Raw genomic sequence first — 71,083 nt, forward strand, 5'->3', positions numbered from 1 at the left:
AGGTGCCTGAGTCTTGGGGGGGGGGCTTCCAAAGGGCTGATTTTGCATTTCATTAGACAAAACTTATACACTTCTTTCTGGCTAAATTTTTTTTTTAAAGACACACACTTTTCCTCGTTTCTTAAAAGTGTGTTTATTAAAGAAAAACTACATCAGAGTATAGAAATGAAAAGAAAAAAAGTCATCCTCCCGCCAACCACTGGGACAATCACTCCAATCATGTTCATGTTTTTTTTTTCAGCAAATCTTTCTTCCCAAAGTTGATAAAGACCTCTGCCCCATTCCGAAGGTCGACCACATGCTGAGTCTTTCCATGAACAAACCAGTCAAACTTCTGAAGCCCTTGTGGATGTGCCACGTTGGGAAAGCCAGGCCTACAGGGCTGAAGTCCTGCCATGCACCTGGACGCCTGTGCAATGTCACTCGCTTTAGATGCGAAGATCTGGGGGGGGGGGGGCCGCCGGGCAGGCAGTCCTTTGGGAAGAAGGAGAAAAGGGAAGACGACATGAACGTGTCAGTACATCAAGTGTATTTCACATTCTGCTGGCTGAATCACTGAGGGAGAAAAATGCATGTGCGAACCCTCAAAAGCAAAAAGACGCAACCTGTGTACATGCATCCACATATGGACAGTCCATGGTTGAATGGTTTAACCTAATGACTTTATTTATTTAAACTACTAGATTTCTGGACTTTCTGTTCACAACCAGCCATTGTTGGATTAGCTGGACGACAATCTGTAAGTCATTCTAATAAACTCCCTTTCTATACATATAGAGAGAGATTCATTCTATAAGTGCTGTTACTCTAGAGAACCCTGACTAATACAGAAGTTGGACTAGAAGTACTTCTAGAAAAGAGAACTATAAAGACGGATCTCTTAAGTATCTGGAATAAGCTTTTCAATTTGCCAACACCTACAATTGTTGAAGCCTCCCAGGTTAATGAAGCCTCTCCCCGTAGGCAGCTCAGAGAGGACTGGAAGCCTATGGCGTGAACTACATTACAGACTTAAAGAGACAAATGCATTTGATTATCCTGATTCAACAACTGTGAGTGACAATGGATTTAGTGACCTTGTATAAAAGGCTTCTGACAATTTGAGGAAGAATAAGGAAAATGACGATACTGGTCAGGTATCTCCTGACTTCTCCGGATAAATTGACAAAGGATACAGATGAGCTCCGTGATAAAACTAACCAACTTCTAGCATCTCAGACTCGGGTGAAGGACAGCAATGAACTCAGTGATAAAACTGGCCCGCTCCAGATGAGCATAAAGAGTCTAAAGCAGTGGTCCTCAAGCTGTGGGTCATGAGGACCCTTTCACAGGGGCTGCATATCCGACATCCTGCATATCAGATATTTACATTACAATTCATAAGAGTAGCAAAACTACAGTTATAAAGTATCAGTGAGATAACTTTATGGTTGGGGGTCACCACAACATGAGGAACTGTATTAAAGGGCCACAGCATTAGGAAGGTTGAAAATCACTGGTCTAAAAGTTTCTAAGTGTGCACTGGAATAGACCTTCTTTCCAGCAGCCACAGAGCTCAAGCTGTGGAAAATCAAGCTGGTTGAATTACAGCAAAAATTCAAGTCCCAGCTTTGGAGGCTTTTGGCAGTTAAAGCAAGGGCATTAATTGATAAAGAATGGGATCATGTAACTTGGGGTGGGGCTGTGTGGTAGGACCCTAATGAAGCTGAGAACTTTGAACCCTCAGATTCTCATGGGTTTAATCTCACCTAAGGAAGTCAACACTCTGCCCTCAGCCCCACCCCTTGAAATATCACCTTTTCCACTTCTGACTGAGGAAATGAATCCTTCATTGTCTGCTAAACCAGCAGTGACCTTCTCTGAAGGACATGCCAGGCCAGACAATACTGATGTCCGGCAGGGTCCACCAAGAGTTGTCTCGAGACCTACACCCAGGCTTAAGACAAAGCCAGCTCCTAGAGGGGAGGTAGAAAGTATAGTCCGTGAGGAGGTAAGCTACACTACTAAAGAGCTTAATGAGTTTGCTCATTCATTCAAGCAGAAGTCTAGAGAATGTGTGTGGGAATGGATTTTGAGGGTGTGGGATAATAGTGGAAGGAACGTAAAACTGGATCAGGCTGAGACTGTTGATATGGACCCTCTCAGTCAGGTAGTGACTCTGATGGCCGCTGCGGTGCCAGGCATTGTACCCTCACTTGAGCAAATTAACACATCTGGTACACGGTGTGCAGCCACTGAGCTAGCAATGCTTTATTCTCAGTACCTGTTGGTAAGGACCGAAGGAATTTGTTTTCAGTTGTCAAGGCCAGCAAGTACACCTTTACAATTTTACCTCAAGGATATATTAACTCTCTAGCTCTGTGCCATAACTTAGTTAGACGAGATCTTGATTGTCTGTCTCTTCCAGAAACATCATATTGGCTCACTATATTAATGACATTATGCTGACTGGACCGAGTAAGCAGAAGTAGCAATCACTTTGAACTCACTGGTAACCCATATGCACATCAGAGGATGGGAAATAAATCCAACCAAAATTCAAGGGTCTTCTGCCTCAGTGAAATTCTCAGGAGTCCAGTGGTGTGGGGCATGCAGAGACATTCCTTCTAAGGTGAAGGATAAGCCATTGCACCTGCCCCTCACACCAAGAAAGAAGCATGACGTTTGGTGGGCCCACTTGGATTCTGGAGGCAGCACGTTCCTCCATTGCATGTGTTACTCCAGCCCATATACCAAGTGACTCCGAAAGCTGCTATCTTTGTGTAGGGCCTGGAACAAGAGAAGGTTCTTCAACAGGTCCAGGCTGCTGTGCAGGCTACTCTACCACTTGGACCATGTGCTCCAGGAGGCCAGAGGCAGATAGGCATGCTCTTCAGAGTCTCTGGCAGGCCCCATAGGTGAATCATAGCAGAGACCCTTGGGATTTTGGAGCAATTCTCTACCCTCATCGGCAGGCAACTATTCTCCCTGTGACAGACAGCTCTTGGCCTGTTATTGGGCTGTAGTGGAAACTGAACGTTTGACAATGGGCTACCAAGTTACCATGTGACCTGAGCTGCCCATCATGAGCTGGGTGTTTACCTGACCCAACATTTCATCAAGCAGGACATGCACAGCAGCAATCGGTTATCAAATGGAAGTGGTATATACGTGATTGGGCCCATATATACAGGTCCTGAAGGCACAAGCAAGTTACATGAAGAAGTTGCCCAAATGCCTACAGTTTGTACTCCCATTACAATGCCGTCTGTTGCCAAGCATGCACCTAGAGTCTCGTGGGGTGTTCGCTACGATCGGTTGACTAAGGAAGAGAAGACTAGGGTCTGGTTTACTGATGATTCCACATGATATGCAGGCACCATCCAGAAGTGGGCAGCTGAAGCATTACAGCGCCTTTCAGGGACAACTCTGAAAGAGACTGGTGAAGGGAAATCTTCCTGGTGGGCAGAACTTCAGGCAGCACACATGGTATTACAGTTTGTTGGGAAGGAGAAATGGCCAGATGTGCGATTGTTCACTGATTCATGGGCTGTCGCCAATGGATTGGCTGGATGGCCAGGGATTTGGAAACAGCAGGATTGGAAAATTGGAGAGAAGGACATCTGGGGAAGAAGTATGTGGATGGATATCTCCAAATGGGTGAAGGATGTGAACATACTTGTGTCCCGTGCAAATGCTCATCAACAGGTGACTTCAGCTGAGGAGGAGTTCAGTAATCAAGTAGATAGGATGACCTGTCCTGTGGACAGTCAACCTCTTTCCTCAGGCATTCCTGTCATTGCCCAGTAGGCCCAAGAACAAAGTAGTCATGGTGGCAGAGTTGGGGTTATGCTTGACAACACTGACTTCTATTCACCAAGGCTGACCTTGCTGCTGAGTACCAGATCTGTCAACAGCAGAGCCCAGCACTGAGCCCCCAATATGGCACCATTCCCAGCCAGTGACCTGGAATCCACTGGCCTTCACGTATTTCCCACCATCCTGAGGCATGATGAGATATGATTATGTGTTAAGTTGACAAGGAGTGGACTTGTGATGTGTAGTTGGAAGTTTTCTCTGGTCCCACCAAGCCCCCGCAGTCCCAAGGCCCGTGTATAGAATAATCACTCAGAAGCACATATTAATTATAACTGCTCAGCCATGAACTCAGGCTTATTACTGACTAGCTCTTACACTTAAATTAACCCATACTTCTTATTTTGTTTACCATGTGGCTTGGTACCTGTTCTCAGTTCTTCCTTGTCATCTTGTTTCCTCTGTCTGTCTGGTGACTCCTGACTCTGCTCTTCCTGGCTGCTGGACAATCAGCATTTTATTTATCAAACAATCAGAGCAACACATATTCACAGCATACAGAATGACATCCCACAGCAGTGATGGTTGTCAGTTTGACTACATCTAGAACTAAATATAAAAATGGAGAGGTTTTTTTTTTTTTTTTTTTTTTTTTTTGCTTAATTTGAAGTAGGAAGGTCTAATGTGAATCTTTTGAGGTAGGAAGACACACCTTTAATTCATATCTGTAATTCATATCATAATCCACCTTCTGATGGAAGCCTATGTAAGGACATTGAAGAAGGAAGCTTTTGTTTGCTCTATTGCCTGTTTGCCCTCACCTTGCTAGCAAGTCCATTCCTTCACTAGCATTAGAGCCTATTTCTTTGGGATTCCAGTGTATACTGAAGACCAGCTGAGACATCCAACCTCATGGACGGAGCAACTACCACATTCTAAGACTTTCCAAAGCCCAGAAGTCATTCTAAGAAATCTACTGTGTGTGTGTGTGTGTGTGTGTGTGTGTGTGTGTGTGTGGAGAGAGAGAGAGAGAGAGAGAGAGAGAGAGAGAGAGAGAGAGAGAGAGAGAGAAATTCATGCTGTAAGTTCTATGACTCTGGAGAACCATACTCTCTACAATGGTGTAAAAAGGAACCACTAAATTTCAGATTTTCATCTCCCCTGGAGCTGGTGGCAGGCCATGGGGTCTGCTCTGGGCCTGCTATGCAGTGACAGTTCTCCATGGAGGACTGTGGTGCTAAACTGCATCTACACCTTCAACTTATTAAGATCAGTTTAAGATGGGTTTATTGAAAGCTGAAGGTGGCGCACACCTTTAATCCCAGCACTCGGGAGGCAGAGCCAGGCGGAACTCTGTGAGTTCGAGGCCAGCCTGGTCTACAGAGCGAGATCCAGGAAAGGCGCAAAGCTACACAGAGAAACCCTGTCTCGAAAAACCAAAAAAAAAAAAAAAAAAAAGCTGAGGACTTTAGGCCAGGACTTGGGTGGCTGGCAACTTGAGGGGAGGAAAGCTAGAGAGTAGCCACCAAGAATGTGGATCTGGGCTTTTCGTTACCTTCCTTTCCATGGGAGACTCTGGGAGGGTGGGATTTGGAGAGAGAGAGACAGGGAATGGGGTGAGCTGGAGGTTCCAACCAAACACGTGCAAGTGCATTTACCTGCTGAATTGCCTCACTGGTCACGTGTTTGTTCTGAGTCTCGGGTAGCCCAGGCTAGTCTTTAACTCCTTAGACTGTCACCTCTATTTCCGGAGTGCTGGACGACAGGCATGAGCACTCTTAACAGGCATAATACCTTGTCTTTTTCCTTCCGTCATTTTTTGTACATGTGTATGTGTGTTGGGTACATGTATTCTAATGGGTGTGAGGTCTCACGTGGCAGGGGGGTGGGGGTACCGGAGGCTGATGTCAGCTTCTTCCTCGGTTGCCCTCCACTTTATGTATTTAGGCAGGGTCTCTCTTTTAAACCCAGAACATGCCAATTTGGTTAGTCTCACTACAAGCTTGCTTCAGGGATCCTCTCTCCCCCTTCTGAGCACTGAGACTACACGTAGCCATCACACCTGCCCAGCATGTGTGGATGTTGGGGATTTGAACTCACGTATTCGTGCCAGGTGCCATCTCCCCAAGTCCTTTAATACCGCTTTATATGCTGCCGTGGTATTTATCTTTTCAAAGTCCATCCATGCTTCCTAGTGTTGAGTTGCAGTTTCTCTATGACATAGCCTGAGTTGATCTGTCCTGTCTTGCCTTCCCACTGGAACCTGTATCTTATATTATCCTATATTCTTTACAGCCCAAAATGGGACTCAAGGCTCCTCTCTCCAAATATCACTTCTTCTAGCATCTCCATTATTGTTTTGGGATGTCCTGGCCTGATGTGATTTAGTTATTTGTACACACACACACACACACACACACACACACACACACACACACACACACTTAAAATAGCAAAACAAAACATGGATCTTCCCATGTATCCAAGCAGACTTAGAATATGAGATCCACTTTTGTCTCCCTAATACTGGGATTGCAGGCAGGAACCACCATGGGCCTGCTAAGGTCCCATCTCTTAAAGGTCCTACTTATCACCTCCATACTGCAGATCTAGCTTCTTGGGGGATACACTACATCAAACCTACCTTGCTCAGTGTGTGATGTTATTATTATAATAATAACAATGCTGAGCCTGGTGGTGTAGGCCTTTAATCCCAGCATTGGGGAGGCAGAGGCAGGCAGATCTCTGAGTTGGGGGCCAACTTGGTCTACAGAGCAAGTTCTAGGACAGTTAGGGCTACACAGAGAAACCCTATCTCAAAAAAAAAAAAATAGATAAGTAAAATAACAATGAACAAACTCAGTTCCCAATCATCAATAAAATTGCTATATAAATCTTTGCATGTGTAAGTCACTGACTTCAGAATTATGAACCAGATCCCTCTGAAATAATATGGTAATTCTTTAATATCTCTGACTGGTCCTTCAGAGCTAACTTAAAATCTCAATGCTATAGAAACACTTAAGCTACTGATGTATTTTACAAGAAAAAATAACCAATAGGCAGCCAAACATGAATGATAACGTTTACCTCGAGCTACCCACGACTCAGGTAAGCTGTTTTAAGGACAGCAAAACTGACACCAGCAGTTTCTTGGCAGGTTTTTTCCTATAGACTGAAGATGTGGCAGAAGGAGCCTGGGTCTTCACAGGATCCCGTGGCAGGAGGCTGGGTCTTCACAGGATCCCCTGGCAGGAGGCTGGGTCTTCACAGGATCCCCTGGCAGGAGGCTGGGTCTTCACAGGATCCCGTGGCCACGGTTCTGAGTAACTTCAGGATCCCCATGGAGCCAGGCACAGTGCCCACTAATGTCCTCTCTGTCGACTCTTCAGGAGTGTCTCTGCTCTCTAGCTTCCTCTTCCACCCACATTCCCTGGACCACGCTGTCCCAGGGACCGCTCACCTGTGGATGTTAAACTCACAGGCCTCCCTTTTGACCCCTCACCCCTGAGAGTTCCAGGTCACTCGTGACGTTATTCCCAGCGCTCTCACTTTCTAGATATTTGGAATGTCCAGATGTTCATCCCTTAGCTATCTCCCCATATCCTCTTGTTTGAACTCTCCTACTTAGGTTCCGAGATCCAAGGATTCAACTCTTAGTGCTATTGTTCTTGGTTGAACACTCCCCCACCCCCTAATTTTGTTGTCAATTGTTTGTTTGTTTTGAGATAGGATCTGGAGTAGCCCAGGCAAGTCTTGAACTCAATCTCTAGCCATTGTTAATCTTTTTGTTTGTTTAGTTGGTTGATTTGTTTGGTTTGTCAAGACAGGGTTTGTCTGTGTAGCCCTCACCAGACCAGGCTGGCCCCAAACTCAGAGATCTGCCTGGCTCTGCCTCCAGTTGCTGGGAGCAAAGGGGTGTACCACCGCCGCCGGCGTCGGCGGCTTGCCAGGGCTAATCTTAAACTTCTAATTTTGTTGCCTCAACCCACCCTACCTCTGGGAATACAGCTGTGTCGCACCACACCTGGCTATTTTGGTGCCAGTGTCTTTGAATCGCATGACCAGCCAAAACAGAATCCAGGGCCACTCGGCACCTGCACTAGGAACGCTTGCACTCCCTAGAGAAGCAGGCAGGGAATGATACGCACAGTGTGGACTTCATCAGAACTCTTGGCCGTCAGACCATGTGGAGTACTGCACACCCGTAATCCCAGGACTCAGGAAGTACAGGCAGGAGGATTGAGGATTTGAGGCCAGACTGGACTATGTAGCAAGATTCTACCTAAAACCAAACCACTTCTTAGCCATCTAATTCAACCTCAACACTTCCGATACTCAACGTTTTCTTGGCAATTTTAAACTGGACAGATGGATAGATGAACAGATGGGTAAGGAGGGACTTGTAGAGATGTTTGAAAGACTCTCCACGGCACGGCAGTGTTTTAGAGACGGGCGGCCCTCGGTGTCCTTCCCACTTCACTGCAGAGACAGTGGCCTTGTTCTCTAAGTCATGCAGACCTGTGCCGTCCACAATTTCACAGTCACATGACAGTTTCACAGTCACATGGCACATCTCTGCTCTTGTCACTTCTCCCGTCCCCAGACAAGGAGAAACTTCCCTGAGCAAGAAACCGAAAGCTTCTAAACCCTAACAGAAAAGAGGAAATCTCGGGGCTATTTATTTCTTGCACTAGAACAGCTGCCCGCCATGGAACTACATTCTATGAAAGCACAAAAGAGAAATCGGGGCTCTGCAGACACGGATCTACCAGCCCCGGAGTCGCTTTCAACCTGGCTTATCTCGTGGTCATCCTGTCCAGTCTGGGTTATCTTGTGGTCATCTTGTCACTCATTAATCCATAAATCCCCAGGGAATACTTCTCACTCTGCTGTCTACAACAGAGGAATGGAGGAAAGTGTCCTCACCCTCTTTCTAAGGAACAAAAAATACAATTTTTTTTAAGAGTGGGATAGCGCTGGGGAGATGGCTCAGTGGTTAGAGCACTCGCCCCTCAAACAAGAGGACCAGAGCTCAGGTTCCCAGAGCCCACATAAAAACACTGGGTAGGTATGGCTGCTTGCCTACAATTCTAGCCCTGGAAGGGTAGAGACAGGAGTGTCCAGAGCAAGCTGGCTAGCAAGGCTAGTCATACAGGTGAGCTCTGGGTTTGACTGAGATCCTGTCTCAAAGGAATACGGTGAAAGAGAATTGAAGATTCCCCGTATCAACCCAGATTCCACACACACTCATGTGCACATTCACACCTACACACACACACATGCTGTGGATATCGCTCTATATAAATAAAACACTGATGGCCAGTGACCAGACAGGAAGTATAAGTGGGACAAGGAGAAAGGAGAATTGAGGAAACAGGAAGAAGGGGGGAGAGACACTGCAGCCACCGCCAGGACAAGCAGCATGTAAAGACGCCGGTAAGCCACCAGCCACGTGGCAAGGTATAGATTTATAGAAATGGGTTAATTTAAGATATAAGAACAGTTAGCAAGAAGCCTGCCACAGCCATACAGTTTATAAGTAATATAATCGTCTGAGTGATTATTTTATACGTGGATTGTGGGACTGCGGGACTTGGTGGAACCTGGAGAGAAGCCCTCCAGCAACACACACACACACACACACACACACACACAGGAAGATAAGCTAATTTTGGTCGATGGCATGTTTACATAGGGCTGTGAATGGAGAAGGGAGAGGAATGGAATGAGACAGATAGTCAAGCTGTGATGGTTGTCTTCACTCTAGAGTCACCTAGGAGATACACCGCTGGGGGTGTCTGTGAGGGTGTTTCCAGACAGGTTTACTACCCGGGGGGGGAAGACCCCTCAGAATACGGGCAGCGCCACCCCGAGGGCTGGGACCCCAGGGTGGACAAAAGTGAAAAATGAGAAAGTGAGCTGAACACCACCATTTGCCTCTCTGCTTCCGGACCGCAGATGCGCTGTGACCAGCCGCCACCCACTTCTGCCGCCATGGCCACGGCTGCCCTCCATGCTGTGCCGTCCCTGCCACAAGGGAACTGTCCGCTCCAACTAGGAGCCAAATACACCTTCCCTTCCTGAGCTGCTTCGGTCACAGAAAACAATCCACAAAGCTGGGAGGGAAGTCCTCCCTGAAGAAGGAACAGCTGAACTAAAAACAACTGAACGGGAGGAGAAGAGAAGCATGAATGTGGAAACTTGAAACCCTAGCTTCCTCGTGCAAATAAGATGGCTGCAGCACGCTTAAGTATCACATCCTCACATCACAATGTCCAAAGTAGGTCTGGGGGTTTCCTGTTATGAGGAAGAAAAACATTTCCCACAAGGCCCTGGCGTAACTTGCCTGCCTACCCCAATGGCCAGAACTAGGTCGCACACCTACTCTCCAGCCAGAAAGGTGAGGTTGCAGTTGCAGAATGGCTGGGAGCAATTGTGCTTCTGCAGGAAGTCAAGGAGGGGCGGCCTGTGCTGAGCCCGGGCTCCAGAACTGAAGCAAACCAGCCCGCTGTCAGCAAGGGCTGGCTGGGGAAAGCAGCCACCCCAAAAGCCAGCTGGGGAGACTGCATTTATCTTGGCGTGATTGAGCACCTAAGTAAGCCTGGGTCAGGCACTGTGCTGGCGTTGAGGATACAAAGAAAACCACGTACCACACACGGTCTTTCATGTCTGTAATCTCAGCGCTAGGAAGACTGGGGCTGGAGGATCGTGAAAGGTTCAAGGCTAGCTTGGACCCCCGCGTAAGGCCCTTGTCTCTCAGGTGTGGGGGCCACATGCTTGTAATCCTAGCATTCAGGAGGAGGAGGAGGCAGGAGGATCCAAAGTTCAGGGTCATCTTTGGCTATCTAGTGCGTTCATGGACAACCTGGCTAGGAGACATGAGACTCTGTCTCAAACAAACAAATGGAAAAGAAAGAAAGAAAGAAAGAAAGAAAGAAAGAAAGAAAGAAAGAAAGAAAGAAAGAAAGAAAGAAAGAAAGAAAGAAAGAAAGAAAGAAAGAAAGAAAGAAAGAAAACATCTCATTTCTCTAAATAATAATAATAATAATAATAATAATAATAATAATAATAAAATAAGAAGCTTAGGAAATAAACCTTAAGTGAGGTGTTCATACCTGTAATGCCAGCGCTGAGGAGGTGAACACAAGAGAATCAGGATGTTACAGTTCATCCTTCACAGCTACATTGCAAGTTTGAGGCCAGCTTGGAGAACAAAGACCCTGTAGATGGAAATTTCTCCAGTCCCACCTGGCCCCGTGGTCCGGCAGGCGCTTATAAAATAATCACACAGAGGCTTATATTAATTGCAAACTGTATGGCCTATGGCTCCAGCTTCTTGCTAGCTAGCTCTTTCATCTTAAATTAACCCATTCCTATTAAACTATATGTTACCACGTGGCCATGACGTTACCAGTCTGCTGGCATCTTGTTGCTCCTTTGGCGTTGGCTGGCATCTCTCCCGACTCCACCCTTCTTTGTCTCGGCTTCAGTTTGAAGGTACCACCTAACCTTATCCTGCCCTGCCATAGGCCAATGCAGCTTTATCTATTAGCCAATGAGAGCCACACATATTCACAGCATACAGCAAGACATCCCACAGTAAAACCCTGCCACAAAAAATTAATGAAAAGAAAAGGAAGGAAAAGAAAACCAACCAAACCTTAGATCTGGGGCTAGTAGCAACTCAGTATAGAGCTCTAGAGTGCTCGCCCAGCAGACAACAGCTTTTCTAGATGCCCCAGCATTGCAAAAACAACACAAAGCCAAGCGACAAACCCCACTCAGGTATGACCTTTCCACGCCAGTGCTTGAGAACATTCAGCAAGAGGCACACCCTCCTGCTCCTCCTCCCCACCCTCCTCACTACTGCCAAGTACTTGGGTTTAGTGATCCCTTCCTTTTCCCCTCTCCTGTGCATTCTAGGCCACCACGGTACCACAGAGCTCAGCCTTCAATTCTTCCGTTCAGATCTTCCCTTCCTCCCGATTCATAAAGCACATCTACTCACGAGACATGCTGTCACCGAACAGGCAGACTCTGGACATGGAATATTGCTCAAGAAGCAATCCCTGTCCTCGGAGGTTCCATTCCTGTTCCACTGAGAAATCGTCACGGTGCACAAAGAATGAAAGTGTTACAAGAAGAGAAATGGGTGTGCAAAACTCAGTAGTGGAGTCCTTGCCTAGCACGCAGAGGCTCTGTGTTAAATCCTCAGAACCACAAAACAATAAGCAAACAAACAAACAAACAATCTTCAAAAATCCAGCATGGCTGAAAGTCCTCAAGGAACCCACGGATCAAATAATTATTATCGGCTTAGAGTATAACTTGGCCTGGAGCCCCGGGTCCAATCTCCAACACCAAGCGGGGAGGGAGGGAATGTCCAGGGTAAAGAACCTGCAGCACAGAGTGAGGATCTGGGTTTGGATTCCTAGCACTCGTGCAAGTGTGGCAGCATGTCTGCAATCCCAGGACTGAGAAGCAGAAGAGGAGAATGGGGGAGGGGCTTGTTGACCAGCCAGTCTAGGCAATGAATGGACAGAAGGTTCACTGAGTCATCCCGTCTCAAAAAATCAGGTGGAGAGGGATATAGGACTCGGTGCCAACCTCTGGCCTCTAAACACACACACACACACACACACACACACACACACACACACACACACTCCATACACACATTATTAAACTGTGTGGTATTGTATACCTATAAGGCCAGAAGTTGGGAAGTAGAGGCAGGAGGATCAGAGTTCAAGGTTATCTCCAATCTTCCTCCTCTCAAAAAGAGAAATTGGGAGCTATTAGAGCACCTAGCAGGAGCATCTTAATTTGTCCAAAGGAGGGTGGAGGATGGTGGTTAGGAGGAGATCTAACTCTGAGACACCATCATTTAAGTCTCAACCTAAAGAGTAAACAGTTTAGGGAAATAAATGTGGAGGTAAAATGTTGGGATAAAAGGCAAGGAAGCTTCTCCACCTAGAGCAGTGGTTCTCAGTCTTCCCAATGCTGTGACCCTTTAATAAACACAGTCCCTCATGTTGTGGTGACTCCCAACCATAAAATTATTCCATTGCTACTTCATAACCAATTTTACTACTGTTATGAATCATAATGTAAATATCTGATATGCAGGATATCTGATATTTCACCCCTGTGAATACCTCAAAAGGGGGGTCGTGACCTACAGGTTGAAAACCACTGTCCTAGAGACCCAAGCATGTGAAATGGCCAGGGAAGAAGGGTGAGAAGAGAGAACAGGAGAAAGGAGTCTACATGGAAGGTAGAGAACTGAGTTGGTTTGAACGAGCTGTCCCTCAGATTCTTGGGCCTTTGAATACTTGGTCTGTCCCATGTTGGTAGATGTCTGGTGAGGCGCAGGATGTGTGGCCTTTCTGGAGAAAGCCTTACTAGGGGGCAGACTTTGAGATACCAAGGCCTCACCTCAGTTAGCTCTTTCTGCTTGCTGCCTGCCATTTAAGATGTGAGCTCTCAGCTGTCCCTTGTAGCCATGCCTGCCTGCTACCACGCTTCCCTGTTGTGATGGTGATAGACTCTCATCCCTCTGAAACTGTAACCCAAATAAACTCTTCCTTTTCTAGATTGCATTGGTCAAGATCTTTTATCACAGCAGCAGAAAATGAACTAAGGCTGACGTTTGTACCAGGGAGTGGGGTATTGCTGTGACAGACTGATGTGTGTGTGTGTGTGTGTGTGTGTGTGTGTGTAGGGGGTATTGCTGTGACAGACTGATTTTGTGTGTGTGTAGGGGGTATTGCTGTGACAGACTGATTTTGTGGGGGGGGGGGAGGGTTGGGATAAAGTCGAAGACTGTAAGGCTCTGAACTAGAAAGCAGTTGAATTTTGTAAGCACGGCTTAATGGGATATCCTAGCAGGAGCTTGGAACTTTGGATGCTGTTAGATGACCAGCTCAAGAGACTTCAGAAGAAAACAAGGACTTTAAGAGCAACTAGGCTAGGAACTGCTCTTGTGAGACTTTGGCAAAAGCTATGGCTGCCTTCCGCCCTTGCCCTGAGAATTTGCCTGAGATTAAGTGTAAAACCACTGGTCTGATCTCTTTGGTAGAGGAGAGATTTCAAGACAGCCTAATATCGACTGTTGCATGGTTACGCAGATCTACAATTAAAAAAAAAAAAAGAGCAAGCAGGGCACAAAGAAATACAAAATGTACAGTTTGGAGAGAAAGAGAGCACTGGAAACTTTCATGTTGCAGCTAAGGCTTGTGCTGAAGGAGATAAAGAATTCTCTGCCCCTGGAAAGGAAGAGCAAACAAAAGCTGTGGTCAATGTCATTCAAGGGGAAGAGGGTCCACCCCAAACTGGAGCTGAACTAGACAGTGTTGTCCAGGTGATGCTTGTAGACAAACTTTGTCAGGACCGCCAGCTCACAAATCATGACACAGAGACTTATTATTAATTATGAATGCTTGGCCTTAGCTCAGGCTTGTTCCTAACTAATTCTTCTAACTTAAATCAACCCATTTCTATTCATCTACGCACTGCCACGTGGCTTGTGGCTTTTACCTCTCATCCTGCACATCTTGCTCCTTCTACATCTGACCAGTGACTCGGCCTTTCTTCTTCTCGGAGGCCTCTCTTGTCCCCGGAACTCCCGCCTAATCTCTTCCTGCCTAGCTCTTGGCCATCCAGCTCTTCTTCACTAAACCAATCGCAGTGGCACATCTTAAAGGAATATTCTGCAGCAGGTGCTGGCTTCGGTCATGAAGGATATACACGTAAAGGGATTATAGAATCTTACTCCATGGTTTCAGAGGGCCGCTGAGGCCAGGCGTATGGCAGAAGAGTCCTTTTGTGGGGGCCCTGAAAGGCCACTGTGTGACAATGTGGAGGAAGTGAAGCCACAGCTGCAATTTAGACCCCAAGAATTTGGAGATGCCAGAGCTGTGGGAAGAGTCTGCCAAGGAGAGCGGCCCACAGGGAGCAGAAGAACCCAGGCGAGAAGACTGTATTACAGGCAGCGGAGCTGGAAGGGATGTAGAGTATTATTTTAAGGTGTGTTGCTTTTGTTTGTGCTGCACCTGTTTAACTCTGTGAAACCGTGTTACTGTGCCCGTCTAAAACACCTGATGGTCTAAGGAAGAACTGAACGGCCCATAGCGAGGCAGGAGAAAGGATAGGCGGGGCTGGTAGCCAGAGAGAATAGATAGGAAGAGAAAAGAGATGTGGAAGAAAAGAAATAGCCAGGGAAGGAGGAGGAAGGACTCCAGGGGCCAGCCACCCAGCTACACAGCAAGCCATAGAGTAAGAGTAAGATTTACAGAAGTAAGAGAATGGGAAAAGCCCCAGAGGCAAAAGGTAGGATGGGATAATGTAAGTTAAGGAAAGCTGGCAAAAAAAAAAAAAAAAAAAAAAGCCGCACGTTTATAATTAAGAATAAGCCTCCAGGAGCTGGGTGACGGGCCCCCCAAAGAAGCAAAAGACAAGGGCGGTGACATCTAAGCCTTCTGGCATCAGACAAGGAGGTAGAGAATTTTGGAGTTTGCCCTGCTGGGCTTCATACTTTGTTCCAGTTTCCTCTCCATACCGCCATTCCTCCCTTTTGAAATGGTATATATACTCTGTGCATTAGAAGTAAGTCGTTTGCTTTTGGATTTTACAGGAGGTTACAACCCACAGATTGCCTTGAGTCTCAAGAGACTCGAGACCTCTAAAACAGAGTTGAAACTGAAAGACTATGGGGACTTCTGAAGTTGAACTAAATGCATTCTGCATTATCCCATGGCCGCAGATGGGAGATGCCAGTGAGTGGAATTTAAGCATTTGAATACTTAGCTCTCTGTTGGTGGCGCTGTTTGGGGAGGTTCAGGAGCTGCCTTGCTGGAGGAAATGGGTCACCGGGGAGCCGGCTTGAGGTATCAAAGCCTTCCGCCATTCCCAGTTAGTTCTCTGCTGTTCAAAATGTGAGTTCGCAGCTCTTCTTGATCCCAACTCACCTGCTGCTTTCTCACCATGATGGTGATAAAGATAAAGCCACAAGCCCCAAATGAACCCTTCCTTCACTAAGCTGGGTCATTGTGTTTTATCGCGGAAATAGAAAAGTAACTAATACAGGAACCCATCAGTAGAGAAAGGTTGAGCTTCAGTCGGTCTAAACTGAGTCACCCAAGACACTGACACATTTAGATGTGCGTTCTATGTAGAAAGAGCATTCTTACTCTTGCTTCTACTCTCTCTCCGAGTGGGTAGCCATATTACAAATGGGAGAGACTGTTGACATCAGGGTGGCCCACGGCAGTGACCGAGGAGTAGGTAATGATGGAAGGGGGTTCGGTGACCCTGCTAGGAGGGGCAAGAGTCCATGATGACTTCAGGCAGTTCTGACCTGCCCACCTAGCAGGGCTTCCTTGTCTCTTACTGAGCTGCTCAGCACTGGATGCCTCTGAACACAGGTTTTGAGTTGACCTTCCTCCTAGGAACCACCCGATCCAGAGTGCTCACTAACCTGTTAATCCCCCCACCCCCATATCAAAGAGCCATACCTTCTCATCCTGGGCCACCTTTTCCCCAACATATCTACTTTACCTTTCTTTGGTCCCATGCCCATGTGAACAACGGAAGAGCGCTATGGTTATGGGGTTTCAACATCCCATGTCCCCTTGAGTTGAAATTTTTTTTGAGCACCTACTATGAGCCAGGCAAGCAATTCCATAGTCATTGCTTCGTGTTTCAGCTCGTTCAGATCCAAGCCATCATTCAAGCAGACTGCTAATGGGTTGGTGACCAATGAAAAGCAATTAACAAGTGACACAAAAATCAACTATCTTTTTTTTTGTGTGTAGGTATTTTACTCAAACAAGTCACCCAAGTCCCCCATCATTTATATTTTAAAAGTTAATAGAGGACATTATGATGGTATCTGAACCAGTGGCTGCTGGGTCTTCTCAGGACAGGCAATTTCAATGCTGGAGGTTACCGGGTTCTAGTTTTATTGTACTGTGTAGTTATATTAAGGAACGGGGAATCTATGTATCACTACGTTTTAAGTAGTAACATGCCTGGATGAGGCATCAAAGTGAACTTAAAGGGCCTTTAAAACATCTTGAAGCAATAACAAGCCATAGACCGAAGCCCGGGTTGTTTTAAAACATTACACAAAACTAAAACAATTGAACCAATTTGTCCTTTGTTCTTTTTATTACGTCCCTTATTACATTAATACTGTTTTAAAAAGAAACTCAAAGGCATCAGACTCCAGCACCAAAGCTATGCGAAATCGTCCTTGCACGAGTCCGACAGAAAAGCGCCTGGAGGCTGCTTGCTTTCTAAACACTGTGAAAGGAAAAGGTCGCGGGGCTAAGCCCGGGGCCAGCCTGAGCTCTCGCCCCAGGTGGGAGGATCTGCCCGAAGTTTGCAAAGTTTTCTGGCAGCAGTGTCGAACCACAGCCGCCTTTTCGCTCCAGGGCAGGCGGGGCCTTAGCGAGTTGCACGCCTCCGAGGGTCTCTACCTTTCCAAGAAAAGTCCCTCCGGGCTGGAGGCGCCCCCGGGCTGTCCCTGCAGGGCGGGCGAAAGGACAAGGGCAGCCACAGAGTCCCGGAACACCAAGCCGCGGCGCGCAGGCAGCCGCAGCGCGCGACCCCGCGCACCGGTCCCCGATCGCGCTCGGAGCCACCGCGGCTCCCGGGCGCCGGGACTCGCGTCCTCCGCCGCGACACCCGCTCGACCGCCCTCCTGCGCTCCGCCGGGGAGGGGCCGCCCTTCCCGCGGGAGCCGCTGATTGACGGCCCCGCTCCCCCCCATCCCCACCCCACCCCACCCCCGCCTCCTGGGCTCGCCCGCGAACCGGGGCTGTGTGTGTGTTTTGGAAGCGATGCTACGGGCCGCGAGCCGGGTGACGCCGCGAGCGGCCAGCGCCGCCCTTCCTTCCCCCCGGGGCTCGGGCGGCAGCGAGGCGGCCCGGACGGCCCAGGGCGGGGCGCGCGGGCTCTGGGAGCAGGGCACGGGGCGGAGCGCTGGGCCGGGTGGAGGCCCAGGGTGGAGAGCCGGGCGGGGGCTGCTCACGCCCAGCCCCGAGGCCGCGCCGCGCCTCGCGGGACAGGTCGAGCCGGCGGGGCGGCGCCCGGCTCCGGGGAATAATGAGTGTCTGTCAGGCCGGCCCCGGGTGACTGGGCGGGGCGCGGGCGGGGGCGGCGCGGGAGGCGGGGGCGGGGAAGGGCAGGGCGGGGTGCGTGTTTGCCAGTGACTCGCCGACCCCTCCAGGCGGCTGCCTCCACCCAAGTGGGTGGGGACCCCTCCCAGCCCGGGTGGCTGCGGCGGCTCCCGCTGCCCCTCCCTGACCCTCCCACCCCGGCTCCCAGCCTCTACTTACCCCGCCAGCCCCGGGGAGGCTCGCAGAGCGAGCGGCGCCGGCGTCATGTGACTGCCCGGAGTTGGTGCCAAGGAGCCAGAGGGGAGCCGGGAGCCGAGCCGCGCGGAGCCCGCGGCCCGAGCGCAGTGCGAGCGCCTGCTGAGCCGAGCGACCCCACCCGCGCGCGCCCGGGCGCTCGCCGTCCCTGTCCCCGACGCCGTTCGGTCCGGAGCACTTGACCTGCCCGCCCGCGGGGTTCCGGGCGCCGGGGAGCCGGGCCTGGGTTTCCCGGCCGCTGCGCTTGGCACCGCGCTTGGCAGAGTAAGTCCCCGCGCCCTCACCTTGCCCTCCTGCGACCCGCTTTGGGTCGCATCTGCTTGCTTTTCTCTCTCTCTCTCTCTCTCTCTCTTTTTCTCTTGGAGAAAGCGGGGCGCGGAGAACGGGTTCAGGGTGCAGCTGGGCTTGGGAAAGTGTCTCGGAGCTGGGGGGGAGGGGATGGCGGGCTGGATCGTGGGATACGGGGACCCAGTGGAGCGGGAGCCCGCGGGCGGGGCTCACCTGTGTGGTCCCCGGGCCTCCCGCGCTGGGCTCCCTTCGGTGCCCCCCCGGCGCACCCCGCGTGCGGCCGCGTTGGAGAGAGCCAGGTAGCTGCGAGGCCGCGCGCCTGCTCCTCCCCCTCCCACCCCGACTCCGGGGCTCCCGCCCCCCGCCCGCGCCCCCAGCTGCCGCCCGCCCCAGCAAACTTGGAGCCCAGCCTCCGGCGCCCCTGGCAAGAAACTTGGGGGCGATTGGGACTTAAGGAGCATCCCCTGATTGGTACCCGGAGCGGGCGAGCTGCCGGGTCATTTGGCTTGGGGCGGGGAGGGCGGGCGCGGGGAGGGGGGGGGAGAATTACTGAGGTTTGGAGAGTTTGCCTTTGGGGACGTGGAGAGAACCTGCCGCAGTGCCTGAACGCAAAGGATTGCAGCTTGGCTGTCTATGGAGAGCGCCCTCGGGGTTAGGGAACCGGAGCCGCCTAGGGACCACAGGACTGTTGTGTGGACCAGGACCCTTGGGACCTGTCTAACATTTCAGAGTGGCTGGCTTGGAGGTGGCAGATAAGAGTTGGAATTGTCACATCCATGTCTTCGGCAGATAACAGAAACACTTGTGTAAATTTTCCTGCAGGACACAGTAGTAGTGGTTGAATGTGAATGAGACTTTGAATAATTCAGGTGAAATGGACACTGGAAGTTGTCCACCTTGTATTTCTTCAAAATAAACACTTTACATGGAATCGTTGAGATTTTATTCGAAGAATTTTTTTTTTCCTCTAATAGTCTCAAGAGAGTCTGGTGCATGGGGAAAAGTATGAATTGGCATTCCGAACTCATTTAGATTAGTATCTTGTTACTAAGCAAAATTAGGGGGGCATGGGCCGGTAGTTGATATATTTTATGCATAAATTTGAGGTGCATTTTTTAATAAGAGAATTCTGCTTGCATGATAATGTCCCTCACCCCAGGGAAGTCTTCAGCGGGGGGGGGGGACTATGTAATATAAACATTCTAATTTTGCAAGTTAGCTATGTTTTTTGAAGAACCGATCCCTCCGAGTCATTCCTTGGCTTAAACGTGTGTGCTAACCTTAGGCTGTTAATAGAAACCTGAAAGAAGATGTTTGATAAAATTAAGTTCCCTGAAGGAAAGCGGCTTTCTCGGCCGTGGGCTTGGCTGCAGACCGGCACTGTTGGTTAAGCCCTGTGAAGGTGCTCGGTAAGAGATCGGTTGACTGACATGGAGAGCACAGTTGTTAAGAATGGAGATGTGAGAATAACAAAGAAAAGTAGCTGCTTGGGTCGCGAAGCCTTGTGCGATAGAAAACTACTTGGCTGTGGAGAAAGCTATTGTCTCTCTGCTGCAAAGTTTCTATATTAAAATCCAATCTTGTTGCTATGGGTACAGCGATGCCTCCCCCCATCCCCCTCCCCCCGATTTTTCTTTTTAACCTGTAGTTATGTCTACATACCAATCCTTAAATCTCTGATAATGGAAACCTGAGTTGAGTTAAACCATCTTGGCTGAGAAAGTATAAAGAAAAATACTGTGGATGGGACTTTAAATGGACTTTGCTGCCTTAAGAATACCTAAGGGAAAAAGAGAGAGAATATCTGGGTAAAAACTGGTGCTGCGGTTTAGGGATTGCATGTCAGTTTTGGAGTAAGGGAGCTGCCGGGAGAGGGGGAAAAAATCACATTCCCAAAAAGTGAATTTCAGTAGATTTATGTGGAGAACCAGCGAGTAGCGGTGCCCTCTACATTTGGGAAAGAATGAGATTTTTGAAGTGGCTGCATAGTCAAAGTCTGTGCTTCCAATTTAGCTGTGACTAAGGGAGGCTTTAGCGTGGTCCAGCTTCGGTTCTGTGGGGTTAACCTAGTTGTAACCTGAATTCTTAAAGCCGTGCTTGCTCTCCGTTTTTCCCCAACATGCATGGTGTTTGGCTCAAATTATTGTCCCAACGTAGAATTTGGTCAGGGCTGGGGGCTGCTAGCCCTTGGGACCTGACTGAAAGGGACAAAGAAAATCAGGAGGGAGGCTGGCACTAGGTAATTTGGAAGGTCTCTGCAGCTTGAAGATGATAAAATGACTTGTGCATTCGGGATGTTTACTGTGTGGCAGCTCCTATTTGTAAATAGGGCAGGTCCCCTGTATAAAGCTGGTGTTATTATTCACACCCATAGAACAAACACCTCCACCCCCCGTTGTTGTCTCAAAAAACTCCAGCTGCTCATGAATATAGGGTCAGGGAGGGCCGGCTAAATGTTTCTCTGTGCTCTCTCTCCAGCACTGCCGGCCGGGCTGTTTCCTGTTCTTTGTTTCAAGGCTGGGGTTTGCGTCATACATTCCAAGTGGCATATGTGTGCTCTTTCCTGTTTCGGGCTGTTTTCTGGTCGATCAGTAGCCTAAACCAGGCCATGGTCCCTGCCCCTAAACTCTGTATCCCCACCCAGGAGTTATCATGTCTCTGCACTTCGATTGCTTAAGATGCCTGTGTTATGTCATAATGAGAAGTCGGTTAACCTTTTCACACACGCCCCTCTGCTGCACTGTTTATAGGGGCAAATCAATACTTTTACCTTTTAAAACATATTCCATCATTGGATTATGATGTGAGGGCATTCATGGGCATATGGACACATCCAAAGGAAGTTGTTTTTGCAGTTTTTCCTGTGAAGATGGGTAGAGCCTCAGTTTTAAGATAGGCACATTGCCCCGAAGCTGTCAAATTAGGTCAGGATTGACTCCTCAAGAGTTGAAGATCTAGCATTATGAGAAAGCTGTGGCCCAACCTTGTTCATGTTCACTTGGGCTGCCCACGGTAGGCCCTGGGGATGGAGCATTTAAATATCTTGGCCACCTGGACTGAGTTGGAAAAAGTCTTGCTTGTTTTGAAGGAGAAAACTCTAGAAAAATTATTCAAGCAAAGCATGGCATGTATTGAAGGGGGAAAAAATCCCAGGGTTATTTCTTTTAAGGATAAAGATTAAACCAGCTGAGTCTTTCTTTCTTTCCTTCCTTCCTTCCTTCTTTCTTTTTTAAGGACAAAAGAGTTTCCTCTATCCCAGAGTTGATTTCTAGTCCAATTTAAGAATAATAAAAATCTTAAGGAAAAGCTAGGTACTGACTGGTTGATTTTCTTTAATGATAGTTTGGAAACTTGTAATCTTCTATTTTGAAAACAGAAGGATGATTATCTTTCATATCAGTTTTTTGTTCTTTTTGCTTGTGGCTTCATTAGTCTGGATAAACTGTTTAAAAACAAGTTTTTGTCATCCTGTTCTCCCCCGCCCCCCAGCTCTTGAGAAACTTTTTTTTTTTTTTAAGGATTGGGGGCGGGGACTTTTATGTGGGTTTTTTGTTTTCTGGTTTTTTTGTGTGTTTTTTTTTTTTTTTTCAAAACTTGGGGATTTTCTTTAAAACTTAAAGGGATGATCTACAGTGGTGCCTAGTGGAATTAATTCAAGAGATGCTACCATACAAATCAGACCTGACCTGCCAGTCCTGAGAATAGGTAGTTGCGTTTAATTTGCCCATCCTGCTAGTGTTAGTTACAACAGGAGAATATAGATGATACAAAGTGCAATGTTCCAGCTACCTCGGGTACAAAAGTGACCAGAGCCCAACAGTTGGCTAGTGATACCTTCCTTGAAAAATCTTAGGCGATGTAGAAATTCCCAGTGTCGCTTTGGTTCCTTTTTTTTTTTCTTTCTCTCTTGGAACAAGGCAACTTGAAATATTAAGTTGATCAGTAGCACAAGAGACCTTTAAGCTGAAGTTCATAAGTCTTCCAAATTGAAGCAGTTTTTTTGGTTTTGTTTTTTAGTTCCAAAGTTGCAAACAGCACAACTAGATTGGGTAGACAGTCTTGATGAGGTGTTCTCCAGATCATCCTTTCTGCTTGGGGGTGGGGAGGGGCCAGGGAGGTGGCTCATAGGATTGATTAGGGTCTAATCTACCGTCAGAAGTGCTGAAAACTTTTAAATGCGGTATTAAATTGTTGGGGAAATCGTATTTCTTACTTTTGGTAGTTGCTATAATTATAAGACATGGGAACAATAGTTTTCATCTCCTCACCAGATAACTCATCATGCCTAATTTAACTTCATTGTCTCCAGGGTCTTGCCTTTTCTTCTATTTCCAAATCTACACTTTTGCTATTAAATGGTGACCTTCCTCCTCAGTGTTTCTTGCTACTTTTACACCCATTTGCATTAAAAAAAAAATACAGGCAACTTTGTCCTTTAAGTAGTAGGAATTACATTATTCTGGAAAGTGGACTTCTTTCTTGAAGTTACTAGTTATCATTGAGCCTAGCTTTTATGGGGAGAGAAATCCCTTGAATCTTAGAGCAATTAACACCCGGTTTGCCAAGTGATTATTTCCTCGGCTGTGCCTTTGAGGGGGAGAGGAGGGGATGGTCTGCAGGCTTCCCATTTCAGGCCCCGTCTGTCTGTCCAGGCCTCCCTGCTTCTCATCTTAGGCAGTCATGCCAGAGCTCGGAGACAGGAAACCAGACAGAGTCTGCCCTGATAAGGGAGAGTATTGTCTAAAGGAGGTAGCTGCTCCCCCACCCCACCCACCCCAAAGACTCCTTCCTTGAAAGTTAGTACGAAAAAGAAGCCGTGCTCTGTAGACACTTTTGCAGATCTGGACGAGAGACGTTTTTTCTCGCAAAGCCAAAGAGAAAAAGTATATACACCCCAACTGTCTCCACGCGCCCCCCCCCCAATTGTGGACCGTGACTCTGCAGTGCCCCATGAAAGAAACTGCCCTCTAGGCCTCGGCCTGCGTGTTTCTAGTAAAGTTCTTTGGCAGAATGCTTGCTGGAGGTCTTTGAGACTCCTTCCCACTGTGTTGGCAGGCTGAATACATTATCATTTCCCCAGCACTATCAAGGGGGGTTGGGGTGCCGATGGAGCAGGTGACAAGCAACAAGCTCCTTGGTCTAGTCTCGATTTCCCCCTGGTTTCCCGAAAGGGGGTATCCCAGAGGGAAACCCTCCCAGGAGTGGCATCTTGAGTCCAGCCTAGCCGGGGACATACTCCAGTTACCAGTCTTGGGAAGGGTTGGGGATGAGGCAAGGGTTGGTTCGGAGCTGGAATCAGCCCCCATCCATGGAGCGCAGCCCAATCTGGACAGGAAAAGAGGGGAATGGAGATTGTTGAAGTCGGGCACACTACCCTGGAGAGCGGCCTGGGTTTGTCTCCTGTGGCCTCTGCCATTCTCTCCAAGAACTGCGCACTGTTGGCTCTAATCACTGCCGTCCACTCATTTTATCTGTGCTTGTACTTCATACCCTGGTACCTTCAAAGCTTTGCACTCCCAAATGCTTTGATTAGGGAGATCGATTTCCTGTTCCGCATTACCTCTTCAAACACGGTGCTTCTGTCTCCCCTGACTCCTTAAAGGGGTCACATTTTGTGTTTTGGGAGATGTTTCTCTGGCCTCCATCCCAGGTTCATCCCGGGCTCTTGTCCTTCATATAGATCCTCCATGAGCGGCGTAGTTTGACATCCATACATTGGTTCATCTCCCAGGTATTTATTGAACACCTAGTCATTAGTGCTAATCTCCCACCGCGTGCAATCATCATTCTGAGTTATGCCACGGGATGGAGGGGAGCTGCCTGGAGTGATCTAACCTGAAAAGGCATTTTGAAATCTTAATTGCTGTTGGAACCGCCCCATGGCACTGCTTGCCATGGACCAGTGTGCACACCACACCCTCTGTCTTGGGGAGTGATCCCAGGGTGAGACGATCCCACCCAAAAGTGGCTCCCTCCGCCCAGGTCTGAAAACAGTCACTTGCTTTGGTTCCTCCTGGCTGCAGCTCCAGGAGCGTGGACGAGTCCCTTCGCCTCTTCCTCTAGTTCCTCATTTCTAAAATGGGGATGGAGACCTGACCCCCCTCCACCTCGGTACAGTTACTGGGAGGATTTCCGTATTTACTTGGGTAAAGCTGCCAACTTTTTCTCAGCAGTTTTATGGACCAATCGCAGGTGCATAGGCTGGCAAGAATAATACCCTACTTCGGGACCTTCAGAATATGTCTTTTGATCTTGTGTCCAGATATGCTTGGAAAGAGGAAGGGGGGGCAGGCAGCCAGCGCCAGTTGGAAGGGGTTAAAATCATTCCTGTTGGCCCCTGCAAGATTGTCACTGAGTCCCATTTTCCCCAGGGACCAGCCTCTTAGAAGTCACTGTCCCACTGTTAGCATGCAGCCCTCTCTGTGCTGGCTGTCGAGAGGTGCGCCCAACAGCCAGCCTTGATGTCCGCGAACGTGAGTTCGAATCCTGGCCCCAGCTGTGGGAACTGGGCAGGTTTTTAGACCTCGCCCTTGAAGTCTTCTCACCTGTGAAGTGAGGAGGCCGTTCCCACTCAAGTCACGAAATGACACGGATGAGTAAAGAGCGGGACCTTCGTCATGAAGGTGGTGGTGACCAGCAGGGGCGGACACATCCCGTGGCAGCCTTTGTTTTCATTGGTCAACAAAAATAGCCCTCTCTGTTTTGGGGACGGGGACTCTCTGTGTAGCCCAGGCTGGGCTCAAGTTTGTAACAGTCCCGCGATTTCTCCTGAGAACTGGGAATATGAGCAGAAGTATGGTTTACAGAAAATAAAGACTGGCCCACACAAAACCTTTCCCCTCCAGCTGCCTCCTCCTTCCTTTTTCTCCCTTACGGTTCTGTTTTAGATTTTTCAGAGCCCTTGACACTGGGCTTATTCAAAAGGCCTCCATGGGTGGATAAGAAAGACTGTTGGAAGATGGTAGTGGTGGTAAGGTCTCCCGGAGACTGGAGAAGCAAGGCCAAGGTGAGGGGCAGTGACTTCTTCAGGAAGTTTTGATCGTTTATTTCCTGTAGGGCCGGGCCCTCCCTCCCTCACCCTTGGAACATTTCAAGTGTGCTCCCAAGGAGATGACTGCGGAAGTCCTACTCGGGGCTTGGTCCCTTGTAATTAATTATTATTATTCAGGGGGAGGGGTTGCTTGTTTTGTTGTTAGCTCCTTGGGCCTAGCATAGGAAGAGACATCTTGTTTTTTTTTTTTTTTCCACTCTCTCTGGGGAGGGAGCCTCCTAAGGTGTCGAGGAGGCACCTGCCTGGACCCTTTGGGCTGTGCTGGAGGACACACCCAAGCCTGTCTAGGTAAGAGGTGGCCAACCTGGATGTACTAGGGAGCAGTCAGCTGGCCACATAGGGAGGGCCTTGAGCAGGTCTTTGAAGAATTAGGAGGATTTAGATAAGCCGGAAGAGGAGGGGGCATTCCACACTGTTGCCCAGCATCAGGGCCAAAAATGAACAAAAGCCTGGGGTTTGAGAGGGGGAGGCAGGGCCACTTGGAGAGCCCGGGCTGGTTAGGGAGCTGGTGACAAGCAGTAGGGCCCCGCCCGCCCGGGCAGCCCCGGGCTCCCCTGGAGGAGGGAGCAGAAGAGGTAGGGAACGGTGGTAAGGGAGCTTACTGGGTCATGGACTCCACAGGAGGCCGGAGGACCTGGCCTCCATGGCAGTGATGGAAGTGGAGGGGGAAAGGGGTGGAGCGGGCTTCACAGATGACCTTAGGTTTCCATGGCGAAAGACCAGAAAATAAGGCAAATGGGAGGGAGGGAGGGAGGGGCAACCTCTTAGAGAGGAGACTGGGAGGAGGAAGGGGGGGGGGGTTGGGCTGGAGCCCAACAGTGTTGCCCAGCAGTGGTTACAAGTGATTCCTGGTTTGTGTTTACTGTGGATGGGGAGGGCAGCTTACCCCCACCCCCCACCCCCACCCCCACCCCCACACACAGTTTTGTGTCTGAAGGTGCAGTCACCCCATGGTGGACACCCACTCCTGGACCAGGAACTACATACACCACCCCAGCGGCTCTTTCTGGTTATTTTTAAGATCCTAGCCATCCTTGCTCAGGGTGGAATTTCCAGGAACCGGCTGCAGCCTGGAGCCAGTCAGGTCCCTTCCAGCCTTCCCACTCCCTGCAGGGTGGGGCTCCACGGGTGGAGGCCCAGCAGGGGTGGAGTGAGGTGGGTCTCCAGCGATAGGGAGGGCACCTCCTAGTGAGCCAGGCAGATGAGAGGCTCTGGTGGCCTCACGCAGCCCTTCTGGGTTTGATTATATAACGCCTCACAGAGGAGAGCTGGGAGGGCTTAGGCGAGGTCTTTGGAGCTGTGTACACAGCAGGATTAGACGTTGTGGGTATTTTTCAATTTATCTTAGGTTGCCTGCCCTTAAAACGACAACACAGAATCGCCAGGGAGCATAAAGGAAGGAGGAAAAAAAACACACACACACACAAAACAAGTGGAGCCAAGCGAGCAGGTGCCCATGAACTTGAGAGTTGACCTGCAGGGTAGGGTAGGCTTGGGTCTCCCCGCCCCTCCCCCGGTCGGAAGGGGCTGGTGTGGAAATGTGGAGGGGGACCCTCCTGCCTGTCACCTTTGCACCTGTCCCCGCTTACATGGAAAGTCAATTGCTTCACTCGGTCTTTCCGAAGTACAGGGTGTGGGCAGAATCTTATCTGAAGCCATGTCCTGTTTGGACAAGTTGGACGCGCCCTGGCAACTCTCCATGGGGTGGAGCAGATGGGTGGAGGCAGAAAAGAAAAAATTGGGTGGCCTGTTCGCAGAGGAGGAGGAGGAGGGCGGATTGTTTGCTCTCTGGAGCATTATATTCCATCTGCAGCGAAATAATTCATCTCTCTCCCCTTTTACAAAACACGGTATAACCCGCAAACATAATTTATGAGAGGCAAAGCTTTGGAACTATTCCGTGGGACTCTTTTCAAATCGACAGGAGAAGACGGAGGTGGGTGCAGAGACTTGGGTGGTGTGAAAACTGGACGCCCTTCCAGGTAGGTGCCAGCATTCAGGGCCAGCCTCTGACTTAGGTAGGTGGCGGTGGCGGCTCCCGGGGCCTCTGGCCAGGCCATAGCAGAGGACTGGCCAGAGTTCTCCTCCCTGGGAGCGATCAAAGAGTTTGCTAAGGGAATGTAGAGAAAGGTTTCCAAAGGGAGGTCAGCTCCACACACTTGCCCTCCTGGCCAAGATACACAGAGAGCTGAGATTTTACCCCCTCGGGTCCTTTGGAGAGGGAGGGTGGGGACCACGGACAGACTTCCTCGTTTGAAAATTCACTCTTGGGAGAGCGAAAGGGGCGCTTGCTGGTTAGGGCCTGGTGGTTGGCTGTCTGGTGGTTCTGGTCTCTGCACACCTGTCTGCGGTTTGGAAGCGGGTAATTGGGACAAGCCTTAGGATCAGGCTGGGCTGGGGAGCGACTCACACAGGGACCCTTTGAGGACCCGAGGAAAGAGACACGGACAGGAAAAGAGAGTGTCAGGCCAGTTTGTCCTCAACAAACTGAGAAGTCGTGGACTTCATTTCCCCGCCTCCATCCACTCCTTCTCTTCTGAAGCAGTTGTACTGTGAGCCTCAGACTGGCTGTGTCCTTTCTAGAAGTCGCCTCAGGGATTCGCCAGGCTTCTCATGTAATTCTGCAGTTTTGTATGTTGACAGAAATCTGACCCTTGATCCGATCTGACCCTTGCCGTCAAAAATAGAATTGGAGTCGGGGGATGTTCAGAAAGGGACGTCACTTCTAAATGAAAATTCAGTTTTTCGGGCCCTTCCCTGACGAATCGCCCAGTTGCTCCAATTATGGGAAGTTATTTGGGCAAAAGTGATTTTCCTGTGTGGTTGGTTTTTAAGCGCCTCAGTAACTTAGTTTTAAAAAACAAAAGTGGGTTTTGCTGTTTTATCTTGCCATTGCTTAATTCAGATTGCGTGTTGAGCGGAAACAGAGCTAAGATGTAAATGTGTGTTTGGTTGGAAAACAGAAAAACAACAACAACCACATTTGAGGCTCCTCATCTCTGGGATACCCACATAAAGTGGCTAATAGGATTCCTCAGCTTGGTTAAAACCCACAAGATTTTTAAAGACCCTGAGGCGGGCACACGCCAGTCTTCTGCCAGCGTCTTAGGGCTCCAAGGCCTGTTTTAGTGCGCCACCTACTGGTTCTGTGTAGGATTGCGGCCAGTGCGGCGAAAGGCTTTATAAATAAGCTGCGGTGGTTTCAGAATCCCTTTTTGAAAACGAGGGAGGTGTGGTGGTACGCACCTGTCATTCCTGTACTTGGGGGAGAGAGAGAGGCAGGTGTGGAGCTGCTCTGAATTCGAAGCCAGCCTGGTTTACTAGTAATCTCTAGGTCATCCAAGGCTACACAGCGAGACCCTGTCTGAAAAGTAGAAAAAGTAGCGCAACACTGTTAAAGACCCCGATTCTTACAGCTCTTAGCTTATTTTTACTTGGGGGGAAGGCGCTTTGGTGGCACTGTGGTCATTCTCTCATGATTTAAATACTATAGTTCGGGTCTGAAGGATTGAACCCAGGGCCTTCCGGCAGAAGGCAAGCATTCTGCCAGAGTCGCACTGCCTCTTTCCTGATCCTTCTTCACCAGAACCCGTGGAGTCTAAAGCGGTGGCCGCGGCGATTGGTACAGAGAAGTCACTGCAGTTGTTGTGAACAGGCAGCCTGCTGTGTTCACTCAGTCCGTTTTCCTCCCATCCTCTCTGTCCTCCGTCCCCTTTAAACTTTTAACTACAGAAACAGTAAACTTGAACATCATTACACGGGTATGTGTAGCCAGCCCTTGCTCCCAACTCTCTTAGGAGCCCAGACTGGCCTTGAACTTGTGGCACTCTCTTGCCTCACCTTCCTCCGAAGTGCTGAGATCTAGGCGTGTACCACCACATGTGGCTCCCCCTAGAAGCTCTTGCTAACAGTTGAGGGTTCCAGGCGTTTATCTTTACATATTGCTCCAGGGTTTGAAGCCAAGGAGTTAAGTCTCGTGTGTGTGTGTGTGTGTGTGTGTGTGTGTGTGTGTGTGTGTGTGTGTGTGTTTAGTAGGTACCACATATCCAAAATGCTGTGCACATCTGTGGAAGTGAGTAATTTAGAGGAAAAGGCTCCTAAAACTTGAAGAAGGAGTGTAGTCTGTTTCCTGCTTGTGAGACGGATTGCCTCGGGGCTAGAAGTCTGAGGCCTCAAAAGCCAGGTCTCTCTCCTTCCTCACCTGGGGATGTGAGCGCCAAGATAACCATCTTGTGGGATTGATGATGGTGCTGGTGAATTCCATTTAAAGGGCTGAGGTGTTGGTGGGAAGCTGCTAAACTGTGACCTTATCAGTGTAAGGAGAGGTGTCAACTAGCTTTTTGGTCTCCAGCAACATCAAGAGATATGCTGCACCTTCTCTAAGGTTTGGGGTGTGTGTGTGGGAGTGTGTGTAGCTGCAGAGCTGCTGGATTAGGGCTGGTTATTAGATCCTAAGGCACAAAGAGGCGTTCTTCCTAATGAGATCACCCATTTTTTGCTGCCCATTTGTTTTTTGCTGGGATACCTGAGAGGGTGGTGACAGACACCATGGGTTTGAGCAACCTGGTGTCACATTGTGTTGGCAGATTATGAGGCATCCTAGGGTATGGGGCAATTCACTGTGACGTCAGGGCTGTGTGTGGTGGATGATATTTACATGAAAATCAGAAGAGGTTCCATTGAAGGGCTGAAGGCCAAGAGCCACCTGGTGCCACATTCATGCTTCTGGAAGTGTGACGGTGTGTACCTGCTGGTGCTCCTGTGCAGGAGATTCTGGGCACTGTGGTCATGGGACAGTGGGGGCAGGACATCCTCCACACGGAGGGACAGGATGCAGAGACTCTAGAACACATGTGCAGGAGGCTGTGAGTGCGGCAGTCGTGGGACCGTGGGGACGGGAGGGACATCCTCCACACTGAGGGAGAGGATGCACAGACTCGAGAACACATGCTCCCAAGCCTCTGGGTACGGCAGTCATGAGGCCATGGCATTCTCCACACTGAGGGAGAGGATGCAGAGACTCTAGAACACATGCTCACAAGACTCTGGGCGCTGCAGTCATGGGACCATGGGGATGGGAGGGACATCCTCCACACTGAGGGAGAGGATGCACAGACGACTCTAGAACCTGGAACTTCTTTTAAAGGTTTTCTTTTCCAGTTGTGTGCCTCTGTGTGGGTATGTGCTGGTGAGTGCAGAGGCCCGTGGAGGCGCGGAGAGGGAGGGCATTGGGTCCCCAAAGGCTGAAGTTAGAGATGGGTGTGAGCCACCCAGGATGAGTGCTAGGAACCCAACTCAAGGCTGATGCAAAAGCGGTGTGTATTCTTAACCATTGAGACAGAGTCTTGCTGTGTAGCCCAGGCTGGCCTCAAACTTGGGGCAGTCCTCCTGCCTCAGTCTCCCCTAGTGCTTGAGATCACAGGCATGCCACGTTTCTCAGGAGAAACTTAACTCGCTTTGCCACCTGAACCAGGGTGACGTGTGACCTTGAATGACCTTGCCTCAAATCAAAGCGCTACGCATGTAACTCAGGTTGGGACGGGTGAGGACCCGATGCAGCTGGGTGAAGTCCGTAGCGGGTGGGCAGTGGCTCTGTGCAGCAGATTGTGCTTACAGAGCAGGACAGGATAGGCCCAAGGTAGGCCTTGCCTTGACAGTAGAGTAAGAGCACGCTAATACAGAAAACCGTGAGTGGGTGTGGGTGTAGGGGCGGTATGTCTCAAGATCCGAGGAGACTTCTCTCAAAGAAATGTAAATGGCAAATTAAAATGAAAAAGGTTCAGCCTCCGGTAATGGTTCGCTCAAAATAAGATGATTTATCATTTGGGGGCCATCAACATGGAATCAAAGAGTTCTCCTTTAGAAAATTTGTCGTAAGAATTAGACCGCGTGGGATACAAGTGCAGAGAATGTCAATGCTGTCTGTAGTGGTGAACATTTGGAAACCCAGGGTCCAACAGTGTTTTTTTTTATTTTATAATTTAATTTTACATATCAGCCACGGATTCCCTTGTTCTCCCCCCCCCCAATCAATGTTTTTATTATTATGTCCTCCTTTCTTTGTGCGTGTGCCTGTTCAGAGGGCTGCTTGCTCCTGCTTCATGCAGGTTCTGGGGACTGAACTGTGGTCATCCGGCTTAGCAGCAGACATGTTTGGCCACCAGGCTACCTCATTGGCCGTGGGCCCTCGTGTCGAATGAAAGGTGACAATTTAAACGGATCCGCTCACGTGCATGGTGAGTTGGATGGTTTGAGTCCGTACTCATTACTACAAAGAAGCATTTTCAATAAAGTCTTCAAGGGACCGTAAAGGTACTTCACAGTGCGTGTACGACATTCTTCCCACTTCAGAGGGTCTGGAGGGTTACCCCAGGTGTCCGTGCTGGTTGCTTCTCGGTTTCGTTCTCCCTGGTTTTTTTTTTTCTGCGATGAGCATGGGGGTGGGGTGGATCTTCTGCTGAGCTGCCCAGCAATGCCAAGCAAGGTTCCTGCCAGAAGAGGCTGTACATATTGTTCCAGAAACGTCAGAAACGTCAGGGTTTGTATAGTTGAGTAAGAAATGCTGCTTCATTGAGTCCTGCCCGTGAGGCCTGGTTTCATTTATACGAAAGGGCATCTTTCGTGGTAGGTAAGGCAAATAATTCTAGCCATTCCGGGGGGTGAGAGAGAAGATAGAGTGGAGAAAACAGGGTAGGGGGCTGATTTTTATTTTCCTTAGATCATGTGACCTTGGTATTAAGACTAGGCTTGTCATTTTGTTTTCCAGGCCACACATCAGAACACCCTAGAAGGCTTAACGAAAAGAATGCTCATGTTTGACCCGGTCCCTGTCAAGCAGGAGGCCATGGACCCTGTCTCTGTGGTGAGTGTCCCAAGACGGAGCAGCTCTCTCTCCTCACTGATAACATCGTGTGTTGTGTTGTTTCCTAGCATGTGCCCCTTGTTGGGCAGGAGGCATTTCTCAAAGCCCCCAGTAATAAACGAGGTGCCGCTCTCCATCCTTAGGACCCATCCCCCACACCCCCTAGACAGGGTCAGCCACAGGCCGAACGGTCCACAGTGAAAGTGAGTTCACAAATGCGTGGGTAAAATACGTTGAGAATAAAGTCATTTAAGAAAAAAGCACTGACAGGAGCCATATGGAGCTGTGGCTCTGTCAGGGATGACTGAGGAGAAGCCGGCCAGAGAAGGGACTTGGCAGCGAGGCCAGAATCTTACTGCCTTTGGAATAGTTTGTGGCTGGGTGGGAATTACATCCATGGCCCTTTGGTAAGCCTCAGGGCTAAACTGTCCCCCTGTTGGGAGCCAGGCCATGGTGCGGCTAGGCCCCCAGGGGACGAAGAGTCCGTCCAGGTCTTTGTGTAGGTCCAGTCCTAGTGCCCTGGAGATGAGACGTGGGTGACAGAGAGGTGCCGACTTTTCGAAGCAGGGCTAGTTTAGACTTGAGGATGTGGTTTAGCGGCTACTGACTAACAGGCAACACTCCCAGTCTGTCTTGCTCTTTTCTTCCATGGGATTGGAAAAAATCTTCACAAGGGGGGGAAAATCTTGGCCTCTGGATGTGTATCTGAAGCCTGGGGAAGACACACTTGCAGAATTAGATCATCCTTCTGCACTGGCTGTTGGAGGTTCCTGCCAGAAATACTTAGACAGGACATGGGGTCACTCTAAGGAGCCTGGAACTCGGGTTGCCATGGATACTACTAAGCCAGTGAAGGATTTCTCTACACGTGTCCATAATGAAAAGTGAAGTGAGAGCATCTTTGAGGAGACAGCATTTACATTCCAGCACAGTGGCTGGATAACGCCAGGAAAGTGAACGTTAAAAGCTTCTCTGGTCTGTAACTGGAGAATATAATGTTTATCAATGGTGCGTGGCCATCGTTGGTACATTTGACTGGTGTACATCCAGCGTTCTTAATCAAGCATGAAAAGACGGCTCACGAGAGCCCAATTGCAACTAACGGGAAGACCCACGTTACCAAATTGAGATAACCAAGTGCAAGGAAAATGCAGCTTAGCTGGCGGGAGGGGATAGAGTGACTCTTTATCTTTTTATGTGTTAGAATGCTTTCTATTGCTGTGATGAACACCGTGATCAAAAGCAAAGTGGGGGGTGTGGTCGGAAGGTTTCTCAGGTCCCGCCCGGCCACACCCCATCACTGAGGGAAAATCAGGGCAGGATCCTGAAGCAGAGACCTTGGAGGGCTACCCTTCTGATACAACCGAGGACCGCTTGCCCGAGGATAACTCCGCCCACAGCTCCCGCAGTGGGCTGGGTCCTCTCCCACCAATCATTTAATCAAGAAAAGGCCCCACGGACATGCCTAGCCTGCGGGTCAGTCTCCAGGAGACGGTTTTTCTCCGTCGAGGTCTCTCTTCCCAGGTACCCCCGTCTTGTGTCAAGTTCACAGACCAACAAAGCACACATATAAAGGTGAAGTCTAAAAGTGTTTTTCTAACTAGTAACTTTTTCCTCCTTCGTGTGCTAGTGGTCAGCTTCGCCTGACACAGAGTGCGTTGCATTCTGTCTCCAGAAGCTAATTCAGTCCTTACCATGAAGTACAGAGGGCTCCAGTTTGTGCTCAGGTCGGTTCCGTCTCCCCCACCTTCGTAGGAAGATGTGGAGGAATCAAAAAGGCATGTGTTAGAGCAGCGTTGAACATTTGTAAGGTTGGTTTTGTTGCCTTTGAGACGGAATCTTGCTGTGTTATCCCATACTGGCCTTGACTCATGGCAATCCTCCTGCCTCAGCCTTCTGAGTGCTCAGATCGCAGGCCTGCCCCACTGTGCCTACAGAGAAACTTTTATCCTGTATATTGGTATTTTGCCTACATGTATGTGTGGGTGCATGCAGTGCCTGAGGAGGCCAGAGAGGACATTGGTCCCCTGGAACTCAAGTCAAGACAGTTGTGAGCTGCCACGTGGGTGCCGGGAACCAAACCCAGGTCCTCTGCAGGTGCTGTTAACCACTGAGCCACCTCCCCAGCCTTCAGAATTTTCCTTTTTTTAAATCCTAAGAAAAAGCACAACGATGCTGTTGTGTCTGTCCATGTGTCTGCCATCACTTCCCACCACCTTTCTCCTTTTTAAAGAAAACCCTGGCCAGAGCACGCCTATTCTTCGTTATTTTTGTCATAGTTTAGAGAAAGTGAGGAAATAGCAGCTTTTGTCTTCTACTGAAATCTAAACCCTGTAAAGTCTGTGCACACGACAGAAAGGACTCATGGGAAAGGTGAAAACCAGAGGCTCTGATTCAGGCCATCGGAAAGGAAACAAGCTGAGGAAGAGAAACGTTTAAAAAATACTTTTGAATCTTCCTCTGACTTCCTTCTGAAGTCCTCTTTTTCTTTCCTGGTGACTCTTGTCACCCAGCAGCAGACTCCTTGTTCTGTGAGAGGTCCTTAAAAACCAGTCGTTTCCCGAGCTCTGTCCCGATCGCCGCCCTTGGTGGGTTTCCTGGACGGGGTGGACAGAAAGCCGCCTTTCTGTTCGCCTCAGAACATTTGCTGGGCCCAGAGCAAGTGTTTATGAACGCGCCCCGCCTTCCGCCTTCCTGTGCCCAGAGCCCCACCTGTGGTCTGAGGACACCGGCCTGGCCCTGTCACAGGTACGCCTTGTTTTCATGGTCACCAGCAGTAGAGACTTCCTGTTCCTGTCACTTGTCCCGCCCACTGACTGTCCTGTAAAGAGACCTCTCCAAAGCCGTTCCTAAGAAAATATGAAACTGGACATTCTCGCTGTATAAAGTAATAGTAAGGCCCCTGGCGGAGTGGCCAAGCCTCTGCCCACCACCCCCCCACCGCTCCCACCTCCCCTCCACCTACCGCCCCCCCCCACCCCCCTGTCTTCAAGAATCAGAAGGCTCGGCACTATTCTGAGTTTCGACGGGAGTGAAGAGCTTCCGAGAGCTGATGAACCCATCCCAGACATCTGGCCTCGGAGTGTTTATGAAGCCCCTGGCTCGCATTCCAGAGACAAGCAGCAGTCAGCAAATACATGCATGCAGGAGAGGCGTGGACACCCCGATGGACAGTTCCACAGAAGAAAAGAACCTAGGGCTGGGGGTGGAGCTGGTAGACCCTCCCTCGTCTGTGTCTCGTCTTTGGGTAGCTCTGTTGCTGAAGACGGGGTAGGATGGAGGACATTGGGGTTCCATTCATGCCTGCCAATGGCCAGAGAAGACCTTTCTGTTCCAACACTTGAGGCCGGAACATCTGTGTACTACCTTAGAAGGTAGCACCATCCAGACCAGAGGGCAAGTGGCTTTAATGGGGTTCGCACCCCAAGTCACACCTAAGGTGCATCCGTTTTTACACTGTGCGTGCCAAATGGGTGTCCACCACTGCCGTTAGGCTGTGTGCCTGAGGAGGGAAGATTCTAGAACTTGCCAGTGAGCCAATGGAAAGGACCACAGTTCTTCAACCTTTTGTGAGGCAGTTGAACTGGAAATAGTTAAATTATGTACGCAGAGTTGAGTGTCCAAAAGGACCTCCCTGTGCTTATCAGGGACATTGATTTGTGTTAAGTGTGAATAAAAATGCAAAGTGTGTATCAAACTCAGCCTGACGGGTGGCTTTTTCCTCCATGCCGACTTGGGGAACCCTGAGGATATTATTAAATTTGCAAATCCCCCCGGTTCTGTCTGCATTCCCACTTGTCTTAAATTCATGCCACGGATAGAAAATCCAGTTGTGACAGTGATGGAAAGCGTGGCCTCGTTCTGCGCCCTGCTCAGCCGCCAGCCACTGTGGGCCTGCAAATCTGGGTCACTGGGAGGTCTGGGAAGCACAAGGCTGAAGATCAGGAAGATGCTGCACTGTGTGAAGAGGTCCGTGGCTGCCCTCCGCTTCATGAAGCTTTGCCTCCCACCAGAACTGTGTCCTTTGGAAAATTAAATAAAGTGTATGAAACTTCCTTAATTACTGAGATCCTCTTTGTGCATAGTGTCTTAATTTCTTAAGTGAGCCCTGGCCTTCTTTTAATACCACCTATTTTAATTAAATTTAAATATGCTTATTAATGTTTACGTCGCTGTATAATTTGGACCTCTTGTCTTATACCTGGGTGGGGCTAGTTCTAAAGAAAGAGCTGTGTGTGCTGGTGCAGACCAACACTTGAGAGGTAGAGTCAGGAGGATTGCTACAAGTACAAAGCCAGCCTGGGCTATGGAGTTAGAGCCTAAAAAACAAACAAACAAAAGACAAATTTTAAATAAATAAGAAGAGGGAGGAGTGGACGGATTGTCGTTACTCAACCCTCCGGCCCTCGCGGAGAGCTGATGCCAAAACCTTGTGCCCGGTACTTCTGGTTTGACTCCTCTGCACTCTGCAGAGTACTGGTAGTTTTTTCCCCGGCGTCCAGCAGATCTTTTACTGCCTATCGCTGTAATTTGGGGCTTTGCCAAAGAAGGTGAGTTCCCACAGGGGCAAGTGGAAGTCACTGGGTCACACAGGTGACACCGAGCGAGGTAAAGAGGAGCAGAAGGGGGCAGCTAGTGGTCATAAAGTTCAGAAAGTGACATCCTGGGGATGGCGAGGCGGCTCAGTGGTGAAGAGCACTTGCTGCTCGTCGGGCAGGTCTCAGTGCGGCATGCCTGTCAGGTGGCTCACAGCCGTCTCCGATTGCAGCTCTCAGATACTCCATGTCTCAAGCCTCCCTGGGGCATTTGGACTCACGTGCACACTCCTACATGTAGATATACATACCTGCACATAATTCAGAGTAGTGGTAATAACAAGCATCTCTTTAAAGGTTAGGAGGAAAAAAAGGTGACACCAGAACCCGATAAAGACAGGTGATTAAAGTCTCCTTGCCTGGCTCCCCTCTTCCTGGGTGCTTTGACTGGCCCTGGGTCCAGAATGGTACTTTGATAAAGGCAAACAATTGCAGTTCATAGCCAGGCAGCGATTCAGTCTGTCCGGGCCCAGTGAAGAGAGAGTATGATCCCAAGGATAATCCCAGTCAAGGCCCCAGCCAGAGAAGCTCAGGATGAGTGATGTGGTGGTGTGCACCTTTAATCCCAGCACCGATAAGGCAGAGGCAAGCAGATCTCTTGACTTTGAGGCCAACCTAGTCTACATAGTGAGTTCCAGGCTAGCCAGGGATACACAGTAAGACTGTCTCAAAAAAAAAACAAAAAAGAAAAAAGAGAAAGAAAGAAAAGCAAAGAAGAAAACGCCAGAAAAGCAGCGGGTTGTATAGTTTGGCCTGTTCTTGGTATCGGTGTGGACTCCTAATGAAGGCCACAGGCCTTTGGTGACGCAGACCACTTTCGAATGCAGCCAGGGTAGGTGGATCAGCCTTCCCATGATGTGAAAACCATGACATTCTTTTCCCCCTGGGGCCCAATAACCTTAATATTAGCCTTTGCCGAACCGTCCCCCATGGCTTTTCAGGGGTCATTCGTCTCTCCATCTAAAGTACGTCTCTTTACACTTTGTCTCTTTTATTTGTCTCTCTCACCTCTGACAGTCCTACCCAGCGAATTACATAGAGTCGATGAAGCCCAACAAGTATGGGGTCATCTACTCCACCCCGTTACCCGACAAGTTCTTCCAGACCCCGGAAGGCCTTACTCACGGCATACAGATGGAGCCGGTGGACCTCACTGTGAACAAGCGGGGCTCGCCGCCCTCCGCCGGCAGCTCCCCCTCCTCCCTCAAGTTCCCCTCCCACCGGAGAGCTTCACCCGTGCTGAGCATGCCGCCCTCCAGCCCGCCCATTAAGAAATACTCGCCCCCTTCTCCCGGAGTGCAGCCCTTCAGCGTACCGTTGTCCATGCCGCCGGTGATGGCCGCCGCGCTGTCCAGACACGGCATCCGGAGCCCCGGCATCCTCCCGGTCATCCAGCCCGTGGTGGTCCAGCCCGTCCCGTTCATGTACACCAGCCACCTCCAGCAGCCGCTCATGGTCTCCCTGTCAGAAGAGATGGACAGCGCCAACAGCAGCATGCAAGGTAAAGCCTGCTGTGCCCCTACACCCAGGCGCCTGCCTGGTGGACCGCGTCCCCCACCTCCCCCGTGTCCTCCCCCCGAGAAGTCTGGTGAGGGAGGACTCCAGGCAGAGCTTTACATCCTCAAGAGGACGGCCTGGGCTGCCCACCCCCCCACCCCCCCAGCAGTTCTTTCTGTTTTCGTTCTGCAGTGTTGATACCGGGAGGATGTCCAGTAATTAGTTAACTTTCACGGTATAGTTTATGCTTTGATTTACTGAGTGCCAGCGTGGTCCTGGGCACGACAGGGACTTAAGTACTTTCTGATCATGCTGCTCCTGGCTCTTAAAAGGCCCCTGTGTACCAGCCATAGACTGGGGTCCGTGAGGCTCCCTCGCAAACTGAGTCCTGCTCTAACCCCCGCTGGAGAAGAAGGACGCATACATGAGATTAGTAGCTAGAAGCGGGCAGTGAACTTTATAAGGTGAAATTGATACATTATATAGAGAATGATTTCTCTCTCTCTTTTTTTTTTTTATTCTTTTAGTACCTGTAATTGAATCCTATGAGAAGCCCATATTACAGAAAAAAATTAAAATAGAGCCTGGGATTGAAACACAGAGGACGGACTATTACCCTGAAGAAATGTCACCCCCTTTAATGAACTCTGTGTCCCCCCAACAAGCACTGTTGCAAGAGTAAGTATACCTAGGTGCGCCCGGTGTTTGAATAGTGCCATGCACCTGGGGACCTGGAGTGGAGGCGCGTGGCATTGCAAACCTGTGATGTCCTGTGTTGGGTGGTGTCCCTGGGTGGTGCCTCGGTGACGGTGGTCAAGACAGTCTCCAAGAGCAACACCAGCCAACGCCTACAGCAGTTGAACTTCAGCGAACGGGTCCCCCAAGGTGGCCGCGGGAACCTTTTTTCTCTTTCCATCCATCGGTCTGGGATGCACGTATACAGTGTTCTCACGAAGACTGGATTTGATGTTCCCCTCAGCTTGAATCCCAGAAAGCTTTCATGTGTCAAACAGAATCCGCCCCCCGCCCCCCGCGCCCCCAACAGCCGTCACTTCAAATACGGTTTAGTGTGTCTGTCATTGAAAACGCCTTTTAGTAAAATCCCCAGGCCAACCGCAGGGTTGGCCACAGAAGGTTTCTGTGCGACTCGGAGCAGCTCAGTGCCGAAAGAAAGCTTCGGCGCTGTGTTTTGAGTCAGGGCTGCCCACCGAGCCTCTCCTGCCTTGCAGAGCTACCTACCAGTCCAGGAAGATGTCTGCCTTGGCCAGCATCCGAACATGTGCTTGCATAGGATGATACCCCCCCCCACGTGGTTAAGTGACAGCATTCATGGTGTGACCACTGGGGTGGGCAGTCTCTGAGAAGGTGGCCTTTGACCCCTGGTGCTCCAGCGTGTGTGGGACGGTAGGCGGAGCTAGTGCTCACTACCCACACCCTCTGTTTTTTGGTTTTTTTTATTGTGATTGCTCCTGTACCCTCTCGGTGCTCTAGCGCCTCTGCGTGGGGTCCGGGGGTCAGTCTCAACAGCCGCCGCCCCTTCAGGGGCGTGTCCCGTCGTCGTCCCCCCCCATCATCCTTCTCCCACGTCTTTTCTCTGGCTTCAGTAAATGTTTTGCCCGCCTTTCCTGTCTGTCTTCTGCTCTCCTCTTGTCACATGATTCTATAGTCTTGTCACATGACTCCGCAGTCGAGGATGAGCTCTGGCTGGACAGCAGCAGTTTCTGGTGGTGTCCGGTCTCCTGCAGTCATGCCCACCTTTAGCTCCCGGGTGAGCTTACCACCACGCTGATACAGGGATATTGAGGTAGTGGTATAGGGATGCTGGCGTCGATAGTCCCTAATGGGTGACGAAGGGCGACTCCTCTCCCCAGCTGGGGCACCGGGCAAAGGAAGTGTCCCAGAAGCCTGTGCTCTCTGTTTTTCACAGTCGCATAGTGCTTCCCCTCAAAAATTCAGTTGTAGGTTGTTTTTGTCTGTTTTTAAAGATGAGGTCTGGGTGTGTAGCCCAGGCTGATCTCATTCAATGCCTCAGCCTCCTGAGTGCCAGGGTGACAGGCACACGCCATTGTGCCCACCTCGTAAGTCTTTCAAGGGAACTCTTACTAAGAGCAAATGGAGAACTGGTGAGCCAGGCTGCTACTTAGGGCACACCCACAGTCCCGCCCTTGACCCCGGGGCCCTGCTTTGAGCACTGTGCCTCTCTGGGTGTGCCCCCCTGCCGTCTTATCCGAAGCTGGCCAGTGTCAGAGGGTTGGCTGAAGTTCTTAAGTTACAAATTAAAACGTGAGACCTTGCGGAAAGAGTATTTGAAAGCCATATCCCATTCTCTATAAATACTGCTTAAAAGAAAACGCTGTTTCCAGCGTGTGTGTGGTAGCACATCCTTGTGATTCCAGCATTAGGGAGGAAGAGGCAGGAGGAGCAAGCATTTAAGCCAGCCTGGGTTACAGGAGACCTGGTCTCAAAAAATACATGGGGCCGGGCGGTGGTGGCTCACGTCATCAGTCCCAGCACTCGGGGAGGCAGAGGCAGGCAGATCTCTGGAGTTCGAGGCCAGCCTGGTCTATAGAGTGAGTTCCAGGATAGGCTCCAAAGCTACACAGAGAAACCTTGTCTCAAAACACAAACAAAATACATGTGTATTTTTTTCTTTCCTGTTTAAGTAATATTCCTTTAGTGATCTCACTGCTAGATGCTTTTAAATGCTTCACGAGTAATTGCTTATTTAATGCTGTCCTAATCCTCAAAAAAAAAAAGTGTGTAGATTAGCCGCAACGGAACAAGCGCTTTGGGTAATTCTTTCGCAGATGGGGTTAAGTCATGTCTTGGAGTGGGCCCGGTAGCAGCCTACACAGGACACATTAGCCAGGAAAGAATCCTTTGAAGCCAGGTGCCTAGAACAGTGGACTGGCACCCAGCAACACTGGCCTAGAAAACCCCGCTGCCGAGGCACGGGCTTCACAGCTTGGAAACCCATTAGAGCTGTAGGGTCCTTTCTAAATGCACTCAAAGGCATGTCGAGAAATCCAGTCCGTCTGTATTTACCTTTGTGACGCTGCATTTAGAGCAGAAAACAGGGAGGGGTGGGCATGGGAACGTAAACCAAGGAAGGGCCAGTTTAACTCAAAGCAGAGATCTGGTACGTGGTAGCTGCTATTCTATGGTTGTATGATCCCAGACGATCTCTTTAAAAAATGAGGAGTGGAAAAGCCGAAGAGTATGAGATTCCCAAGACCCTTAATCTCCCAGCCAGTACATTCATGCTGCCGCCTTTTCCAATAGACACTGGCTTGATATTCCTCGGTGGCTTTGCAACGTCCAGAGAACTCCACGTGAAGGCCGGCAGCCGTGAGGTGCCGAGGGGCGGGGGACTTCTGAACACGGCTCCAGCTGTTGGCTCCTGTTAGTCACACGCTGTCCTGTGCCCCCCATTCCCCCCCCCCGCCCCCCGGCAGTCACTGACAGCGGCTTTCCCACACTGTGCTCACCAGCAGTAGCCTTTTTAGTTGGCAGCGTTCACACCCCCCATTCCACAGAGGAAATTGGGGTACAGTGACAATTAGTGACATTGGGGAAAAGCGGTCGTAGTTACCATGTTGAATGACTTGGGTTCTCAACCCACAGACCCCGGCTGTTGGGCAAGATTTCTAAAGCTCCTTGGCGTGGGCTCCCCCAAATCAGCCTTATTCTCCGTTTGATGCTCCCAGGCATTGATGGATGTCAGGAAGGCCACGGAAAATGGACCCCAAGGGCTCAAATTTTTTGAGCCTCAAAAAATATTATTGCAGGCACTCCTTAATGCCCTTAATAGCCAACATTTCGTTTATGTTAATTTCAGAAACTCGAGAAATGTCCATATCAAGTTCTTTTACCCTTTACTCTTGTTTTTTTTTTTTTTTTTTAATCCACTCCCACACAGAAATCGTTCATGCATCATTTAGAACATTTTAGGACCCAGAAATTCCAATTGAAGAGTCGTGCCTTTCCTCACAGAGGCCAACTGCATAGGCTTAACTTCAGTCACGTGACTGCCCAGGAGAAAGTGAATGGCCATGTGTCAGTCTGCAGGAAAGGCTTGGGGAAAACCCGCCGCACACTTTTTTCCCATCTGCCCCTGCTCTCTTTCTGGCATGGTGAGCAGGTATGGCACAAGATCTCTTGGACAAGTAGGAGAGAGGTTGAGATACGGAGGGCATGAGGTGTCCCCAACCCCGCCTCACTAATGACGGCTAGGGTCTCCATCAGGCAGGAACCACACCCCACCATGGCACTGAAGACCTCCGTGGAAAGGGCCAGCTTTTGAACATTAAACGTGAGTCGGCCATCACGGAAAGCCAGTAAGAGAAAGGCGAGGACATAGATCTGTCCGGCAGCGTGTTGGCGTAAGAAGCAGGGATTTGATTTGACGGTTGACATTTCTCCTTGGAGAAAAATGCCAGTCAGGGTAGCCTGTGGGAAAGCCGGCGTCGTGCTGAGCAGGAACGCCGTCTACAGACAGCCCCCGAGAGCCTCTCCCGCACCGGGCACCTCCCTCGAGCAGCGCCTAACTTTCTTGCTGTCGTTACTTATCTCCATGTCTGTCTCCCCCTAGAGTGTGAGCTCCTCGAGGGCAGGAACCCTGTTTTTATTCATCTTTGTGCCCCGGTGCCAAGCACAGTGCCTGGCTCATGGTAGGTGCTCGCTACATGTTTGTTGAATGAATATAGCGGTGCTTCTTGGGTTGAACAGCTAATTCTTTTTTTTATTATTATTATTCTTTTTTTTTTTATTTTGTTGGGGGTTTTCGTTTGTTTTTTGCCCGATGTTGTACATGCTTTTTATTTTTTTAGTAGACTGAAGAAAAGAAAGCCCCTTCGCTCAATGTTTTGCATTTAACCTTGACCTTGATAGGAACCATCCGTCGGTGATAGTGCAGCCTGGGAAGAGACCTCTACCTGTGGAGTCCCCGGACACCCAAAGGAAGCGGAGGATACACAGATGCGACTACGACGGATGCAACAAAGTCTACACTAAGAGCTCGCACTTGAAAGCACACAGAAGAACTCATACAGGTAGGGGATGCATCAGCATCTCACGGTGTGCATGGTTAAAGTCAGCTCCTCTGGCCTTCAGGGCGTGGCAGAGCTTGACTCCCCAATATGAAAATCTGACATTCCAATCGCTCTGAGACTATAAGATTTTTACATTATTATTATTATTATTCGTCTAGTCAGCCTGCTCTTGGCTCGGGCCTTCAGTGGACAGTACAACCCCACAGTGATTGCTCTGTGACCTTTGTGTCGAGCTCAGAATGTAATTTTTTTCTGAGTCTAGTGAGTCATTCTTATCAGGGAATATTCACAGAGAGGAATCTGGGTTCCAGGACAGAAAGACAGCGGTGGTTTTTGGTGAGTCCTGACGAGGAGGAGGAGGCAGAGGAAGCCGTATGGGGGGGGGGGGGGGCTCCTGAACAGCAGTGACCGCTTAGCACATAAGTCATCTGCGAGGCGTGGATGGGACCCGAAGGGCGGAGCTTCACGTCTCCCCCCCTAAAATTAAAATGGTACGGAGTCTTTGGATTCAGACGTAGGTGTGGGGGCTGAGTAGCAAAATACAGCACAGAAATCCCAACACCTACGCCAGGGATTCTAGGGACGAGGCTCACTAAACAGGGACTGATTTGTTCCCTGCTGGAGGCTGGGTGTCCCCTACCCCACACACAGCCTGAAGGTAACAGCGGTTTCCGGTTCGAGAGCAGTGGTTCCCAACCTCACTGAGGCGGCGACCCTGTAATACAGCGCCTGGTGTTGTGGTCACCCCGACCATAACATCATCTCCGTTGCTACTTCGTAACTGTAGCGTTGCCACTGCTACGAATCGTGGTGTAAAAATCTGTGTTTGCTAAGGGTCTTAGGTGACCCCAGAGGGGGCCATGACCCACAGGTTGAGAACCGCTGTTTTAGAGTGTTCTGAAATTTCGTGTTAGGGGTGGCCAACTTGGGTTACTGACTTTAATACAGTAAGATCGCCATCAAGCCCTGCTCATCTGTTAGGGTCTTCATACTGGCTCTTACTAGCCTTTTCCCCCAAGGGCCTTCCTGTGAGTGCTGGGTAGCCTATGGGAAGGGGTGGAGAAGGCAGAGGACACTTCCAGTTTCAGCACATGGGGGCTTGAAGCACTGTCCGGGACTAAATAAGAAAACGGGTTGTTGCATTCTTTAGCAGGTATTTTGGTTGATAGGGACTTGATAGTTTCTGAAAACCATGGAAAAGCCTAAGAAAAACTCACAAGCTTTCAGTGGAATTACGAAATACACGGGGCCATGGACCAGTTAAGTTTAAGGCTTGGAGACCTAAAGATGTAGAATTCTGCTCCATGCTGGCCCCTCGGAGTCACGGGACCAAGGACCATTTTTAAGGCTTGGAGACCTAAAGATGTAGAATTCTGCTCCATGCTGGCCCCTCGGAGTGGCTCTTCCTGCCCTAAGAACTCTTTAAAATCCTACCCTGATTCTTTGTCTTTTATTTTTCTAATGGAGAGTCACGTGTATGGCTTTATCTCGGAAGTTGCATTTTTCCAAGGGTGTTAGTTCAGACATCTTAGCTTCTCTTTTTAACACCAGCAGAAGACAGTTGAGTTCAACTCCCTCTCCCTTCCTCGCAGGAGAAAAGCCCTACAAATGCACCTGGGAAGGCTGCACATGGAAGTTCGCTCGGTCTGATGAACTCACAAGACATTTCCGCAAACACACTGGAATCAAACCTTTCCAGTGTCCGGACTGTGACCGAAGCTTCTCGCGCTCCGACCACCTTGCCCTCCACAGGAAACGCCACATGCTGGTCTGAGAGCCTGCCCACCTCAGTGTGACCCCCCCACTCATCTGGCGCTCTGTCTCTCTCACTGTCTGTGTGTCTCTCTCTCCTCTCTGGTCCTCTCTTCCTGCCCATTATCTAACTCATTTTTTATATGTACATTTTAATTTCGATTCAGCTGGTCTGAATCTCTGAATTTCTATCATTCAAGACTTCCGTATGGTCAGTAGTCGATTCTCTAACCCTCCCTTTCCTTACCACGGGTCAGACCTAAAGAATGTGAACATTTTTTTTTTCCGGGGATGCTAAGCAAACCCTCCTTACAGATAGATACGTTTAATGTTGTCACAAGAACAAGGGAACATGTAAACTAACGACCAACTTGTCAGTTTCTCCATGTATTCCTCAAAAGAATGTCAAAGGAAATGTACCAGAAATACAGTATCCAGCCCGCTAGTCCTTGCCAGAGACCTTGGTACCTCCGCCACATTTTGTGTTTGACAACCAAGAGGATGCGGCTCCTTTCACCCGTTAGCAAGATGCACAGAGAAGCCAAGCTGGTCCTGTCGCCTCTGCCGTGGCCCTTCCCGCTTGCTTGTTGGCCTGGACTACCAACTCCGTTACTGCATCAAGTCCTTTGTCCTCCATGGTGCCTTGAAGCTCGTGTGGAGGCCTTGGATACCCCAGGAGCTGAGCCCCGAGTTCTGCCCGAGTGGGGGGAAGAAGCAGAAGCTACTGGGAGTGGAAGAGGAAGTCAGCATTCCCGGATAGGACTGTCTGGGCCATTAACATTAGCGGCGCGGTGCTTTTGTTGAATGTCGTCCCCGGGCGTAGCTCACCTAAGCAGACCCTTGCTGGATGCCCGTAGGGTTATTGGTGCCACTGCCTCCGTTCCTGCAGGATCCTTCGCTGTGGGTCATGAAGCATTGAGAGGAAGGAATCCACAGAACTATTTGCCCGGTCATGTGCAAGCAAACAAAAACTTTGGAGGCAGAGTATAGAATGGTCTCTCCTACCCGCCCAACCTGCTAAGAGTGTTTTTTTTTTTTTTTTGCAAACAGGAAAAAAATGTTGAGTGGTACTTATATTCCCATATCCAATCAGTCACATGGCTGTCATAGGGAGCTTTCTTGTGTGAGCTGTATGGTGTCAAACCAGCCGTCGTTTGTGTCCATGACACATAGCATACATACATGAGCATCCACTAAGCTTGAGGGAAGTCATTGAATTAAGACCTGAGTGACAGACACTATTTGTAAATATAACTAGTGTGAAGCACATAGATCTTTATTTTGGTGACAGATTTTTGAAAAATAGAGGAAAAAAAAAAACCACAATTCAGGGATTTATATATGTAGCTTGAAGATTCCCACAAGTTTCTGCCGGAGCTAGCAATTTCCTGTCGCTACTATGTGTCCTGTTAGGACAAACTAAAAACAATGACCCGTGTTGATGTTGAAGATAAGTAGCATCATGGGGGGGTAGGGGGGGTGTTTTTTCAAAAGCAGGCTTTTGAACTACTGTAGTCCAAATGCCAACGATCCACACGTAGAAATGCCATTGGTTATAAATTTGAAGAAAATGGGCACAGTGGTCAGATATGGTTGCATACGACCAACAGCCCCTCCATCCCTGCAGAGGATGGAGGAGAAGAGAGGAGAGAGTCCTAACAATTCGTCCCAACCACAGCTCAGGAGCCCACACAACTGGGAGGATCACGCTACTTGATTATTCTTGACCGTCAAGTGATACTGGCGGCCTGCACACGAGCAGGGGGCTCTCTTGGATGGCACTAGCTTCAAAGCTGCAGGGACTACATGCAGGAGATCCTGCTCAGCCCTGTGAACCCCACTAAGGGGAAATGGAGGTGAAAACTAAAGAAATGTTATCTTGGCACTTGGGTTCCTTTTTGTTCTTTTTTTTTTTTTTTCAGCACTGCAAAAAAAAAATTTTTTTTTTTCAGGCTACTAAAGCATGCTAATTAGGGCCCTCACTTTTCGCTTTTGTTTGCAACTACGGCGTGAATTGGGGAGTGGAAAGTCTCTTGGAAAAGCAGGGTCTCCATTGTCAGCACTGAGTCACGTTCATGCCAGCACCATCGTGTCCTGAAGTGGTCCTCGTTTGTGTTCCAGCCCCAGTGAGAGAGGGAAGGGTGCAGGGAAGGACAGAATTAGCTTTGCTGCGGCTTTGCGCCGAAGCCCAGCTAATGGCTCTGTGACGTATTTAAATTGCGTTCAGAAGTCTGTATCACGTTACTCTTTAGCTTGCTTAGATCATGTTAACAGTTCAGTCAGAAAGATCCATTTTAAATCTGAAAGGAAAGTAACCCAGAGAATCTGTTCTCTATTCCCATGCTGGTCTGATATACTCTTCATTCATTGGCCCTTACCAAATTTTCTTATATGTATATGTATTTGTATTTTACTATGATAGTTGGGAAATGTAGTCTCTTAGTTTTGGGGGGTTTTTGTTTGTGGAAGATACAAGATAAGGTGCCCTGGGTTTTTGATGACGTGCTATGTTACAGTCAATGGTGGTTCCATTGCAGTGTTTTAAATTGATGAGAACAGGCTGTAAACATGAAGTCAGCGCCATGTAAATTGTTAAAGAGTTCATTCGATTACCGCTCAAGTATCATCTTGGGGAAGTTAAAATTAAATCAGAATCTTGTGTTTTCCAGTTTTCCAGTGGGAGGGTACATCATTAAATGGGCATTTAGCAATCTAAAGTCACTTGGTTTGGAGACTGTGCGGCATAGCTTTGTTCAGCTAAGAAGATGCTAAATATGCAGATGTTTTGAGAGCCTTGGAACAGAATTACAGGGGAGTGATCTATGTATGTGTATGTTGTATTAAACACCCAATGCACTATATCAGTATTGCACTAATGTGGAATTTGAGAGACTTGCTGATACTGTAATCTGCACGCCATCCTTTAGATTGTTTGTAAAGACAATCTCAGAGATCAGAGGTTTTAAAGTCATTTGGTTTGAAAATAGAATCGTCTTGAAGGAATTGCTAACGTACATGAAGTCACTTGAGTTTTCTTTATTCTCTTCTTGGTCAAGGTTAACAGTTTCTAAATGATTGCAAATTCACTTAATCCATTTACAAAGCCATTTTACATGCATTAAACGGGGGCTACAACGTGTTTTACAAATACTAGCACTTTTTTTTTTCTCCTGTTATGTACGTAGTGTTAGAGGGTCAGAATAGCCTCTCTGCTCAGCATCTCTTAAACCCTCCCTGCAAGCATAGCAGGGTTATTGCATTTACAGTACTTTAATACTTGTATAAACTATGCAGAAATTTTTAATAAAGTGTAATATATTTTATAAGCTAATAAGACTGAATGGGTAAAGGTTTTTAGCATGCATTAGTATACTTGCAAATACTGAAACATTTTGGTAATCTTTCTTACTAAAGATGTGAATGTTTAAATGTACCTTCTCTGTTTCTACCCTGTAGTCCAATGGGAATTCAGTAATGACATTTTGTCATGTCAAACTGTGAACATAAATTTGTACTGTACAGTCCTCATATACTATATACAGTATGCAATATATGTATTATATACTTGTTAATAAAACCATCCGAATATTACACATATGATCATGTGATTCCTGTAGGCCGTGGTCCCTAGGAAGAAGGAAGAGAGCATTGTAAAGTTTCAAAGGAAGTCACGGATGAGCAGTAATCTCTAATGGTTGGAAAAGGAAGTAGATCTAGCCAGTAGGTACACCACAGGGGTGCAGAGCCTTAAAGCAATGACCTAGTAACTTCCAGGAGGAAGGTAGAGCTTAAGCCATAAAGCTGCAGACAAGGCAGCATTCGTCTGTAAACCTGGTGCTGTAGAAGTGATTTGTCTCCAGCCCTATTCACAGCACCTCCTTGTGCGTGATGGCCCTGAGGGAACGCTTCTAGAAGATTCTGCCTCTGATCCTGCTCCCTTCGTCACAGCCGACTCTTCAGCTCCAGCAGAGCAGCATCCGTTGTCCTAGCAGAGCGGGTTTTTACTCCAGCCGTGCTGGTCTTATTAATCACGGCCAATTCCTAAGCTCCGGTTACCCAGAGACCACTGCTTCTTAAAACATCACACAAAGGGCCCTGGTGGAATCTTTAAGAGACTCTCACCCTTCCCTCTGACACTCCACCAGCCAGACCTCCATCCTCTGCTTGGTTCTTAACATCCCCTTCCGAGCTCCCACACAGCTGCCCACTGGTACCTGAGCACTCTGGCTTTCCCAGCCAGGAGCACAAGTGTAGTGTCACGTCGTCATAGCAACGCCCCGCTCCCGGTACCAATCTCTGACGTAGTGTTTCTAATGCTGTGATAAGACACCGTAGCCATACACAATTTGAGGGGAGGGTTTGTTTTGTTAAGATTTCCATATCATAGTCCAGCATTGAAGGGAGTCAGGGCAGGAACTTACGCAGAGGACACAAGAGTGCTCTATGGATTTGGCCCCTGTGGCTTGCTCAGCCTGCTTTCTTACACCATCTAGGATCACCTGCCTGGGGTTGGCACCACCTACAGTGAGCAGGGACACTCCCCCTCCCACGCCCAACACACACATAGCAACCATCAATCAAAAAAAAAAAATGCCCTTAGCCGGGCGGTGGTGGCGCACGCCTTTAATCCCAGCACTCGGGAGGCAGAGCCAGGCGAATCTCTGTGAGTTTGAGGCCAGCCTGGGCTACAGAGCGAGTTCCAGGAGAAAGGCGCAAAGCTACACAGAGAAACCCTGCCTCGAAAAAAGAAAAGGGAAAATGCCCTTCAGGTTTGCCTACAGGCCAGTCTGGTGGGGGCACATTTTCTCAGTTCAGGTTCTCTTTCCAAATGTCTCTAGCTTGCATCAAGCTGACACAAGACTGGCCAGCACACTCTCGCCTCAGTGAGTTCCCCAGAAGTTCTTGTGCTAGTGAGCAGTTCTTCAATGCAGCCATGTTGGAGGTGTACCCTAGTGGGAAGCAATTGGGTCATAGGGTCAGGTCCCCACAAAAACGGATGCTTTTCTCGTGTGCCTGGGTTAATTCCTGAAGGGATGGCTTGGTTATCTTGAGAAGGGTTCCAACCTGAAGCAATCTCATGTTTTTTCTGTTCCACACATGCTCATGTCCGTTCCTCTTCCAACCTGGTGCCTTGTTTAGAGGATGCACGAAGGCTCTCACTCGATCTTGGACTTCCCAGCCTCCAGAACTGAGATTAAACTATTTTTATAAACTATAAACCAAGTCTCAGGGATTGCATCATAACAAGACTAGGACTTCCAAGAAATAAAATACTTTAAATATTTTCCTCTTTAAAAAAAAAAAAAAAAAAAAAAAAATGTTGTGGGGATTGGAGAGATGGCTCAGGGGTTAAGAGCCCTGGCTGCTCTTCCAGAGGACCTGAGTTAGTTCAATTCTCAGGACCCACATGGCAGTTCACAACTGTCTGTAACTCCAGTTCCAGGGGATCTGGCACCCTCACACAGACATACATGTAGGCAAAACACCAATGCACATAAAAATAAATCTGTAGAAAAAAATGTGGAAGGAGGAAAGGGAAGGGAGAAATAATGTGATTGAATTATAATCTCCAAGATGAAAAAGTTTACCAACACACAAAAAAACTTTTGTTAACATACTTCTCTGGGTGTGTGTGTGTGTGTGTGTGTGTGTGTGTGTGTGTGTGTGTGTGTGTGTGTGTGTACAAGCCAATGCTCATATGTAGAGGTGTGAGGACTACTTGCAGGACTTGGTTTTTCACCTTCCACCATGTGGGTCCTCGAGCTCAAACTCAGGTTGACCAGGCTTAATGGTAAAGACCTTTATCCTCAGAGCCAGTCTCCTGTCCTGAATTTTGGTGTTTGGTTTGGTTTTGTTTGGTTTTGATTTTTCAAGACAAAGTTTTGCCTTCGCTGGCTGTCCTGGAACTCTCTCCATAGACCAGATCTGTCTGCCTCTGCCTCCCGAGTGCTGGAACTAAAGACATGTGCCATTGTTCCTGGCTATGCCCTAAGTTTTTATCTGGAATTAAACAGGATTGATACCTTAGCAAGCCAGGAACAGACCGTAAGCGCTTCAAAAAAGTAAGTCTGGATAAACATGACTTCTCAAGCCTTTGTCAAGTGGGCATGCCATTAAAACAGCAGGTGGTTTCTGATTAGGAGTTAAAGCTCTTTTTTTAAAAAAATATTGCATTTCTTGTGTGTGTATGCACACTTGGGCCCCGGGGTGCACGTGGAGGTCAGAGGACCATGTTTGGGAGTCAGGTCTCCTTCAAGCATGTGAGTCTTCAGGCTTGTCTTCATGGGGCCATCTTGAGCTATCTTGTCAGCCCTAGAGTGTTTTTATTTAAGACAAAGCATAATAACCTCCCGTTTTCTCCCATTATCTTCACCACAAACTTACTGGTTACTTTCGTGTCACTGTAGGGATCAAAGTCCTTGACAGAAGGGAGAAAGGGTCTCGGTTCTTCAAGCAGGTGAAAGCCAATGGCAGGAGCTCCCCACGTGGCGGTTGGGGGGAGGGAGGCAGAGGAGCCTGGGGTAGAGACCCAACCTCTGAAGGCCCACCCCTGGTAACCGAATCCTGACAGCTAGGCTATCCTTCTCAAAGACTCCACTGCCTCCCCCAAATAATGCTACCAAATGGGGACCATGTGTTGAAAACGTGAACCTGTAGGGACACTTCAGATTCAAACCGTTACATTCATCCTCAACGGCTATGGCCATCCCATGATACACGAGGCATTTCGTCCAACTTCTAAGAGGTCCTGAAATCCTAACAGTTCCAAAAGTCAGAAAAGTCCAAATTCTTTTCTGAAACTCAAGGGAAATTTTTCATTGTGAACTGCTCCAAAATGAAGAAATGATGTACTTCCACTATACAATGCCAGAGTAAGTATTCCCATTCCACAAGGGGAAAAAAAAACGGGAGAATTGGAAGCACGTATTGGACCAAAGCCTAGCAGGGTAAACATTAAATCCAGCAGGTCTGTGTCTAGAGCCCCGGGTGGGTGGTGGCATCACTCATACTCCCAACAGACTCGGGTAGCCTTGGCCCTTTGACCCTGCCCATGGTGCAGCACTCACGGCCTCTGCTGGGCCAGTTCCGCTCAGTGCTTTGTTGTTTTCTTCAGTCATCCCGTGTTCTCTGACTACCTAGGCTCTCCACTGCCTCAGCTTCTCCCTCAGTGTCTCCTCACACATCATGTCTTAGTTAGGGGTTCTATTGCTGTGAAGAGACACCATGACCACAGCAACTCTGATAAAGGAAAGCATTTAGTTGGGTGGCTTACACTTCAAAGATTCAGTCCATTATCATCATGGTGGGACATGGCAACATGCAGGCAGGCAGACATGGTGCTGGAGAAGGAGCCGAGAATTCTACATCTTGATCCACAGGCAACAGGATATAAACTGAGACAATGGCTGCAGCTTGAGCATGGGAGACCTCAAAGCCCACCCCCACAGTGACACACTTCATCCAACAAAGTCACACCTCCTAATAGTGCCACTTCCAATGAGCTTATGGGGGTGCAATTACACTCAAACAATCACACATAACTTATTCTAGCCGGGCGGTGGTGGCGCACGCCTTTAATCCCAGCACTCGGGAGGCAGAGGCAGGTGGATCTTTGTGAGTTCGAGGCCAGTCTGGGCTATCAAGTGAGATCCAGGAAAGGCGCAAAGCTACACAGAGAAACCCTGTCTCGAAAAACCAAAAAAAAAAAAAAAAAACTTATTCTAGACCTCGGAACAGGGAATCCAACCCCACTACACATTGCCTAGCCTCCCAGGCTTTTCTCAAAAAATCTTGGGGCAAGCCCCCATAAATAACCCTCTAAGTCTGGTGTTCTACATTCCTAAAAACCAGAACTACACGGAACAACAAAAAAAAGAAACAGGATTAGGGTTTCTTTCTAGGGAGAAGTTACCAAGCCCAATGTGACTTGTAAGAGAAGAGTATTTCTATCCAGGGAAGATTAGTTTGTTAAAAGATATTATTATTAAAACATAAACCTGGGTGCCTTAAAATCTTCATTTATTTGAACAGTCTGTGATTTGAAGATCCAGCAGCACAGGGCTGCAGGTGGTTGTTGGGTTACATTAAAGGGGCATGAAGAGGAAACTTAGACCACGTTCTCGGAAGCAAGACAAAGAAAACGGTTGACTAGTTAAAACGGAAAGTCCATAGTTAGAGTTAGTTTGGTGAATTCTGATTAGTGGGTGTCTGGTTAGAGAATAATTGGTTAAGAACAAGTTTCATTCTCCTAGACTGTACCTGTCACCTGAGTTGAGTTTCATTTTGTCCCCCTCAATGTGCTGGAATTTTCTCAGCCTAATGGCTTTTGTCAGTTATTTTTATGAATGGACTAAATAGACATTTATTTATGTACATGTTTAATAATTAGAGAGCAGAATGACCAATGTGTCTGCACAAATCTAAGCAATAAATTGCTCTTCAAAGTGCATCCATTAAAATGTGTGTGTGTGTGCGTGTGTGTGTGTGTGTGTGTGTGTGTGTGTGTGTGTGTGTGTGTAATGTACATGGGTGTAGGCCCCGGCCCCCGTTTTGGGTAGCTGTTGCCTTGCTTGCTGACCTTGACCAGATGTCCTTCCTATGCTGATTCCCAGCTGGTTTCCTTCTTCCTGAACGCTCACCAGAGGTTCTTTGTATCCTGCATTTGGTGTAAACAGCTTAGATGCAAGAATGTTGAACATGGGTAGCGAATTTCTGCCCTCTGGGGTTCTCCCATTGTGCTGTAAGCCCGTATTTAAGGTTTCCCCCCTCCTTCAATAAACACATTCAGCATTCTGCTGAGGCGAATGACCCACTGTTCTTGTCTCTGTTATTTGACCCACAGCCCCTCACTCGGACATGGTGAATGGGTGGCGGCGGCGCTGGAGTTACCGCTATACATGGGTGTTTTGTGTAGGCATCAGATCCCCTGGGACTGGACTCACAGACCTTTATGAACCTCCAGCTCCACGGGTACATCCATTTTAAGATGGGTAAAACAACCCAGTTACAGAACACAGTCACAGCTGATAGTTACACGCTGGAACTGAAAGGGGTTTTGTTTGTTTTTGTTTTTTATGTGTAACCTTTGGTGGATGGAGTCTCGTTGAGACTGGACACAGTGACTGTGAGGAATTCTGGTTTTCCCACCCTTTATGGCACCCCGAAGCATCATGATTAAGAACAGAAGACAGAGGCTTAGGGCTGGAGAGATGGCTCAGGGGTTAAGAGCACTGGCTGTTCTTCCAGAGGTCCTGAGTTCAATTCCCAGCAACCACATGGTGGCTGGCAACCATCTGTAATGAAATCCAATGCCCTCTTCTGGCATGCAGGCAGAATGCTGTATATATAATAAAATAAAATCCTAAAAAAGAGAGAGACAGGGGCTGGAGACAGCAACTAAAACCGAGGAAAAGTCCCAGAATCCACAGAAAGCAGGGCACGGTGGGGTGTGTCTATAACCCTAGTGTTCATTGGGCAAGACGGGAGGAGGAAACAACAGTTCCCAGAAGCTCACCGGCCAGCTAGCCCAGCATACGCAGCCGCAAACAGCAGAAGAGCAACACTCTGGCTCTAAGCAGAAGCTGGGAACCTGTTCAGTGGTGTGTATGTGTGCATGCATGTATTCCCGGAGTCCCTGGCTCTGTACATACTCACCGTATTCAATGTTCCTTTCTTCTCTGAAAACTCGGAACCTCCATCCACTCAGGGTCTTGCAGGCGAAGAACTCTGATACGGAGCTCCTGAGTGCTTGCAAGCCTGGCTAGTCTGCTCCCTCCCTGCCCCCCGCCCCCGCCCCATCCACCCGGCTCCGAGAAGACCCACCTCCTGCAAAGTCCCACTTCCTGCTTCAAAGGCCAACAGCTGTCCTGAAATAGCGAGCTTAGGGAGAAGGCACTGTGCTCATGTGGGCCATCAGTTTGACCCGCTCTTCCAACCGTCACTCACACCAGCTTCTCCCACACCACCATGGGCACCTACTTTAAATTATTTATAATTTTTGTGTTATGCGTGTGAGTATTTTGCCTGTGTGCTTGCGCGCCATGTGCATGCCGGCTACCACTTGAGGCAACCCTAAGAGTGAGCACCTTGCTGCTCCTGGCCTGCTCGGCCTGCTTTCTTCTAGAACTGAGGACCAACAGTCCGGGGGTGGTACCACCCACAGTGGACCGAACAAGTCGCTTATATTCCAGAACAAAGTGGGACGAGGTGACGGCACCGATCAGAGCAGTCTTTCTTGGAAATGGAGGCAATCACGGCACAGGTTCTCATGCAGGAGGAGGGGGGCGGGGGGCTTCTGTATCAGTTACAGGATTTCGGTTGGGTTCCTTTAGGCAGTGTCGTGTCCTGTGTTGTGTGTCGTCCCCCTCACCCCCCCCTGCCCCCGAGTGTCGTCATCTTCCCCCACCACCACCACCACTTTGGCCTGGATAAAAATGGCTGAGGGTCATCCAAAGTTCACCAAGGCCCCCAACCCCACCAGTGCAGGCTGTCTGGCGTTTATCTTCAGCTGTGACTGTCGTGGTCCACTGCAGCTGCTGGAGTGTCCTCAGAGTGACTGTAAAGTGTCCAGGAGAGCTGGCTCGCAGTGAGGGCAGTTTGGCTGGCTGCTTGCCCTGACCGTCATTTACTCAAAGCAGCTGGGGCAGCAGGGAAGGGGGGTCTAACAGCTGTTAGGGAGTCAGTCACCTCTCTCCAGTCCCCCACGCGTTAGCCTATTTAAAGGGGGGGGAAAAGAAAATAAACCTCAAGCGGAGTGGTCGTACTGAAAGCGTATCGCTTGATGTTAATGGCGACTTGACAGCATTTGGTGGCTTTCCCAATTCATTTTGCCCTGCCGGCATTACGCCGTCACCAAACTGAAGTAAGACGAGCACAACACAAGAAAGCTATGGACCAACGTGCTTGCTGGCCACAGGAGCAAAACTTCTCGGCAGAATATCACCAAGTTAACCTCAATAGCTTATTAAGAAGGTAATTTACCGCGATCACGTTGGCAGTCTCAAGGATGCAGGATTATTTCAGCCTATGCCTCTTAGTTTTGTTGCTGTGACAAAGACCCCTGGCAAAGCCAACCTGGAAAGCTTCTGAGTGACTTTTCTACTGCTGTGATAAAACATTGCGACCAAGGCAGCTGACGGAAGGACGTGTTTATTTAGGCTTACAGCTCCAGAGGAGTAAGAATCCATTACCATTATCGCTGGGAGGCGTGGCAGCCGGCAGACATGGAGGCTGGAGCGGCAAGCTGGGAGCTGACATCTTAAACCACAAGCAGGAAGCAAGGGGTAAACTGGGGGTGGTGAGAGGCTTTTGAGTCTCAAAGCCCCCACCCCCCAGAGACACACTTCCTCTAACAAGGCCACGCCTCCTCAGTCTCCCTAAACAATGTCACCCACTGGGGACCAAGTATTCAAATGGCCAAGAAGATGACAGACGTCTCATTCTACTTCCTGGGCCCTATGATCTTTAGACACTAGCATAGTGAGAAATATATTTAGTCCAGTTTTTAAAAAGACTCCCAAACTCACAGTCACAACACTGTTTAAAAGTCCAGTCCAGTCTCTTCTGAGACTCAAGATAATCCCCCCGCTGCTCTCTCTCTCTCTCTCTCTCTCTCTCTCTCTCTCTCTCTCTCTCTCTCTCTCTCTCTCTCTCTCTCTCGGTTTTTTGAGACAGGATTTCTCTGTGTAGTTTTGGAGCCTGTCCTGGAACTCACTCTGTAGCCCAGGCTGGCCTCGAACTCACAGAGGTCCGCCTGCCTCTGCCTCCCGAGTGCTGGGATTAAAGGTGTGCGCCACCGCCGCCCAGCTTCAAGATAATCTCTTAATTTATAACTCCCTGTAAAACCCAAAAGAAAATTACATACTTTCAACATATAGTGGCACAGAATATGCATTCCAAAGAGGAGAAGTGGGGAGATATAGTGAAGTGTGCCCTCAGGGCAAGATCCCTGGACGGAAACAAGGCAGAAACCCAGCAGAGCAAACATTAAACCCCATAGCTTTATATCTGATGTTAAGGGCCTCAGATGGACTCACTCTTCCCTTGTTTCCTGCAGCATACTTTTTGGAACATTTCCACTTCCTGTATGTCACTCTCCTTGGTTGATGCCCAACAGCCTGGCATCTCTAGCATCTTAGAGCCTACAACACAACCCAGGCTTCACTTCCATAGTTTCCTATAATGGCCTCTTGGAGTCTCTTGCCCTCTCAGGGCACTCCCATATGGACCCCCCTGTCACCTGTTGCCTGGCCTCAGTGGTTCTCTGAAACCTTGGGAGGAGATTCCACAACCCCTTAACTCTTGTGTCCTTCATGACCCTAAAACTGACACCATGATCCAGTTCTACTGCTTGGGATAGACCCTAGCCCTCTAGACTCACATTTTCAGACGCTGTCGTTTGCTGTGGGGTGTCTTCCTGTATGCTGTGAATGTATGTTGTTCCCATTGGTTAATGAATAAGCTGCTTTGGCCTATGGCAAGGCAGCTTAGAGGCAGGTGGAAAATCCAAGGAGAGAGAAAGGAAGGAGAAAGGCGGAGTCTAGGAAGATGTCAGCACCGCCAGGAGAAGCAAGATGTGAAAATACTGGTAAGCCACGGCCACATGGCAACTTAGAGATGAATAGAAATGGGTCAAGTTATAAGAACTAGGTAGCAAGAAACTTGAGCCATAGGTCATACAGTTTGTAAATAATATTAAGCCTCTGAATTTTATAAGCGGCTGAGGGACCTCAGGGCCAGACAGGACCTGAGTAAACATACGACTAGACTACAGTTGTTTGCTCTTCTTCTCTAGGAGCAGAAAAGTCCTTATGGCTTTGCCTTTCACAAGTTGGAAGTTTATCTGGGTGGGATCTTGCCCTGAGGGCACACTTCACTTTATTCCACTGCAGATCAGGCTACCCCTTAATTACTTTGTCTCTTTCAGGGCTAGCCTTGTCTACAACACTGAATTTCCCCTTGCTTCTGTTCTCTTCGAATTGTACATTTTGTGTTTCTTTTTGCCCCACTTTCTTTACGTCATTGAAGATCTGCATAAGCATGATTACTAATAACCATGCAACAGAATCAATTTTAGACTGTCTTGAAATCTCCTCCTCCAAAGAAATTAGTCACTTACTTTTAAATGGAGCCTCAAGCAAATTTTTAGGACCAGGGCAGAAAACAACTACATTCTTTGCCAAAATTATCACAGAATACCCTCTAGCACGGTCATTAATATTATCCCTCCTGAAAGCTCCTGAGCTGGACCTCCACCCTCCATAGCCCATATAGCTCACAGCACTACTGTCCTCCAAGCTCCTGCTAGCAAGTACCTTTAAGTTCTTCTCACAGCCGTCAATCACTTTTCTAGTCAAGTCTCAAAGTCTTCTACCTTCCTCCCTGAAACCACAGGATCCGGTTCTTCAACAAAGTATCCCCACTCCAGTACCAACTTCTGTCTTAGATTTCCATTGCTGAGATGAAACATCATGACCAAGGCAACACGCATTAGGCTTATTTAGGCTTACTGTTCCAGAGGGGGAAGAGTCCACCAACACCTCATCTGGGAAGTGTGGCAGCCATGGAAACTGGAGCACCCCGCTGAGAGTTCACATCTTAAACCACAGGTAGAAATCAAAGATAGTATACTAGGGATGATAGGATGCTGTTAGACCTCAAAACCCACCCCCAATGACACATTTTTTTCTAGCAAGGGTGCATCTCCTAAGCCACTCCAAATTGTCACCAACTAGGGATCAAGTATGCAAATACCTGAGAATTTATGGCCCAAGAATCATATCATTTAAACCACCAGGGAAGGGGGTTTATTTGTGGATTTTCTTTGTTTGTTGTTTTGTTTTTCAAGACAGGGTTTCTCTGTGTAGCTTTTAGACCCTATCATGGAACTTGCTCTGTAGACCAGGCTGGCCTCGAACTCACAGAGATCCTCCTGCCTCTGCCTCCCAAGTGCTGGGATTAAAGGTGTGTGCCACCACCACCTGGCAGGTTTATTTGTTTTATACATCCTGATCACAGTCCATCATGAAGAGAAATCAGGACAGGAACTCAAGCAGGAACCTGGAGGCAGGAGTTGAAGCAGAGGCCATGGAGGGGTGCTTCTTACTGTCTTGCTTGCTGTGGTTTGCTCAGTCTGCTTTCTTATACAACCCAGGACCGCCTGTCCATCAGTAACACTGACAACAGCAGGCTGGGCCCTCCACAACAATCATTAATCAAGAAAATGCTCCACAGACTTGCCTACAGGTCAATCTGGTGGAGACATTTTCTCCATTGAAGGTTCCTTTTTCCAGATAACCCTGGCCTTTGCCAAGTTGACAAAAAAAAAAAAACCAAACCACTAATCAGCCTAATATGTAAATCAACCAGTGTGACACCTTACACCAATAGAATGATGCACAAAAAACATGTGAATATCTCAATAGAGCAGAAAAGATACTTGATAAAATTCAACTTATTTCTGTGATTAAAGCCCTGAAAAAATATTATAGATAGGAAGATTGTATCACAACAGAGAGAAGACCATTGAAAGCATAGCTAACATCAACAGAATGGGGAGAATCTGAATGCATTTTCTCTAAGACTGGAAGTAAAACAAGGGTGTATATACCCAGTCCTCTTATTTATGAATAATAGAACCCCCAGAAGAACAACTAGGTCATGAGAAAGAAATGAAAGACATTATTTTCTTCCTTCCTTCCTTCCTTTGCTTCTTTCTTTTCTCTTCCTTCTTTCTTTCTTTCTTTCTTTCTTTCTTTCTTTCTTTCTTTCTTTCTTTCTTTCTTTCTTTCTTTCTTTTGTTCTTTGAGACAGAGTTTCAAAGAACTCAATCCATAGACCAGGCTAGCTTTAAACTCATAGATTAAAGGATTAAAGGAATGTGCCACCACCGCCACTGGTTAAAGACTTTCAATTTGGAAAATGTGGTGGTTTGAAAGAAAACGGCCCAGATTCCTAGTTAGCTCTCTCTCTGCCTTGTGGTTGTTGTCTTGGTACAGCTACAGTGCTGTGTCTGTCTGTCTGTCACCATGCTTCCAACCCTGATGGTCATGGACTCACCCCCTGAAACAGCCCAATAACTCTTTCTTCTATAAGTTGCCTTGATCATCTTAGAACAGCAATAGGAAAGTAACTAAGATACCCTCATAAATAAATCATTTCTTATTGTGTGTGTGTGTGTGTGTGTGTGTGTGTGTGTGTGTGTGTGTGTGTGTATGTGTGGTTTTCCAAGACAGGGTTTCTCCATGTATCCCTGGCTGTCCTGGAACTCACTCTGTAGACCAGGCTGACCTCGAACTGGAGATTCTCCTGCCTCTGCCTCCCAAATGCCGGGAATTGAAGGTGTGTGCCACAACCACCTAGCAAACAAATGTTTTTAAAAATTGAAAACAAATGTAAAGGAAGGGCATAGTGTGCATGAGTTCATTATCAGCTTTGGGGAGTCGCAGAAGGAGGATCTCTACGAGATCCAGACCAGCTGGGTCTACATACTGAGTCGCAAGCCAGCCAGGGTTTGTAGTGAATCCAGAAGGAAGAGAAAAAGGTAGAAGAAGAAGAGAAGGAAGAGGAAGAAACGCTCAAAGCTACATATTCTTTTTTTTTTTTTTTAACACATGCATAATCAAAGTCACGGCGTAAGCTTCCAACTTCGAATTAGGCATCAGTGCAAAAAGGAGAAACAAAGAGAAGGAAAAAAAAATGAGAGCCCTATAACTCAGCTTGGGGCTCCATTACTCTATCTCCGCACAACTCAGTTCTATGCAGAAAAAAAATTAGTCCAGAGAGCATTCACAAAAAATCCAGCTGGTCCTGCCCTGTGCCAGCTATTCGATTGGGTCAGCCGCTTTCCTCCACCCCCCTGAAAGTCTGTGACATCCTCAAGCTAGCCTACGTTTGCTGATTTCTCCTTCAATAAGCAAAAGCTTTCAACCTTACTCATCGGAACTCGCTTTTTCTAAACATCAAACGCTTGAGCAAAGGGCTGAGCTGGGTATTTGGAATGAGAAAGGAGTCCTCTGGCCAGCTTCGTTTTGATGCCTCTTTTCCCTTGTAAGGAATGGAGGGAAGGAGTGACTGTATGCGAACTTTAATGAGACCTCGTTAAATATGCCGCCCCAGTCTTCTGCTTGCCAGGCATCGAAAAAAAATCGTCACTGGTTTAACAAGAATCCAGTACCTGCTCAGGAGGACACAAACTCCAGAAGAAAGACAACTTTACTGGGGGGGTGGGAGGAAGGAGAGCTGGGCTGGCAGTCTCAGAAATACAATGTAATGAGCCAGGAGCATCCCAGGCTCGGGGCTGTCTAGCACCCCTGATGTCACGGACTATGGTGTCCAGGAGGGCTAACAAAGACTACAACAAGATGAACACAAAATCATTTACAGCCATCAGCAGTCATTTCAATGGTGAAAAAGAAACCCCAAAGAAACTGTATTTCAAGGAAACAGGTATCTAAACATTAGAAAATCTAGAGGTCTCCTGGTGTCTCCTAATGACCTACCTGACCGTACACACCTGCTTGTTGATCACATTGTGGATGTGTGTCTGTCTATGTGTCTGTCTGTTGACATGGGGTTTCTCCATATAGCCCTGGCTATCCTGGAACTCACTGTGTAGACCAGGCTACCTACTTGACTCTGTCACCCAAATTTGGGGATCAAAGGCATTGTGCCTCCATACCTAGCTTGACCATATTTTTTTTTTTTTTGTCTGTATAGTCTTTATATCTCAAGGTCATAATTTTTGTCACATTGCTCTTCTGAGTAGCAGGGGGAGGTAACACAGGGTCTTGCTATGTAGCTGAGGCTGGCCTCAGGCGTATAGCCATTCTCCTGCCTTAGCCCTCTAGAGTGCTGGGATTCGAGGTGTGAACCATCACTTCTGGCTAATGATAATATTTCCTGGAGAACATAAAGACAAGTCTGTCTCTTCCATAGTTTGGGTAACTAACCTTTCTTTAAAATGTTTTACTATGCTTATTTATTTACTGTGTGTAGGGTCTGTTGCACCCGTGTGAGAGATCAGAGGACAACTTCACCACGGAGTTGGTTCTCTCTGCCTGCCATGACCGTCTCGGGGATTGAATTCGGGTCATCCAGCTTGGCAGCAGGCGCCTTTACCTGCTGAGCTACCCCGCCGGCCCTAAAATTTCTTTTTTATTACTAGTCATTAGCTAATTCAATGTTTGACATCATAGATGAGTAGATGCCGGGTATAGCTACGGTGACTTCATACTTTGCTTCTGTAGAAATTCTGATAACATCTGTTTCTTGTGATTCTGTCAGAAGGAAATAGGTAGAGCCGGAAGGATGGTTCATTCTCTCCAGGGCGCCTGCCGCTGAGCCTGACAACCTGAGGTCAATACCAGGAGCCCACATGGTGGAAGGGGAGAATCAGCTCCTGCAAGTTGTCCTCTGACCTCCACATGAACACCATGGCACGGGCACACACACACACACACACACACACACACACTAAATAAATACATGTAAAACGTTTTAAAGAAAACCCGTAAGTGACTCACGAACCAATGCACTGGTTGCATTACTTGACATATTCTTGACAGGAAAGAGCTTCTGCTTGGAGCAGAGCTGGCGACAAGTACCATGCTTACGATTTTGTGTACCCGATGTCTGTCAGTACTATTCCGTGGGCTAGCCTCTGACCCTGCATACATCCAACCTTGTTTCTCTTTTATTGGTATGTCTGGGCCAGGTGCCACAGGACATTTGTTAATCAGCTTCTTTTTAAATTAGTTAATAAACTAATATTTAAATAAAATAAGATAAAATGAATATTTAAATAAAATATTCATTTATTTTTAAAAAGTGTGTGTGTGTGTGTGTGTGTGTACTTGAGTTATGTGTATCACCCAGGCAGGTGTCCTTGTAGGCCAGAGGGCATTGCATCCTCTGGAACTGGAGTCATAGGTGGTTGTGAGCTGCCTGATGTGAGTGTTGGGAACCGAACCCCGTCCCCTTCAAAAGCCATCTCACCAGCCCCCTTATTTCTTTTTAATGAAAAGAGTTTATTAGAGAGTCTATCCCCAAAAACACTGGTAAAAAGAGAGGGGGAAAAGTGATAAAAGGAAGGACAATCAATCAAACAAGAATGCATAACTGATCAGTTACTTCTGTGGATGATCAGTTGGGAACAAATTCAAACGAACAACACGAGGAATCCCCAAGGCAAGCCAATCCCCACAATAGTAGCTCCTGGTGGACAGCCCCTAATTACCTGAGATGCTTATCAGGACGTCTGGGGAGCTTTTATTTGAAATTTCATCCTTGTAGGAGAGACTCTTATTGTGACACAACCCGGGCTTCCTCTCCAGTCAGGTGCAGGCAGTGGAGGGGGATGAAAGGATTCTTGGCAGTATTCCCACACTGGGATGAACTGACAAAACACACCCTGGATATGACACAGAACATGTGACTAGAGCCTACTTAGCCCAAACTCAATGACAGATCCTAGTTAATATTCCTCTAGGTGAACCCCCCTTCCCCGCGCCGCCGAAAGTGCCCACAGCTGCTCCAGGCCCATTAACACGAAGGGAAGTCAGGGAGGAAGAAGTGGGTAGTTAAAATAACATTCGACGTTTATGTGCAATCCAAAGCCCCTCCCGGGGTTAGGAAAGACCCACGAAGCCGCAGCCTCTTCACAGGAAATGCACCTCTGACCCCGTGTGGCTGCACACCTGGCTGACGACCAAATGCATCTGCAGCCCTTAAGAGAAACCCAGGCACCCGCCCGGGCTTCCCCACCGTGGTTCTGCTCCCGCAGTGGAAAGGGAAGAGGTGTTAAGGAGCTGGGAAAAGGGTCACAGAAGAGGAAGGGAGGAAACAGAGGGGACATCCCAGGTCTCTGAATTCATTGTCTCCAGAGCTGCCCCGGTGACCTGGGAGCTGTCATATGTTAAGGTCTTTTGGTATTCTCAGAAATGACAGCAGCCAAGGCCACCTTCCCCAAATCGCAGTCCCTGCCTTCCCCAGCCCAAAACACACAGACCGCTGCACCCTGCGCACTCTCAATTCTGACCGGTTTTAAATATGACGCACAATGCTTGATACACACACACACACACACACACACACACACACACACACACACACACACGCACGCACACACACGCACACACACCAGTCTTGCGAATCACGAGGACAAACATTAACTCAGGAGTGGTACCTGCCTTCTAGAACCTATCTATGAGAAGACTGGCAGATCACCCGTTTCTCCCTGTGTTCCAGAATGTGCCCGTGTGCAGGTCAGAGGAGCTTTCCCAAGGTTGCCGGAGTCGGTCCTTTCCTCCCGCCACACATCCTTGGGATCAAACTCAGGTCCCCGGCGTGTGTGTGTGTGTGTGTGTGTGTGTGTGTGTGTGTGTGTGTGTGTGTGTGTATGCTGAGGACTTTGACCTCCCGACCCACCTTACTGGTCCTCACAAGTTTGCTGGTTTCATTTTAGGTAGGGTCTCACCGTGTACCCCTGGCTGACCTGGGACTCACTACAGAGACTAGGCTAGTCTCAAACTCACAGAGATCTGCCTTCCTCTGCCTTCCAATTGCTAGGATTAAAAATATGAGCAACGATGCCCTGCTCCACATGGCATTCTTAAAACAACATGGGGGTGGAGAGATGGCTTCACAGTTAAGAGCAATCTACTGCTCTTGCAAAGGACCTGAGTTCAGTTCCCAGCACCAGTATGGGGACATTTACAACCTCTGATAATGCTGACTCTAGGGGATCTGACTTCCTCTTCTGAACTTCAGAGAGGCTTGCACATATGTGCACAAACCACACACACACATTCATGGAAACAGCTCTTTTTAAAAATCCCCCACAAAACACAATGACAGACCTTTTCATGAAGTCTGTCCCTGCTGTCTCAGCTCCTCAGGACAGAGCAAGCTGCCTTTGCTCACACATCTGTCTGCCTTTGCTCTTGTCCTTGGACCCAGTGATTCAACCCCTCTGAGCTTCTCATGCCTGGATCCACTCATAGTTAGCTGATGGAATTACCAGGACTGCGTGACATGGTGTTTGGAAAATGCTAAAGGTACGTTGCTCAATATATTAGTTATTTTCACTGTTTTACCACTTACAGTTTCAGAATGGGTAAAGACACACAAATGATAAACATGAACGAGACAGGATGGGGGCAGCTGGAGAGATGATTCAGTTGTTGAGAGTGTTTCCTGCCCTTCTGTAGGACCTGAGTTTGATTTCTAGCACCCATGATGGGCAGCACACAACTATCTGCAACTCCAGCACCCGGTGACATGATGCTTCTGCCTCTGTAGGCCCCTGCACTCACATGCACAAACCCCTACACAGATATGCATATATTCATAACTAAAGAGAAAGGAAGTCTTCATACATTTTTTAAAGCAAATGATCCATGAGAGTGACTACAAGAAAAGATGTTCTCATACACTTGTAATAGAAAGACCAATAGAACTTTCAGAGTGTTGACAGTGTTTGTAAAAATTTAATGTGTACATATCTCCTTCCTAGGGACCTGCTGCAAACTGAGCTAAACTAATTGACTAGGAAGCAACCATCCGGCTCTCCTGATGAAACCAAATTCACTCCAGTGAAGAAAGGTAGATTGTAGTCGGACTTTTCTGTCTTGACTGCCAGCTCCAAATAATCACACAGAGACTTGTTATTAATTATGAAAATTTGGCCAATAGCTTGGTCTTGTTTCTAGCTAGCTCTTATAACTTAACCCATTTTTATTAATTTGCTTTCTGTCTCATGGCTTTATTACCTTTACTCTGTACTGCCCATGCTGCTTTCCTGCTTCCTTCATGCCTGGCTGGCGACTCTGCCTGCTTCTCTCCAGCATCCTATCTGCCCCGAAAACCTTGCCTAGCCACTGACTGTTCAGCTTTTTATTAAACCAATCAGAGTGACATATCCTCGCAGTGTACAAAAAGATTCTTCCACATTTCCCCTTTTTGTCTAAATAGAAATGGAATTTTAACTCTAACACAGTAAAACTATATACAGTAAGAACAATGATCAGGTATTGTCTAAATAGAAAGGAAAGGTATTAACTTTAACAAATGAAACTATTTACAATAAGAGCAATCATCAAGCGACAGCAGATGATCAACCTTAGTGGTTAAAGCCAATCCTTCCTGCGGTATAGATATAAGACAAGCTTTTGTACACATTGCTAAGGGTGTGGTAAATATGGTGATGTACTGATTGGGTCCTCTGTTTTTACTCTTCCTTCATTCCTTCTTTCCTAGACAGGGTTTGCTATGTACTTTTGGCTGGCCTGGAACTTGCTATGTAGACCAGGCTGGCCTCCTGAACTCACAGAGTTCTACCTATCTCTGCCTCTGGAGTGCTTGGATTAAAGGCATTCATCACCCAGCCTGGTCCTTCTAAATTCTTTCTCATACATCTATCTTTATAGGGCAGTCAAAAATCTCTTTCCTTCTGCCCTTTTAGGTTCTTGGTTGGCATTTGTGGTAGTTTGAATGAGAATGGCCCTATAGACTTATTTGTTTGACTACTTGGTCCCCAACTGGTGGAACTGTTTGGGGAGGATTAGGAGGTGTGGCTTTGTTGGAGGAATCACGTCACTGGGGGATCAACTTTGAGTTTTCAGAAGCCCGTGCCATTCCAAATTATCTCTCTCTGCCTTGTGCTTGTGGATTAAGATGTGAGCTCTCAGCTACTGCTCCAGCACCGTGCCTGTCTGCCTGCCTACTGCCTTGCTCTCTGCTATGACCATCATGGATGCTAATATTCTGAAACTGTAAGCCCCAAAGTAAAACACTTTCGTTCATAAGTTGCCTTGGTCTTGGTGTTTGATTACAGCAATAGGACAGTAGCTAAAATGGAAGTTGGTACCAAGGAGTGAGCTATTCCAGTGATAGATCTGGGGTCACCAGGTTTGCTGGCAAACATTTTGCGTGGTGAACCATCTTGCTGGCTCTTTAAAAGTACAGGTATCTTTAAAAGATAGCTGAGCTGGGACACAGCTCAACTGATAGAATGCTGACCAACATATTCACAGATAGGCCTTCAGGCCTCAGCACTCCACAGTGGCAAAAACAGCAATACATTTCAGAGAAGGGAAAGGACAAAACTTTGGTCTCTAGGGCAGCAAACTGTGGGAAGGCCACTAAAGAGAAGATTAATGGATAGGATGAGCAAGTTGGGAAAATTCATCCCACAGAGTCTACTGGTGCCATCTCTCATAAGTATCTATGGCTGTTGGTGATTCCCAGGACAGATACCATGCTGTTAGCCAGACAACAAGCAGAGAGGGTGGTTTGCCTTGCATCTGCTTCTCTCTCTCTCTCTCCTTCTTAGACAAGGTTTCTCTGTGTAGCTTTGGCTATTCTGGAACTCTGCTGGCCTTGAACTCACAGACCTCTGCCTCCGGAATGCTGGATGGAATTAAAGGCATGGGTCACCATCACCCAGCAATCTAGCCTCCTTTTTAAACACAAGAGTAGAAATATATTCTGCTGGGGTTAAAGGCCTGTACCACCACTGCCTGGCTACATCTGCTTTTTCAATTAAGCTTTTACTCCAGAAGTCCTTATACCAAAGCTGCACATTTGAGGTGGCTCGTTCTCCTATCCTTTACATTTCCACGCCCTTAACATTTCCAAAACATCCTTATTTTTATTGGGAAAGGATAAGTTATAGTTTTTGCACATGTTTAGTGCAAAGTCCAGCACCCTTCTAATTCACAACCTTGTAAACTGTGGCATGATCCCATGTGGGAGTTATGAATAATTCAACAACAATAAAAGTCTTCTGGATGTTCAAGGACCCAAAAAAACGAACTGGAAATCAAGCACACAGTGAGCCTTGGAAGTTTCCGGAAGCCTGGCCTTTGCTGCCTTCCATGACCTCGCTGCAGCCTAGGCTCTGAACGTGGAGGTGTGCACTGCACTCTGTGGCTGCAGTGTGGCCACACGTGGCCGGTGAGCAGAGACCGAAGCAGCTCTGCACGGACTGGAGACGACTGCATGTTGTGTATGTCGGGAACTACACTGTTTTAACTGTATACATGAAGCTTTCTGCTCTTACGGAAACTTAAAAGTTTAATTACAGAAAGCAAAGACTTTTTTTTTTTTTAATATTTTGGGGATAGCTCTAACTAAGCAAATGAAAGACTTTTTTTTTTTTTAAAGATTTATTTATTTATTATGTATACAGCATGTATGACTGCAGGCCAGAAGAGGGCACCAGATCTCATTACAGATGGTTGTGAGCCACCATGTGGGTGCTGGGAATTGAACTCAGGACCTCTGGAAGAGCAGTCAGTGCTCTTCACCTCTGAGCCATCTCTCCAGCCCAAGCAAAGACTTTTAAATTCATTTTTACTATCATTCCTCAGTAAGTATCAAGTTAGTATTTTTTTATTGTATTAGAATGCTTTACTTTAATTAAAATATATACACACATTATTGTGTCTGGCTTGGTGGCACATGCCTTTAACCTTTTAATCCCAGGACTTGGGAGGCAGAAGTAGGAGGATCTCTGTGAGTTTAAGGCCAGTCTGGCCTCCAGAGCGAGTTTCAGGTCAGCCAGGGACTATACAGTGAGACCCTGTCTACAAGAAAACAAATAAACAAAACTCACGTTTCCCGTTGGCTTGAGGGTGGGGTGGTGTTTGTGGGTGAATGTATGGGTGGGTGGGGGATGGGCACGCTGTGCCCTCGCACATTCTGGGTCAGGGAACAGTTTACAGGCATCAGTTCTCTTCTTCTCCCATGTGGGTCCAGGGAATCCAACTCAGGCAGCCAGGCACTCAGCCATCTCACTGGCCTGAATGTTTGATTTTTACAGTTGCTGTTTGAGTTGCTGACTTGGGTTTTATTTAAAAATCATTATATGAATTTTGGCTTGGAGTTAGGAAAGATTTTTTTCCAGCAGTTTCTAAAATGGTCCTAAACATGTTTCTTCCATTTTTACACTATATACGCATCAGAAGGGGAATTCTCAGCATCAATAGTTATAAATCAAAATATCAATCAACTAAAAAAATGTTGAAGATGCTTTACGTCCTGCAGTGTCAAATTTCTTATGTAAAAATAAGTAAATATATGCTTCTTGCTAATATGGAAACTTCCGCACATCTTTAATAATTAGTAATTTTACATGTAGACCAAATAACTATTTAAAAATACATCTCTTTATGATTTATTCTCAGTCAACACTTAAATCATATAACTATTTTGTATATTTGTATATCTAGGGTTGTATAAACAAAGCTGAAGAAATCTTGTACTAACTCAAGGCCGGGAACTTCTCAGCTTGTTCCCCTGGGGGTAGCAAAGGTCTAATGATGGTCTTTGCCTGGCAGATGGATGCAGAGCCGAGGAGGGCACGTATCCACAGAGGAGAATTAGTGTTTCTCACAGATCATTTCCCAGGAAGAAAAAGGGAAAAGTTTAAGTTGAGCTTGTCCTGTGTTGCTGCATTCACCAACCAGGTTCAGCCACCTCCTTTCTCTCCTAGCCGAGAGAGAGAGAGAGAGAGAGAGAGAGAGAGAGAGAGAGAGAGAGAGAGAGAGAGAGAGAGGGGGGGGGGGGGGGGGGACAGAGAGACCATGGGTGTGACCTGAGGGAGAATCACCAAGCTGAGGAAGAAGGGAACCCTTGTGTTAAAAGGGCAAAAAGAAACTCCCATGGTCCCAAATAGTCCTTTTAAATTTTGTAGGAAGATATCACATTCACGGACAATTTGTGTCTTAGAACAGAAACAAAACACACACACACACACACACACACACACACACACACACACACACACACACAAACCAACAAGAAAGAAATACACAAAAGTAGAAGAGATGGTTTCTACTTCTGTGTAGGATGCAGCAGCCTTCCACCAACCAGAGTTTCTGCCAAGAGAAACTGGAAAAACCAGATTCAATTGAAAAAAAAAAAAAAAAAATCAGCTTTCAAAATCACCATGGAGCCGGATGAAGCAATAAGCCCGGGAGGGAGGGGCTGAGTGCAGAAAAGAGAAAACTCTGGAGGGTGAGCGGCTAACTGGCCATGGCTTTGCTTCTGGGGTCACCAGACCACTGAGCACGGAGGAGAAGCCGTGAGCGATGCTGTCGGAAGCAGCTCGCCCCACCCCCCCACCCCCCCACCCCCCCACCCCCCCACCCCCCCACCCCCCCACCCCCGCCTAGGCCATGCACCGCTGTCTCGTGGCACACAGGACTGTTGAAAATTGAATGGCATCATACTTGTGTTTTCATCGATCTGTCCCTCCATTGACTAAACCTGAGGTGTGGCAGACGAGCACACAGTCGGCACTTGGGAATATCTGTCTTAGGATTGAGTCTTATTGAAATGGTGGGTGTTTTCTGCCTCTAGATCCTAGGGCGCCCCTTTCCTCTGGAGGCTCAGCTCTGGAAGGACTTGGCTGCAGCCTTTCCCCAGGAGACCTGTGCCAGCCGGTCTCTGTAATACCTCCAGGGCTTGGGAGTGGGTGGGGTTGAGAAGGCACTAGTTCATGCTCCCAAGCCACACCCAAGCCATCACCCTCAGGGCCCTAGGAGTCTCTAACCACAAAAGAGCCTGGGGCCCTCACAGAGACTGTGCTGGGAACCTGGGGGGCATCCAGTAGATTTCCCTGAATCACGTTGCACAATCTCGCCTGACAGCCTGGGAGGTCTGTCAGGTCCAGCTGATCTCCCACACCTACCTCAAGATTCTAAAGGCAGGCTTGCTCACCTTTGATCCCATCACCAGGCCTCTGGGCCCCTGTCCCCATTCTCACTGTTCCCAGAACATCTACCCCATGCTGGAGGAGTTCCCTGTAA

The 71,083-nt window shown here is 48.3% G+C and overlaps 1 protein-coding gene across 3 annotated transcripts; it reads left to right on the plus strand.

The window, feature by feature from the left end:
* The first annotated feature begins 18,358 nt into the window (after positions 1 to 18,358).
* Positions 18,359 to 48,863, plus strand: Klf3 (Kruppel like factor 3). 3 transcript variants are annotated; one of them, XM_028861745.2, is made up of 6 exons: positions 18,359 to 18,440; positions 32,282 to 32,377; positions 37,990 to 38,473; positions 38,997 to 39,147; positions 43,360 to 43,520; positions 45,113 to 48,863. In XM_028861745.2, exons 2-6 carry the CDS (start codon positions 32,321 to 32,323, stop codon positions 45,292 to 45,294), a joined length of 1,035 nt encoding a protein of 344 aa, XP_028717578.1. In that variant the 5' UTR covers positions 18,359 to 18,440; positions 32,282 to 32,320; the 3' UTR covers positions 45,295 to 48,863. The 3 variants fall into 3 exon arrangements, with proteins under 3 accessions (XP_028717578.1, XP_037064934.1, XP_028717579.1); XM_037209039.1 differs by lacking the exon at positions 18,359 to 18,440 and adding an exon at positions 26,702 to 27,451; XM_028861746.2 differs by lacking the exon at positions 18,359 to 18,440 and adding an exon at positions 26,703 to 27,497.
* Positions 48,864 to 71,083: the final 22,220 nt, after the last annotated feature.

This window comes from Peromyscus leucopus, chromosome 10 (genome assembly GCF_004664715.2).
Source record: "Peromyscus leucopus breed LL Stock chromosome 10, UCI_PerLeu_2.1, whole genome shotgun sequence".
Classification (NCBI taxonomy): domain Eukaryota; kingdom Metazoa; phylum Chordata; class Mammalia; order Rodentia; family Cricetidae; genus Peromyscus; species Peromyscus leucopus.

Bases quoted from the DNA above. Each gene is read 5' to 3' on its own strand.
- Klf3 (XM_028861745.2), top strand. From the start codon at position 32,321: ATGCTCATGTTTGACCCGGTCCCTGTCAAGCAGGAGGCCATGGACCCT. The intron at 39,148-43,359 runs GTAAGTATACCT...TGACCTTGATAG, and splicing joins CAACAAGCACTGTTGCAAGA to GAACCATCCGTCGGTGATAG. The intron at 43,521-45,112 runs GTAGGGGATGCA...CCTTCCTCGCAG, and splicing joins ACACAGAAGAACTCATACAG to GAGAAAAGCCCTACAAATGC.